Genomic DNA, 55179 nt, shown 5'->3' with positions numbered 1-55179 from the left:
CAGTCAAAGGGCCAGGCCAGGCCAGGCCACTAAGTTAGATCGGATATGATGAACATTTTTTCTACCTCAGCTCAGGCAAAAACCCAAGAAAGTCGCAAATACGACATCACATTCGGATATAATCCGAAAACCCAACAACAAAGTTAAGACATATGATGAATACCTCCATCACACCATATCAGCTAAACGCCCATCAAGGAAATTCAGAGATCAACAGAATTTCATCTTGGACAATAGGCTGAGGAACAGTCCCATATACTACACTTCGATCTTAGCCAAAAGACCGAGAAGAAAAACCGATCACGTGCCGTCGGGATCTATTTAATTCTACAACAGCACCTGCCATATGCGGGTTATTAACAAACTCCGCTCCATTTAGATATACAGTTCGATACACCATCTTCTAAAGGGACTCTCGCTAAAGCTGTACTGCCATATCTTTCGAATAGAGTGCGCATACCATTTGTATTTCAATTAATCACAATACAGATTATAAATTGTAATGACGTGTGTCTAAATTACGTACACCTGCCCTCTAGCGAATGCTGTCGGAGTTATTCTCGCGCAAGTACAGTGAACTTGCTACTGCTGCCTACGATAGGCCGATGTTACATTCCTCGCATTAATTCTTAATATAGCGATCGAAAACTATCTAACCGCGGTTGCCGCACCTATAGAAACGGCAATCATATCCTTAAATAATGAACTTTTTGTGATAAATGAAAAAGAAAAGAAAGAGAGAGAGATCAGCTTAATTTCATTCAAGCGGAGCGACAGCACGGAAACTAGCGTCCAGCTCTTGAGACAACTAGTCAAACAACAGATGGTAACTACACAGAATTTACTGCATTGCAACATTCATTGTGTTATTATAGCAGTAGTGTCAGATTTGTAAGCTCCAATACCGTTTGTGGAGCTAGATCGGAGCATGAACTTGCTTGTGTCTGTGGAAACACCGGAGCACGAAACCCGTCTAGTGGAGCGCTCAGCTCCGTTTAGTCCCTGTCTGACATCGCTGTATTATAGTTTCTATGAACCATATTTCCGAAGTGTTGAGCTATGAGCACTTAAGCGCTCGCAATACTTTGCCACTACGCAGCGAATATTCACCGACATTTAAAGCACTCGTTCACACTATTTTTCGCATAGATTTCCCAATTATGCCTGTGACAATCATAGCTTCAGAATTACTGAGCGATTCATTCATCCCAACAACCAACGTTAACCCGTGCCCACAAATATAAATTCATTGTCCAACTTCAACTCCTTTCACAACATCCCCGCCTACACAAGTCACTCACTATAGGAATAATATTAGGCTTCTCTATTCATTTCGCAAATTGCCATAAACTACAATATAATATTACTTCGCATCTCTTTTTATCGTCTCACATAAACCGTTTCAGCTTGCAAAGTTTCTTCAGATTTTAGATTTAACTAATTTAATTTTCAATTGTCTGGAACGGCTGTTAACTTCGTCTGTAGCTTTCCCCACAGCGGAGACGTGACGCTTCATTCCGAGAAAAACTACTATATTACCTACAATAATTGAAATTATGTTGAATATGACCCGCTCTGCTCCAGTCGAACACAATATCACTACATCACAAATCCAAACGGTGGCGAGGTAAGGTACAACGTTTTTAGAATAATGGAATTATTCGTTACTAGATGTTCATTTTAATCAGTCTGTATGGTGGCAATGTGATGTATCTCCGTAGGGAAAAGGCTGCGGATATGAGCACATGTAATCAAATTGTTCCTTCCGCTGTAGTGAATGAGAATATTTGAGATTTATTTGTGGCGAGGTGTAGAAGATTATGTTACAGTGTCCATAATATTAAAATACTTTTCTCTTGAGCCTACCTGTTCAGAGGATCGGTCATTGCTGCTGTACTTCGAATTTTGTACCGTTCATTTAATCTCCTTAATGCTGCTACATATTCCTTCGCACAAACACACTTTCAATACTTGTATCGTACAATAAATACATCTGATATCGCAGAGAATTAATACGAAACATAAAGTTCCGCCAAGCATCCGCAGCCATCTTACATAATTTTATTGCCGTACATATATACATACACAAATACAACACTACATGATAGCGATTAAATGGGCCGATCCCGGAAGCACTGCAATACCGGGCCAACCCGTGACAGAGGTGGAGCAAGCTCCTAGCACTCCGTCATTTTCCAAAATCAGTTTAATATTCTGGTCCTGCAATGCAGGACGTATCAGATATTAAGCTGATAAGAACAGATTAAATTTATTTAGATAATACTTGTAAATACAAGAGTATGCACAATAATAATATAATATGTAACAGGACAATAATTAAATTGTTCTTTGTGTGTGTTTTTTTTTTATATGAGAAAAAAAAGCATATAGTAATAGAACAATTATATGTCCTTCACGCACTTCACGATCACTTCACTATCCAGCACATATCATTCATACTGTCGGTGGCCTGTCACGTGTTCGACATATATGTCCCGACTCCATCGAATTGTGTCCGACACCATGAGCCTCTTCATAAGTACTGCGTACGCATGGGAGATGCCCAGGTGACGGAGAGCATTTTCGTTAGCCGGATCGTACCCGCCCAGGGAGCCGATTACAAATGCATCGACCGAAGTGCGGAAACCCTGCCGTTCGAAGTGGGCCGCCAAGTTCTGGTATTTTTGAATTTTAGTGTTTCTGGCAATTTCGAAACCGTATAACGGTTTTCGAAAGGAATGGTGACGTCTAGAATGAATACCGTCCTCTCGTCCCTGTCGACAACAACAAGATCCGGTCTCTCCGAACCCTCGTAGTTGGGCAGGGGCTGGTTGGAGTAAATCTCCTTCGAGCCTGACTTGTTCATGGCCCGGGTGAGGCGGTCTAGGACGGCGTTGTGCCTGCGGGTCATGGTGACAAGGTGAGGGGGACAGTGATTCAGGACGTGAGGAAGGGTTTCATTGGCGGCTCCACATCGACGACAGCGTTTGTCGCCACCACCAAATCTTCGGCAACCATTCAATGGAACCACACCCAGGCGAGCTCGATGGATGAATCTCCATTCCGAAAAACCTGGTGTAGTTTCCACCCCTCATGAAGTGGTTGGATGCAGAGGCTAAGGTGGTGACGTCACTTACCTTTCCGTGGTCGGGTTTGGCTAGAAGTCGGGACAGATAGAAGTGTCGAACACCGTCCTTCAGAACGCCTTCCGCCTGCTGCCGATGGAGGTTGACGCCGTGGAGTTGGAGGACGAGGTCTTGGTCCTGCGACGTCCAGCACACGTCGAGTTTCGAGCGGAGGCGCCTCGTCGCTGAGCGAAGTCTCGTCCAGGCGGACGAGATGTCCCCGCTGTCTCGCTGGAAGTCCCCCTCCGTGGCGCCCGTCAGGAATGCTGCTATCTCCTCTGTTGTTGGGTTGCGCAGCAGCTTCTTCCTGACGACCTCCTCCAGGGACGCCCTCGCCAGGCGCGCTGTGGTGACGTCGGGACTCGTCAGGAGACGCAGCCCGTGTACTGCCTGGGACACATCCGCTATGACGTTCGTGGGGAGCAGATTCATTCCTCCCCACTGATGACGGAGATACAGCACCTCGGCGCTGGCCCTCTGGGGCAGGTGCAGCCACTTCTTGCCAAGTTGTTTTAGCTTGTTGTCTAGCTGCGTAAGTGGCTTCTTCGGCACTGCCCCGGCTTTCAGGTGGAAGGCCAGCCTCGACAGCACGTAGGTGTTCACGGCGTCGAGTTTCTGCCAAGGTGCGAGCAGCGACTTGTCGATCTTGTCGAGGTCGCTGAGAAGTGAGCGGATGGTGTCCCCGGCAGATGGCTGCTTCTGGAATCCCGTTGGGACCCCCAGGTGTTCATAGACCCCGCTCTCGTCTAGGTCTTCCATTGGCTCTCCCCGAATTGTGAAGACAGTGCGTCGCGCAGCGTGCTTCTTACCGTCGACGTGGAGTGAAGAGCACTTCCGGACGTTGAAGTCCAAACCCGCCCACTGAGCCATCGTGGCGGTCACGTCCAGCATGTTCTGGAGTCCAGCTGCCGACGATGATAGGATGGCAATGTCGTCGGCGTAGGCGAGGACTGAGAGTTCCTCGCCGTGGAGAACGTAGCCCATGTTGAGCTGGGTGACCGCCCGGATGATCGACTCCATCACTATGTTGAATATTATTGGGCTCAGTGGGCAGCCCTGCTTCACTCCTGAAGCAACCTCCACGTCGTCGGTCAGGCCCTCGGAGCTTCTGATGTTGGTGGTGCTGCCGTCGTAAAGTTTCTGCACGACTCGGATCGAATCTTCCCCCAGGCCGATCCAGTGGAGGCAGTCCCAGATGGTGGAGTGTGGGACTGAGCAGAACGCGTTTTGCAGGTCGAGCCAGGCGACTGCAATTTCTGCTCGACTGCGCCTCGCGTTCTGGATGGCTGTTTGAAGCACAAAGTTGTGTTCAATACAGCCTTCGTAGGGCATAAAGCCCTTCTGCGCTGGGGAGATCCGGTCGTGCCGACGGCACCACTCCGTGAGCCTTGCTGCGATGCACGACGCATGGAGCTTGCCCACCGTGTTTGAGAGTGCGATGGGGCGCCAATTCGAGATATCCTCCTCCGCCCCCTTCTTGTGAAGTAGAATGGTGGTCGACCGCTTCCAGTCCGCCGGGATGTGGTCGAGGCGGCGGACTGCGTTGAATAGGGCGGAGATGATATGGAACCCGGGGTCGAATCGGCGCCAGGCTCCGTACCGCAGGTTGTCAGATCCGGGTGCGGTGTCTTGACATCTACGGAGCCGGTTCCAGGCTTCCTCCGGGGTGAACGGTGGGCTCAGCGGGTCCTTGTCTTCGGGGGAGTCGAGGATCGGCAGCTCTTCGGGGGCGGGCAGCTCCTCGCGATCACGACGCCTAAATACTGCCGAGAAATGTTCATGTAGCTCCGCTTTCTGGAGCTGACAGTAAGGCGATTTGCTGGCAGTGATCTCGCGGAATGCCCGTCCCCGGTTGCGTCGATACAACCGCTGGATCCTCGATGCCGATGCGGGGTCGTATGCGTCTCCTGATTGTCTCCGACGTCGTCGTCTCCTCGGGTCCGTGCGTTGGCGGTGTGGTGCCGGTTCCTCGGTGTCGCGGTGTTGCTGGGGTCCCACGTTCTGCTCCTGTACCTCGGCGATGAGAGCGGCTAGAAGAGTTTCTAACCCCTCTGCCGCGTCCACAGAGTCGAGGCGCGTGACCCATTGCTGCTGCGCGGGTGTCATCTGTGCCCGAGCGGTGGACTCGGTAGACTCTCCGGTCTCGGGGGCTGCGGCGGTGGCTTCCGAGTCCTGGGCGCTGGGCTCGGCGGTAGTCGCAGAGGATTCCGATGCTTGCACTGGCTCATCACATGGTTGTGCATCGGAACATGCGACACCGCCGAGCTGGTGACCGGAGGTGCTCGGGGCAGAGTCGCAGCAGTCGTTGGCAACATTCGCGGAATCACCGGCTCCACCCCTGTTGGATTCCTCGGCCGCAGCATCGCTTCCCTCGGCGGGGCTTGCAGCAATGCTGTCCTCTTGGTTAGTCGTCCTCGCTGGTGTTCTGCGGTGTCCAAGAGGTATCCGCCGGATGGGCAGCGATGCCACGTCAACAGGATCGGGCTGAGCAGCAGACGCCTCGGCGCAGGCAGGCGACTTGTTGATGTGCGCCTTGGCGCATTTCAGCTGCTCGAACTCCCTGTTGCATCCAACGCAGCGGAAGGAGAGGCGCATCTGGTGTTCCTTCTTCAAGTGCCTGGCGAGGCCGTTGTGGTCCCTGTAGTTCCTCGGCACAGGCAGGCAGGCGGTGCAGGCAAAAGTTGGTCGCAGCGGCACATCCAACAGTACGTTTGTGTGATCCACTTCCCGGTCGGCCATGATGAGGTTGGTGGCGGTAGCAAAAATTAAGCTGATAAGAACAGATACTACACTGTGATCTTAGCCAAAAGGCCGAGAAGCGATGCCAAACGACGAAAATCGAAAAATCGAAAAATCGAAGGAGAATTGGGAGGAAAATTTAAAAGGTACGCAAAACGCGTCCTTGCAAGGGGTTGGGGGCTGTACAAAACTAAATATGTGAGTTCCAAGCCTGTTGGCCACTAGTCTCACTCCGGGTTACGCTGCTCCCCTGAAGGAGCTCTAGAAAATTTTGAAGGGGAAGCCGAAATTGGACGTAACCTCTTAGGTACCACATACGCGAGGGGGGCTGAGATTGATCAATTGATCACGGAACGGGGCGAGGAGGAGTTGGCTGGTGTTTGCCGTCAGGATGGCAAGACGCCGTCATCTGTTGTTCGATGACAAAGCAGGTGAAGGCCGTCGGAAGAAGCGCCGTGAAATCTAAGCTGCAATTTGAGATATCCCTGTCCTTTCAATTTGCGACTTATTGAGTGACCTCATATGTTTAATAGACTATTAATATTATCTGAACTAGGGCATACATAATTTATAATAAAGGTGGAATATATATGGGGAAGGGCATATAGGTCCGTGGCCCATTTCTTATAGGGCTCATCCCGACATTTGTCTTACGCCTGAGGAAAACCACGGAATACCTTAGGCAGGATGAGTTGTCTCATATAAGAGACTAGCCAATTTGGCTATTATGTAGGAGGTCATGAGCCTTGTTGATTTGTCTCAATTTCGAGACCAGCCATTTGGCTATATGATGGCTCAATTGCGAAGAGGGGGGAGAGATGTAATTGTTAATTAAGGAGATTCATGGGGATATGAGTGCAGGTCCGTGGCCCATTTCTTTTAGGGCTCATCCCGACATTTGTCTTAGCGCCTTAGGAAAACCACGGAAAAACCTTAGGCAGGATGAGTTGTCTCAATATCAGAGACTAGCCAGTTGGCTCTTAGGTTGAATGACTCTATGAATCGATGGATATATACTAGCCAATTGGCTCTATTAGATTTCCATCGATCAACAAAAGTAGATAATGTTATGGAGGGATTTTGTTTAGCCCAGTTAAGACAAGGTCATTTTACAGCGGTTGCACTATCCAAGGAGTCTCATGGAGTTGAGCCGTGGCTACCAAAACCTGGGAGTAACGCCAGCCTCCCTGTCCTCCTGTCTCAATAGTATAGCTAATGGACCTTTCTGGTGTCTACGCCGTAACCTAGGATCATACTGGCCGAGGCCAGATATGAGCGGGTTGGGGTTAGCACGAGCTTCCGCATACAGGTTCCTAGCCAGTCGAGCAATGAACTCGTCTATGGTTGGCAACTCTAGTTCATCATGGAACTTTCTTCTCGAGGCGACTCGGGGGAGATGGGTAATGAGTCGAATCACCTGGTTTTGGACAACTTGGAGTTTACGGAGATGGGACACTGCCGCAAACCCCCATGCGGGTGCGGCATAGGTAATGACAGAGCGAATGAGGGCCTTATACATGGTAAGTCCTACCCTCAGGTTGTCAGGAGTTAAGGCCGCCAGAATGGGATAGTGTCTAACTATCAGGCCGTTGGCCTTACGAAGAAGGGATTGGATGTGATCTCGGAAGTTGAGATGAGAGTCCATGATGATCCCTAAATATTTAATTTGGTTCATCCACGGCATTTCTCGTCCGAAAAGTGTGGGTGGTGGTGGTATGTCTTCGAGCCTCGCTCTTAGTGAAAAGAGTATGGCCTGACATTTCTCTACATTGACCTTGATTCTCCAGTCGTGGAACCACGGCTGGAGGTGATCTAAGATCGACTGTAATCTACGGGACGCTAATCTATAGGTTTTGCCCATCGCCAAGAGGGCAGTGTCGTCTGCATAGATATACAGATGACTACTTCTGCCGTGGATATAGCGGAACGGGAGGTCATTAATGAATATATTGAAAAGTATGGGCCCGATAATGGAACCCTGTGGGACTCCTGCGTGAACTTCACGGGGGGTGGAGATACTAGTGCCTACACGGGTTTTGAATGTACGGCCTCGGAGGTAGTTAGAAATGAGGCGTATCATTCCATCTGGGACTCCCATGCCCAGTAACTTAACGAGGAGTCCCTCATGCCAAACCTTGTCGAATGCTCGCTCGATGTCCAGGTAAGCTGCAGCTACTACACGCTTCGTGCTCATAGCCCAGGTAATGTCCTCCGTCATGCGGAGTGCCTGGAGTGTAGTGGAACGGCCAGGGTGAAAACCGAATTGCTCGTTCCTGATTTGGGGCAATACTACTTCAGTGAGGCGTCTATGTATGACCCGCTCCGCCAGTTTGCTGAGACAACTGAGGAGACTAATAGGCCTATAGTTGCTTGGATTCGTCTTATCCTTTCCGGGCTTTGGAAAGAGAACTACGTGAGCTTCTTTCCAGGGAATGGGATAGTGACCGGAAGCCAAGATGTTATTAATTATCTCTGCTATGCGCTTCATAGCTGACCTTGGGAGATGCTGCAATATAATTCCTTGGATACCGTCGGCTCCTGCGGCCTTATGAGGGCCGAGGCGACGAATGAAATGGGCGACCTCGTGGGTGTTCGTAGGTCGTATCCCATTTTCCGGCTCCCTGCTAAGGAGGTCTCGAACCGATTCCTCAACAGCTCTGATATGGGGCAAGTTTAAATTTTGTTCCACGGGTTGAAAAGTGGTCTCTAGAACGTCTGCCAGTGCGGTAGCCTTCTCCTCAGGAGTAAAGGCCGTGACATCTGGACCGACTACTAATGGGTGAATAGATTGAGACGGATTGGACAGAGCTCGAGATACACGCCAGACATCTGACATGTTTCTGCTGTCCATCGTCTCAACCTTGGATTTCCAAGCATCCACGACCGTTTCGTGGACCGCCTCACTGATCCGCCTGCGCAAGCGGTTCATTTCTATTCTATGTTGATCTAACCTAGTACGCTTCCACAATGTTCTTGCTCTATTGCGGGCGATCTTTAGGTCTCTAATATAGGCTGGGAGCTGCATCCGTCCCGGTTGTGAAGACCGTTTCGGTATTGCAGCAACCATTGCCTTCTTTATGCACTCCGTCAGGTCGCTAACTGACCTATCTATCCCTGCCGGAGTGACTTCAGGGGGGAGTGGTGGAAGCGTAGCGGCTACCTGGTCTTGAAAGAACACCCAGTCTGCCGCCTTGTAGTTGAATTTCTCAGCGGTTGGGGAGAGTTCGACTGGGTGCATGATCTCCATTATCACCGGTAGGTGGTCGGACGGAAGATCATCCAGGGTTGTTAGTCTCGCTCTAGTTGTGAGACCTTTCACCAGAGCGATGTCTAATATGTCAGGCAGTTGATTTGCATCATCCGGTACGTGTGTGGGTTCCCTAGGGGCCATCACGACGTATCCGTTTCCTGTAGAATTAAGAAAAAGCCTATCGCCCTGCCGATTGGGGCGTTGACAGTTCCAGCTAGCGTGCTTCGCATTGAGGTCGCCGGCGACTACGAATCTATCGGATAGACTTGTCACTATATCTAAATCGCGTTCATTTAGTATGCCCGGAGGACAGTAGGCAGCCATGAGCAGAAAGGGGAGTCTGCCTATGTAGGCTCTAATAGCCACTGCCTCTAATGCCGCTAGCTGGGGAAGGAGATACTCACAGTGCGCGATCGTAGAACGAACGAACACCGCTACACCTCCGCCTCTTCTACCTGCTCTATCTTGTCTATAGACTTTAAACCCCGCGCATCTTAAATTTACTTGGGGTGTCAGGAACGTTTCTGTTATAAATGCTACGTCTATATTATTAGCGTCTAGGAAAGCCCTGAACTCATGTCTATCATGTCTAAGGCCCCTGGCGTTCCATATACACATCCTAGCAACTCCGTCACTTCGTCTGGCCATTGAGAGAAACGAGGGAGGTTAGGAGCTTAAATATCTCCGGGAGGGCAGACATAGGATTCTCCATAAGGAGAACTATCACTCTGGTTAATCCTTCTAATATTGGGGCGAGCGGGAGGTTAGGGTTTGCTAATTGCAACGCCTCGGCAAAGTGCTGAACTTGGTCCAAGGTCGCGCCTTGACCGGTCGGGCCTTTCGAGGTGCTTGCAATAGCTTCCTGCTGGGCCTGTGGGACAGGGGCGGAGATGGACTCAACCGTGGTAGCCTTGGTAGCTTTTCTGCTGCCCCTGTTGCGCTTAGGGCGCTGAGAAAGGGGTCCTACATTATTGGCAGCAGTTTGGGGGGCTGTCGCTGCCACGGTGGACCACAGAGGCGCGGCAACGGGCACCTCCAAAAGTGAAGGGATGTCCGCCTGCTGCTGCTGCGTTTGCTGCTGCTGTTGGCGGACCGGCCCGAGTTCCGTGCGTCGCTCCGCACGGGGCCCCTGCACAGGGGCGCGAGCCTGTGGCTGCGGCTGCTGTTCTCGGAACAGCTGCTGCTGCCTCGCAGCCCGCTCCACCCGCTGCTGCCGGAGCCACTCGTATTGGAGCGTCCGCTGTTCCTCGAGCTCTGCCCTCCTCCGTCGGGCAGCCCTGCTCGTTCCTTCCGTGGCATCTCTAACCTGTAATGCTACGGGACACCCTCCGTAATTGGCGGTGTGAGCGCCAGTACAGAGTGCGCATGTAGCGGGGACATCGTGCGGCTTGCGACAATCTTTAGTCTTATGGGGGCGTGCACAAGCTCGACACATAGGCTGCGCTTGCGCTTTGCAGCTAGCCTGCGTGTGGTAGTACCACTGGCAGTTGCTGCACTGAGGCGGGCGCTTGCTGGGGACGTAGTCCTCAACTGTTACCCTCATCAGGCAGCACTGACGCAAGGCTCTCATTCTATCCCGGGTTTCGGGGGAATTCTCCACATCGACAATGACCATTGGGAGTTTGGCCTTTGTCCTTGATGAGTGCATCCTCGTCACTCGCCGGACGATTATGCTTTGGAATTCCAGGTCGCCCTGGATGTCCTCCTCATCTGTGTGGATATCTATTCCTCTTAGAACGAATCGCAGAGGCTTGTCGTTCTTGGGGCGCAGCAAGTTGTACGCTACTCCCCGTTCGGTCAGGAACCTGCAAAGATTTGCGTAGTCCCTTTCGCAAACAGTTTTCACGGCCGTCCCGCCGCGCGCCCTGTACGAGCATAAGCCCAACGGTTCGTATTCGGCCTTGAACTCTAAGTTCAGTCGGCCCAGCGAGCCAGTGAAGGCTGGCGTAATAATAACGGGTGGGATATCACCACGTCGCCTAGTGAGGGCAGTCTCAACATCATCTCCATCGTCCTCACTCTCCGACACGTGAGTACGAGCTGGGGAAGGGGGGCGGGGAACTGCCTCATCTACCTCAGAGGCAGCAGCCGTCTCCTGTGGGGCCTCAGGTTCGGCGGGGGGTGCTGCCTCCTTGGTCACGACTTGAAGAGTCGCCGCCTCTAATTGCTCCAAGGTAGAGAGAGCCGATCTCTCTTCCTTGGTGAGCTCACTAGCGGAAGGAATGCCGCCCTGCTCAGTCTTAGCTGAGCCCTTCTTCTTCTTCTTTTTGGCCTTAATGACCTGAAGTGCGCCGGACCCAGATGGAATCGGCGGCACCTCATCAGCCAAGACCGTAACACCACGGCTATTCAGTCCGCCAGGACCGGGCGAGTCAACACGTGTCACCTCTGTGACCTTGGGAGCTAACTTGGGAGGGGTGGGCTTTCGTGGGAGTCCTGAAGGGACTGGGATCGTGGTAGGGGGACGAAGCTCAAGGATCTCCGCAACGGGAACCGGGACAGGCGGTGTCCGTATAGGTCCAGCCGATCGCAAGTTCCGACGCCTGGGCGGAGGAGTAATCTGCGCGGGACGCGACACGCGCAAGTAGGAGGTGGTGGGCCCTGTCTGGCTAGTGCAAACTAGCAACCGCTTTACGCCACCTGCAGTAGGTTGGCTCGTGGCCTTGTTGCTCTTAACTGGAGCCATTCGAATTAGAAATTCGATCCTGTCAGGGGGGGGCAACCTAAGCGGCACTCTGTCCGCAGTGCAAGAACCTGCTAGGCCCCTTTCCCACTAAGGGTGGAAGCCCAGCAGTTACGCCCGACCGGTCGCCGAAGCCTAGCCCGGTTAGCCGATCGCAACAAGCGTTGCGGAGCCCGCCGGGGACCGTCGGTTTGGTTCGCTAATTTCGTTGGCCCTTATAAGGGCCGGACGAAAATTTGCGTAGCCCTCAGAAGGGCCGGGCAATAGTAGAAGAGTGGAGGGCGGAAAGCAAATTAGCCCGAAGGCCCTGCCTTTGGGCAGTCACTCCGGCACGAAGGCACAGAGTCTCTCCCTAGCAGGAAGCCTGCCTAGGGGCCGAGGACGGCTAGGGGTCTCCTCGAGAGAGGACCCAATCCCCGACCGGGATCCGCCTGGCCTAGGGAAGTTAGTGCGCACAGCCCTCCGTAGGCTGCGCGGCTTTCTTCGCGCTGAGCGCCGGTGCGGCAATGGAACCAATAGGCTGCTCTTTAAGAAGTGCCGATTACGTAAGTGTCCGCCGCCTGGCCGACAGAAGTACGATGCTCGGCGCCTCGAGCCTCCCTGGCCGAGAGCTGCTTGGCTGCTGCGCTCGCTTGCTGCTGTAGCACTGAGGGATCTGGTTGGTTGTCCGCTGTAGCTGCTTTCGCTGGTGCGCCAATCAGAAGGTCTCAGGACACGTCTTGCTCCTTTCACGTCCAAGAAAGAAGTCCTCTCCCGCCAAACGACGCCCGTCGCAACACAATTAATCTTGCAACGACGCCTGTCACAGACGGGACGCGAACTTATCCCGCTGGCCTCAGAAATTAAATTCATTACAAAATATCATAGCAAGACTCTCTGAACAGAACTACTATCGTCTCATGCGCATTCAGAGTGCGCACTTCACCTGCATTCGGATATCAAGTAAAATTAATTACGAAATACAATGAATTATTATGCCACGCTTGCACATTACGTGTGTCTGCCATCTAGCGCCTGCTGTCGGCGTTACCCTCGCTCATAATACGCCAGCATCCCTATTAAACTAGGTCCCGCGCCGTGGTCTAAGACATCCTCCCTAGGATTCCCGTCATGGAATCCGGGTTATTCCGAGTACTCATGGCTTCGGCCAGTGTATGGGACCGGTGCCCACCCAGCATCGTGGTGCACTTGGGGAGCTACGATAGGTTGCGAAATAAAGCCAGCTCTATAACGGCTGGGGGATTCATCGTGCTAAGCACACGATACTTCCATTTTGGTTTCATGATCGTCCACCTCTGCTTCGGCATGTTGACGTGAGTTCAGCAGCCGGTTGCTCGGTCATGGTCCTTCATGGTCTGTCGTGCCACGGATTAGTATATAACGACTAGACTATGATCAACACGAACATTTATACCGCTATGATGCATGCTGTAGGCTACTAAATCAACAATAATATTTACAACGCATCCAAGTGCTGATGTAAGAGGCTAGGTCTCCTCGGCTCTTTCTTCTTCATTTCAAATGGGTAACATGACGTCCTCAAACATTCATTTCAAAATGATTCCCAATCTGAACAAAAGCATATTATTAAGTTTCTACCTAACGTTATTAGTACTCTAAACTCAGCGTGTCTGGAAAATACGTATGTACACGTGATCTCCCATGTTCCATATCTTACATAACGGCAGTACAGGTTCAGATCGTTACCACCAAATTAACAAACGTTCCCACATTACAAGCGCACACATTCATTCACTTCTTCTCAGACATCATATTCATTTCCTGTATAATTACGTACATTAAGTACATGTATACTAAGAATTCTGATTACAGTTACAAATTTTACGATTTAAATGCATTTATGTCATTTTTCTTTTCACAAATTCTCATCAAATTGCTCCTCACAACTGGTAACAAATATTAAATCATTTTTAGTATTTCCAATGACAGTCAATCTATCCTTCCCCATTTCCAGTTTAATACTGTGCACACCACTCTTCTTCTCCTCTTCGTCACCGTCTTCTTCTTCTATTTATCAATTCCGCTATAATGCCACAGTAACGAGCTTGGCGTACCCTGACCAACCACGGAACACCTGACATGATTCTTTCTTGTTCGCAGGGACGAGAAGTCTGTATTTTTTCTCAACGCAGCTATTCTTTTTTCAACAGGGATGTCTATGGCTTCCGAAACTGCATGTCATTAAAAATTCTCACATTAAGAAATTTGTAGCCGATCACTTGGAACGGCAGGGTAACCGAACTTCAGTCGATGCATTTATAATTATCGGCTATCCGGGAGAGTAAAATCACGCAGGCGATTATTATTGCTCTCAAAACTCACGCAATTTCGCCAGCATACGTACGTACGTCGAACCCCTAACTGCCCACCGATACTAAATTCCAACACACGACTCGCATACGTTGTGTTATACTGTATTTCTAATTTTTAAGGCCAAATGCACGACATACTGTCAAGAATGAAAGAAAAACAATAATAGAATTGCCCTGAAATTCCTTATATTGTTGCGAATTCGATCTCAACCTAATTCCAAGAAGCTACCGCATATATGAGTCCTACATGTTCATCTCAGTCAAAGGGCCAGGCCAGGCCAGGCCACTAAGTTAGATCGGATATGATGAACATTTTTTCTACCTCAGCTCAGGCAAAAACCCAAGAAAGTCGCAAATACGACATCACATTCGGATATAATCCGAAAACCCAACAACAAAGTTAAGACATATGATGAATACCTCCATCACACTATATCAGCTAAACGCCCATCAAGGAAATTCAGAGATCAACAGAATTTCATCTTGGACAATAGGCTGAGGAACAGTCCCATATACTACACTTCGATCTTAGCCAAAAGACCGAGAAGAAAAACCGATCACGTGCCGTCGGGATCTATTTAATTCTACAACAGCACCTGCCATATGCGGGTTATTAACAAACTCCGCTCCATTTAGATATACAGTTCGATACACCATCTTCTAAAGGGACTCTCGCGAAAGCTGTAATGCCATATCTTTCGAATAGAGTGCGCATACCATTTGTATTTCAATTAATCACAAAACAGATTATAAATTGTAATGGCGTGTGTGTAAATTACGTACACCTGCCCTCTAGCGAATGCTGTCGGAGTTATTCTCGCGCAAGTACACTGAACTTGCTACTGCTGCCTACGATAGGCCGATGTTACATTCCTCGCATTAATTCTTAATATAGCGATCGAAAACTATCTAACCGCGGTTGCCGCACCTATAGAAACGGCAATCATATCCTTAAATAATGAACTTTTTGTGATAAAGGAAAAAGAAAAGAAAGAGACAGAGATCAGCTTAATTTCATTCAAGCGGAGCGACAGCACGGAAACTAGCGTCCAGCTCTTGAGACAACTAGTCAAACAACAGATGGTAACTACACAGAATTCACTGCATTGCAACATTCATTGTGTTATTATAGCAGTAGTGTAAGCTCCAATACCGTTTGTGGAGCTAGATCGGAGCATGAACTTGCTTGTGTCAGTGGAAACACCGGAACACGAAACCTGTCTAGTGGAGCGCTCCGCTCCGTTTAGTCCCTGTCTGACATCGCTGTATTATAGTTTCTATGAACCATATTTCCGAAGTTTTGAGCTATGAGCACCTAAACACTCGCAATACGTTGCCACTACGCAGCGAATATTCACCGACATTTAAAGCACTCGTTCACACTATTTTTCGCATAGATTTCCCAATTATGCCTGTGACAATCATAGCTTCAGAATTACTGAGCGATTCATTCATCCCAACAACCAACGTTAACCCGTGCCCACAAATATAAATTCATTGTCCAACTTCAACTCCTTTCACAACATCCCCGCCTACACAAGTCACTCACTATAGGAATAATATTAGGCTTCTCTATTCATTTCGCAAATTGCCATAAACTACAATATAATATTACTTCGCATCTCTTTTTATCGTCTCACATAAACCGTTTCAGCTTGCAAAGTTTCTTCAGATTTTAGATTTAACTAATTTAATTTTCAATTGACTGGAACGGCTGTTAACTTCGTCTGCAGCTTTCCCCACAGCGGAGACGTGACGCTTCATTCCCAGAAAAACTACTATATTACCTACAATAATTGAAATTATGTTGAATATGACCCGCTCTGCTCCAGTCGAACACAATATCACTACATAATAAATCCAAACGGTGGCGTGGTAAGGTACAACGCTTTTAGAATAATGGAATTATTCATTACTAGATGTTCACTTTAATGAGTCTGTATGGCAATGTGATGTATCTCCGTAGGGATAAAGCTACGGATATGAGCACAAGTAATCAAGTTGTTGTTTCCGGTGTAGTGAATGAGAATGCTTGGAATTTATTTGTGACGAGGTGTAGGAGATTAGGTTACAGTGACAATAATATTAAAATATTTTTCTGTTGAGCCTAGCTGTTCAGAGGATCGGCCATTGCTGCTGTACTTGTAACTTTGTACGGATCATTTAATCTCCCTAAAGTTGCTACATATTCCTTCGCACAGACACACTTCCAAAACTTGTGTCGTACAATAAATACATATGATATCGCAGAGAATTAATACGAATCGTGAAATTCCGCGAAGCATCCGGAGACATCTTACATAATTTTATTGCCGTAATACATACAATCAACCACACACTACATGATAACGATTAAATGGGCCGATTCCGGAAGCACTGCAATACCGGGCCAACCCGTGACAGAGGTGGAGCAAGCTCCTAGCACTCCGTCATTTTCCAAAAATCAGTTTAATATTCTGGTCCTGCGATGCAGGACGTATCAGATATTAAGCTGATAAGAACAGATAGAATTTATTGGGAAAATATTTGAAAATACAAGAATAAACATAACATAAAAATAGAATTTTAATAGGACAATGTTATTAATTGTTCCATGTTCTCTTTTTTTTTTTTTCAGTTTGTAGAGTTCGTAGGAAAACAAATATAAATGGAACAACTGTTATGTCCTTCAGCACTCAACTATCACTTAGCACCAACGAGTTAGATACTATAGAGAGGACAAATACCTCAGAAAGTTGAAGACAATTGAACATTGGTCCGCCATGTTTCTGTTAGTCAAAACAAGGGGGCGTGGCTAGGATGTTCTAGGAAATGACTGTGATGGAGTTAGTATTATTGTGAATTAAGTTACATATTAAGACTATGTAAATAAGTAAAAAGTAAAATACACACAAATCTTTACGTTTTATAACAGCTGTAGGCCTATGTTTTATTAGTTTCACTAAATATAGCCCAGATATTAAATGACAAGCTATACTCGATGCAACCAAAGCAAAGCACGTAAAGACGGATGAATTTAATCGGCAGAAGAAAAATAAATAATTTTTAGACTTCGTCACAAATTTAATTACCTTACAGCTAATCTAACCTAATATGAAATTATGTAATTCAGTGCTCACCATGTGATTTCGAGAGAGACGACTTATGTAACTAATAGGAGTAAAATATAGGAAAGGTAGTGGCGAAAATTAAAAAAAAAATATATCCAGTAATTAAGTTATTGAGAAAAATTCATTTGAAATTGGAATTAACACAGAGAACTTTTGAAAACTGCAATTATTAAAACTACAAATAACCTCTTAACATGCAACGTAATCATTAAAGAATGACACTAATAGAAAGTTACTCTTGATCATAACTCACCACATTTATTGAAACGATAAGCTACTTACGATTAACATTGTTATCAGAAACAACAGGAGCCACAGCTAGGTACACTTTTTTTCGCGTGATGGAGACATCATGTAGTCTAATATAATTTGAAACAATTAATATTGTCGCGTGATGGAGACATCGTGTAGTCTAATATAATTTGAAACAAACATTGATCTCACACGTGTCTCGCAACTAGGCAGAGGCTTTTGCAGAATAAAACTGTTCTTACATTATTTTGAACAATAATGACAAATTGTGTGTGATGCAAGTGCTAACTTTCCTCTTTGTTAACAAAAAGAGCCCGACGCATTAATAAAAAGAAAATTGGAGTAGGCCCTATAAACACAATAAATACTAAACTCTTGATGGTACAAACTTATTAATACAGATATTTCGCTTATGCTCAGTCCGTCTTATCTTATAATTCTCTGCGGCAATGGTACCTGTATTGAGAGGGTTTAATTATCCAGCAAAGAATATTATGATTTACGGTACATTTCATTTACATCCGAGGGAATGAGACATTTTTAGAAATTTTAAAATCTTAATTATTACTTTTTCATTTATAAATCAGCTTTTTACAAAACCTATAGCGAAATGTTTAAATTAAGTATTGATGTATCTGAAAAATATAATATATGTACCAACTCGTTGCAGTGTACCTTTGATAAGCACTCCTTGCGGAGGCTGGCGGTACTATAGACCGCCATGTTTTTTTAGGGAACGATCCATAGTACTGTTGGTCTCCGCAGGGAGCGCTTAACAGAGGTCTTCAGCCTCTCTATAGTATCTAACTCGTTGCTTAGCACATATCAGTGGTACTGCCGGTGGCCTGTCAGGTGTTCGACAAATATGTCCCTAATGTGGTTGATCACGGCCATCTGGAAGTAACTTCGTTAAGGATTTAGGCAGCCCTGACCTGACCGTTTAGCAATGAAGGAAGTAGTGTATGAAACAATTTAACGACTCTTAGTGGTTTGATACATAGTCTACAAAATGATGTTTTATTACTCCGAGGAATATGTTGGTCAGGTACATGCTGACACATGTGAGGTGAAGTCTGAGGTATATCCGGTGCCACTTTCATCCTCTGTATTGAAACGTGAACCTGAGGTGATTGGAGTAGTATTTATTTTTTATTTTATTTTGTTGGGTTATTTTTCGACGCTGTATCAACATCTAGGTTATTTAGCGTCTGAATGAAATGAAGGTGATAATGCCAGCACCGAAAGTTACCCAGCATTTGCTCGTATTGGGTTGAGGGAAAACCCCGGAAAAAACCTCAACCAGGTAACTTGCCCCGACCCGGGCCACCTGGTTTCGCGGCCAGACGCGCTGACCGTTACTCCACAGGGTGGACAGTAGTATTTATCTTATAGTTTTATTGAAATGGACATTACCTCTTTATAGCAGTACTTTTAGTACTGTATGTTGGGTTAACCTTTCGTATTTATGATCACAGATGTTCATAACATGACTAGAAATGTTTTGTATGAAAAATTTGCATTTGCGTATTAATCCCGCGCCTAGTCATCATAATGTTGTTGGGTCAGTCAAGCTGTGGCATGAGACACACAGAACGTTGTAACGCTTGTAACGTTAGAAGTCGTCTTCTAACACCGTGAATTACATTTCTGATTTAAGACATCTCTATATACTGCAGGAACGGAATTTTTTGGATCAGCAAGTGACTGGCATAAAGGAGGAATATAAGGAGCAGAGCCATGATCTCACATCAGACATAAAACTTGAGGAAGATCCGTTGCCAATTTCGTTCCCTATGGTGAAACGTGAACCTGAGGTGAGTGGAACACAAGGAATTCACTGTGGGCCGTATGTTCTGTATGTTATTCTTCCAGTGTTCAACTTGTGTTTTGATTGTCACAGACACTACCTCTTTACAAAAATACCTGGAGCGCCTTTTACTTTATGGCAGAGACAAGAAAATCTCATCACTATATATTATTTCAAGTTACGTCATGCTACAGAGAATTCTAATGTTCTGGTGTTATCCCTTTTTGTGCATTAAATATCAAAACGAAATGTCTTGCTACATTTGCTCAAGCTACACATTCCCGCAGTGTATTTGATAATAGTCTAGTTTATACAGTCACGAAGCTCAATACTTATTAAATATGTATCCATAGATATTTGCTAACCACCAGGATCGCTACTATCGCCTCATCACAGACCCTTTCCCTAGCAGACGATGAAATGTATTGTACTTCCGATATCGTGTTCTTTTGCAAAAATTAACACCTTCCTTCCACTGTTGAAATATGAAATACATACAGTTTATATATTATTTTCATAAAGTATATATTATATTTTGTCCCGCACCGTGGCGTCGTGGTCTAAGGCATCCCGCCTAAGACTCGCGTTACGGAATGCGCGCTGGTTCGGGTCCTCATGGGGAAAGAAATTTTCTCATGAAATTTCGGCCAGTGTATGGGATCGGTGCCCACCCAGCATCGTGATTCACTTGGGGAGCTACGATAGGTAGCGAAATCCGGTTACTCAAACCAGCTATAACGGCTGGGGGGCTAATCGTGCTCACCACACGATACCTCCATTCTGGTTGGATGATCGTTCACCTCTGCTTCGGCATGTGACCGTGAGGCCACAGCCGGCTGGTCAGTCTTGGCCCTTCGTGGGCTGTAGCGCCACGGATTACTATTACTATACTTTATGAACTCATCTTCCTAGAATTTTCGCAAGAAGGATAACTCTGACCTCTTTTTCTTAAAATTTATGGTACTACGAACGTCTCCTTGTCCCATTTTATTCAAATTATTGTATTTTAGCCATTTACAGATATTACAACCGATTTCGAACATTTCACAGTTTACACATCTTTGCACAACAATCCGAAATATGGCACAGTCAATGCCTTTTCAATCTAGACCAGGCTGTAATGTATGTTCGGGTTTTCTATTTCAGTGTATGGAGCTGAGTGAAATATTATATTATAACTTTATTGCGTATCATTGCTAAGTTTTATTTAGTGTAATATGTCCATAAGTTTCGTTTAGTTCTTGTTGCATAATAAGTTGCAGAAATAATTACAAAAATGTGTTATTTTAATGTGAAGAGAATTTTACATCTTAACATTATCTGTTTGCATCAGCATTTTAAATTTAGAATTTAAGTTATTTTGAGGTTTAATAAAAAAGAATTTATATTGTGATTTTAATTTAGCACATCTACCTTCTTTAGTTGTAGGCAGAAAATTTACCATACCACTCCTATGTATGTATTTATTTACACTGCAAGTGGGCAAGCACCCAGTTGCAGTGGTGTACACTATAAACAATACACAATAAAATTACAATACACAATACAATTATACAATACACAATACAATAAGAATATACAATATAATTTAACACAATAATTACAATTAATAATAAAACATAAAATAACCTCATTTTACAATACAACCTACATATGTATAGGCCCTACATAAGTTTCACTTTATTCTCTTCTCACTCACTGTAGTGGCATTATGACGCATTTCATTGACACTCTATAACACATTTCAACTGACATTATAGAACACATTTCGTTGACGCTATAAATTATCACTGATCGGAACTATTCACTAAAATCATAACTTCACTGACTCACCTCGCTTCACTGATAAGGCAGATAAATACACCCTTATGCATACTTATAAACAGAACTACATTTAAGCTAAACATTTCTAGTCTAACGCCCTCTTACACGCTATTTTAAAAATAATTTACAATTCAAACCAAGGGAGTAACTCGTCAGGCTGAATAAATACATGTCACCTTAAAAAAAATGAAATTAGTGTACGTACGATTGTGTTACTTCGTCTTCAAGGGAACTGGATAGACTGGACTTCTATTCTAGCCCTCTTGTTCGTCTCTTAGGTACTAGATAAATGCAATAATTCAGTACTGTACTCCATTGTAGTATTAAAATACAGACAAATTGAATGTGCGAGGTATCATACATGACATTATGCTTAATTATAATGTATAATTGCGAATTTAGGAATATAAGTTAAATATAGTAAACATAACCTGTATTCATATGAATGGCAGGGCATTGGAGACCACTAAATTAGACAGAGAGGGACAACTGGTACAGTAAATATAACCTATAATTTCAACATATCTGAATATCTGTGGGGTGCAAGTGAAAATTATTGAATCGTGCGTAAATAAATGTACAAGAATTTCTCAATTAATCGAAATAAAGGCAGGTATTACACATACGAACAACGTAATTTTCACACTAAAAATAATCTTACACCTTAACTCGCAAGTGAATTATGTCTGAAGTGTCTTATAATCATTGTTTTAAAATTTATTAATGCGATTACACTACATTTTAGATAAATATATGTTACTCTTTATGCATTCCAACCAAAGAGTTTGTAATATATAACTAGAGACACCAACGGCGCTAGTTTCGCGTACAAAATTGAACCGCTGTTCGGCCGCCATTAAAGGGAGTTGATGCTTCGCCGGGAGTGCGAGCAGTTCATGCTTATTGAGGAGTACGAATAAATATAAGTACACTTGAAGGGAAATAATAAGAAAATGGTGAAATACTGCGCCGCAAATAATTGTTCGAACATAGCTACTATTGTAGGATGCTCAGGAAAGCATGCATATCTTAATATTTGGAAGAATGTTCCAAATGCAGTTCCTCCTTTGAATGTGTTTACAGAATGTCGGAATATTTCTTGGATAAAGTTTTTCCAGAAACACATTAATCAGGTTTATAATGTTGGTATCAACAATGTATGTAAGGGTTAGGTGCATAATAAAATTCTCAGACTATATCTGTCTAAAACTGTTTTGTTTCACAATAAATGAATTATTAATGTAATTTCCATATTGTACAGTATGTACTTCTAGTTTTTGGTTGTAATAAATGCAAAGAAATTAGTGAAAATATAGCTGATGGCCTAGCTAGGCCAATCATACCACTACTACTAGGTCTACTATGACCACTACTACTAGGCCTACTATTACCACTACTACTAGGTCTATTATTACCACTACTACTAACTAGGTCTCACTACTACTAGGCCTACTAATACCACCAGAACTAGGTCTAATATTACCACTACTACTAAGCCTATTATTACCACTACTACTAGGCCTAATATTACCACAAAACTAGGCCTACTATTACCACTAATACTAGGCTTACTATTACCACTACTACTAGGCCTACTATTACCACAAAAACTAGGCCTACTACTACCACTAATACTAGGCCTACTTTTACCACTATTACTAGGTCTACTATTACCACTACTACTAGGCCTACTATTGCCACTACTGCTAGGCCTACTATTGCCACAAAAACTAGACCTACTACTACCACTACTACTACACCTACTATTACCACTACTACTAGGCCTACTATTATCACTACTACTACTTCTATTATTAACACTACTACTACGCCTACTATTACCACTACTACTAGGCCTATTATTACTACTACTACTAGACCTATTATTACCACTACTACTAGGCCTACTATTACCACTACTACTAGGCCTACTATTACCACTATTACTAGGCCTATTATTACCACTACTACTAGGCCTATTATTACCATTACAACTAGACCTACTATTACCACTACTACTAGGCCTATTATTACCACTACTACTAGGCTACTATTACCACTAGGCTACTACTAGGCCTACTAATACTACCAAAACTAGGCCTCCTATTACCATTACTACTAGGCCTATTACCACTACTACTAGGCCTACTATTACCACTACAACTAGGCCTATTAGTACCACTACTACTAGGTCTATTATTACTACTACTACTAGACCTATTATTACCACTACTACTAGGCCTACTATTACCACTACTACTAGGCCTACTATTACCACTATTACTAGGCCTATTATTACCACTACTACTAGGCCTATTATTACCATTACAACTAGACCTACTATTACCACTACTACTAGGCCTATTATTACCACTACTACTAGGCTACTATTACCACTAGGCTACTACTAGGCCTACTAATACTACCAAAACTAGGCCTCCTATTACCATTACTACTAGGCCTATTACCACTACTACTAGGCCTACTATTACCACTACAACTAGGCCTATTAGTACCACTACTACTAGGTCTATTATTACCACTACTACTAGGCCTACTATTACCACTACTACTAGGCCTACTATTACCACTACTACTAAGCCTATTATTACCACTACTACTAGGTCTATTATTACCACTACTACTAGGTCTACTATTACCACTACTACTAGGCCTATTATTACCACTACTACTAGGTCTACTACTACCACTACTACTAGGCCTATTATTACCACTACTACTAGGCTACTATTACCACTAGGCTACTACTAGGCCTACTATTACCACTAGACTACTACTAGGTCTACTAATACTATCAAAACTAGGCCTCCTATTACCATTACTACTAGGCCTATTACCACTACTACTAGGCCTACTATTACCACTACTACTAGGCCTATTATTACCACTACTACTAGGTCTATTATTACCACTACTACTAGGCCTACTGTTACCACTACTACCAGGCATACTATTACCACTACTCCTAGGCCTACTATTACCGCTATTAATTGTATTAAAATTCTGTAGGCCCTACTGACCTCTAACTAGGTGGTCATCAACAATAGAATGAATAGATTGTTTTATGATAAAATTTATTCTCATTATATTTTAAATCAGTTTCCAGAATTTTTATGATCTCATATTTCACCACTAAATGTTTTCTAAGCACCATATACCTTCCTCTTCATTTGCATGAAAGGACTGAAATATAGATCATTTTAAATATTACAGTAAATATCCAATATTATGTCCTTAAAACAATACTAGTAATACAGAATATTAATGGTGGCATTGCCATTATTCAGTATTTCACATACTTATCCCAAGTGTATATGAGTGATTTACTTTATTTTTTAGAATATCGCCAAAGATGAACCATTATAACACTTTAATAAATATAGCGCTCCTCTGCATTCATGTTTATTTCATCACGACTCATCCTTTGTAAAAGATGTTTAAAACAGTGTCTATCACCAGGCTACATCAATGTATTGTGGTACTGTTTTCGAATTTCGCGCCGCAAACACTCCCTTTAATGGCGGATGCTAGCCGATTCAATTTGTGACATTTTTCTTGCCTGCCACTCACGGGTATGTGTCTCTAGTAAGTATTACAAACTCTTTGATTCCAACTAATTTATATGGTTGAAATGCCGCCCTTCGTGATTGGGTTAAGCGAGTTACATGGTGTGCCTTACGGCCTGTATTAGATCACGATGGCAGTGACACAGTCTATTGTTCCTAGTACTCAAAGCGCTCCAAGTGGCTAGTAACTATCGTCGCGAGAAATGCAAAAAATCATCCCAAGCTTCGTGACTGTATATTCCTAGACTGTGATAATTAAGTCGTACTTAAGGACACGGTTTCTTTTCGTTTTCTCTGTCTCATTCTGAAATTCGCAATACTTTTTACAGTTTCCAAATAATTAAAATTGCTTTAGATGAAGATACAAACATTATTCCCTCTCCTCATTTGTTTTTCACACATTGTTTTTAAGTATATATATATTGCAATATGTCCTTCATAGAACATTATGTTGTCCATAGAGAAGAGCTATTTTGTAAATTTACTATAAATTATGGGACTTATTTTGAATGGATTCCATAAGAAGTTATAAATTTTGAAAAAAAACATTCCGATGCATTTGGACAGGTACAACATGCATCGAACTATTGTTCATTTTATTTACTCTTATTCTGTCAATGAAGTGCATTTAATTTTAATAAAGTTTAGAGAAACGTACAATTAGAAACTTCAATTTGCCAGTTTACAAATTATAGAAATAGACAGCAAGTGTTTGAATTTTCTTCATCTTATTATGGGTAGACACCAACTTAGATAAAATTCTCGAGAACGTTTTCAAGTTGACGAAATGGTTGAACGAATTTTCTAGCCAATTGTTATCTCTAAGATATAGTGATCATTATGTTCAGGCTGGAAAGAGATTAAATAGTATTGTTGACGATATTTTATATTTGGAAATGTAACTGAGAGTTGTGGTTACTATTCATAGTTATAAATAATAAACACATCCAATTTGATTTTCAACAATGCATTCTTGTTTATATAAGCAGTTAAATTGAAGCAGTTTCATAGTATACTAACGTGATAACGGCATTATAAATAATTATGCAATTGCACACTTTCTTTTCACTCTCGCCACAACCGCGGCAATGCGATAACAAAACAATATTTGACTTCCACAAGATTTAAGAGGCATATTGGTCCGACAAGTTAGCATATAAATAAATAAGTATAATAATCCTTCAATGACCGTTTTATTAACCTAAGAAGTAACACAAAATTACATTAGGTCATTATACAATTAAACATGACTAGTGCTTTCGCCAGTTATTGGCATATTCAGGTCTATTAGCATATAATAATGCTTTGAGCATAAAGACAAATGGCAAGATAATAAAATATTAAGAATTGCATGATGTGAAATAATTAAAAACTGTATTACATGAGTAACTGTACAAATGCAGAATAATGTGGTAATAATCACTTAAAAACGTAGTAGTTGTAGTGATTAAACTTCATGTAGAGTTTAAATGTTAAAATACAGAATCCATGCATTTAATACAAAGCTAAAAGAATATGTGTGCAACGTAGGAATATGAAGATAACAGAGTTAAAATGGGTAAAAATATTGCAGCAGTCATCACGACGCAAAAATGAGTAGCGTGTTAGAATCTGTAAGAATCAATGAAAACGTATAAGTAAGAAAGTGAAAGATATATGGAGCAAAATGGAAGGTTAACTAATAAATAGAATAACTTACAAAATTTTTGAACCTGTAGGAAGAACCGATGTTTCATAGCCAGATGCGTGGTGTTGACTGTGCATTGACATATGAAAGAACCACATCATGATGCAAGTAGAGGAAGGTACGTGTTGCAGTAAGAAGAGGTCCTATTGGCCAATTTGAATAAAGAGTTATTATGATTATGTAGTCGTTCATTAAGTAAGGAAGTGTTATTACTGAGAAATTTAGAAATATAAAATTATTCTGCAACTAAATTGATTTTCCCGTTATTAGTAGGTTTTAAATCTTGTAAAGCATCTGACATTTTTTGAAGTTCATGGTTATTCTCTATTAAATGGGATGCAAATTTTGATCTATTCCGTCTATGACAAAAATCTGCTTTGTGTTCTGAATATCTAGTTTTGAAATTTCTTTTAGTTTGGCCAATATATTTCTGTGTACAATTCTGCATTGTAAGAATTGTACACTGAAATATATTGGCCAAACTAAAAGAAATTTCAAAACTAGATATTCAGAACACAAAGCAGATTTTTGTCATAGACGGAATAGATCAAAATTTGCATCCCATTTAATAGAGAATAACCATGAACTTCAAAAAATGTCAGATGCTTTACAAGATTTAAAATCTACTAATAACGGGAAAATCAATTTAGTTGCAGAAGAATGCTATATTTCTAAATTTCTCGGTAATAACACTTCCTTACTTAATGAACGACTACCTAATCCTATAGTCGCGACGCTGTTATTTCCGGCGTGACTCCGCCTCTTCGCTTACGTCTTAGGAAGTGAAGGCTCTATAAAGTCTAGGTAGGTAGTATCGTTCGCCATTTTTGTTCTTTCGTTCCCGAGCTACCACACGAGGAATCTATTTGCCACACCGTTAAACATTATCATGTCGTAGCTCCTATGATAATAAATCAAACGCACTGTAATTCAGCAAATAATTGAGCGGCAAATAACGTCTTCGTGTGCTTTCTGCGAACGCCAACGAAAGAGCCAAAATGGCGGGCGATTATATTAAGTATTTATCGAGCCTTAACAAATGAATAACGTCTTCATAAGCGAATCACAAGACGCACACGTTTAAATGTAGCCGACCTGCAACGCGATTGGCTGCCGGAATTTAGAGCGACGGGACTATAATAACTCTTTACTCAAATTGGCCAATAGGAGCTCTTCTTACTGCAGCACGTACCTCCCTCTATTTGCATCATGATATGGTTCTTTCATATGTCAATCCATAAGTCAACACCACGCATCTGGCCATGAAACATCGGTTCTTCCTACAGGTTCAAAAATTTTGTAAGTTATTCTATTTATTAGTTAACCTTCCATTTTGCTCCGTATATCTTTCACTTTCTTACCTATACGCTTTCATTGATTCTTACAGATTGCTAACACGCTACCCATTTTTGCATCGTGATGACTGCTGCAATATTTTTACCCATTTTAACTCTGTTATCTTCATATTCCTACGTTGCACATTGCACACATGTTCATTTAGCTTTGTATTAAATGCATGGATTCTGTATTTTAACATTTAGACTCTACATGAAGTTTAATCACTACAACTACTACGTTTTTAAGTGATTATTACCACATTATTCTGCGTTTGTACAGTTACTCATGTAATACTGTTTTTAATTATTTCACATCATGCAATTCTTAATATTTTATTATCTTGCCATTTGTCTTTATGCTCAAAGCATTATTATATGCTAATATACCTGAAGATGCCATTAACTGGCGAAAGCGCTAGTCGTGTTTGATTGTGTAATGACCTAATGTAATTTTTGTATTACTTCTTAGGTTAATAAGACAGTTATTGAAGGATTATTTTACTTTTTTATTTCCACAAGATGTTCAAGAACAAACTTCAGAAAATATTTACGATCTAGTGATTTAAAAACATATTTTACTATAAAATGAAAATAAAAAGGGAAAGAAAAAGTAAGAGCGAAGAGAGAGAGAGAGAGAGAGCAAATACCGCCTCCCTTGAAATTACCGCCCTAGGCAATTGCCTAATTTGACTAGGCCTAAATCCGGCATTGGCCATAATTACCACACTTATATTGCATTGGAATAATTTTCTGTCATTACATTTTATATTTCTGTCACAAACTTTAAGTAAACATACAAAAAATTTCTTAGTTCAATTATAGAATAGTATGTAGTTTGTTTGTCTTCTCAATCTTTTTGCAACTTGCGCCTTTCACCATTCAACATGTTATCATTTTTCTGTATGTTTGAATAAAAATAATGCATATAAAAGTGAAAATGTTTTATATCATATATTAATGAATATACATTTGTTTAATTTATTTCTATTTTATAGTCTTCATTCTCTTCTAAAATCTTCAGATATTTTCTGCTGCTTTGGAACAAGAGCTTTAGATTATATGAGTGTGCTGTGGGAGTTTAAATTACACCTTTGTTGTGCCACTTGTTGAAAAAAGTTGAAAACCGCTGTTCTATAACGAAAAGAAGTACTCCATTAAAAATGTGCCAAAGAATTGTCTTCTTTCAACTAAAATTCTACTAGATCTAATACGAAGTAAATGCATTTCTATGGCATCTAAAATCGTTACACTTAATTTGTTAATGTAAATTGTGCTGTCTTTCTGTTTTATTTGCTCTGTATTATTAGGAGGAGCAGAGTGACTTGGTCATAGTGAAGGAGGAGCCAAGGCTGGAAGTAACAGTAGAAGACGACGAGGTTTTCACCGAAAGGTGAGTATGGTCTGCGAGTTCATGTAGATAGTTCATTGTGTTTGAAATTTCCGTTTTCTTGACTGTCTAGAAGCACCTTCAGAAGGTCTGTCACTCTGAATCAGGCAATAGAGATATCCTGAACTAGCACCAACAAATAGCGCGCATGTACTTTGAGGGTGCCCACATCTGTGGAGTAACATTTAGAGCGTCTGGCCGCAAAACCAGGTGGCCCGGGTTTGATTCCTGGTCGGGGCAAGTTACCTGGTTGAGGTTTTTTCCGGGGTTTTCCCTCAACCCAATATGAGCAAATGCTCGGTAACTTTCAGTACTGGACCCCGGAGTCATTTCACCTTCATTATCACCTTCATCTCAGTCAGACGCTAAATAACCGAAGATGTTGTTGATAACGTGTCATAAAATAACCTACTGAAATAACATAAAAACTTTGAGGGTTGCGGCATTGCATGTGCATTTGTTTTACAGTATATGAACGTTGGAATTTATATAGTCTATTGGTATGTTAAATGCTCTTAAAACAGCTTTAGGGGCCTATATGCGAAATTGTTGTTGTGTTCTTGTATTTAAAAACCAGGGGAAGCTCTTTGCCTCCATTCATTTTCCGAAAGATGCTCACAGCTAGCTCAGACCTGCTCCCACCACACATTCACAGCTGCATCATTGCCGTTGTCGCTCAATGTCACATTGACAAGATACTGCTTGTTCTTCGTATTTTCTGATTCACAGCAGACAGCACAGATACATCAGCCGTCCGAAAGTCATATTTTATATATAAAAGAAATAATTGTTCAAGTAATTTGAAGCCTCCATTGCAAAATGATTTTTACATTTATAATTAAACCGCTTTGATTTTACACTTCCTAATACAAAATTATCCATGGGGTTTATGTAATAGTTTCACAAGTGGCTGAAATGAAGCAGAAAGATCTTTTAAACATCGATCATTGTTTGGAAATGACTAATGGCCAGCTTTTCCAAGTAATGTTTAATTTGGCTTGACAAATATTAAATTAACAGCTAGTTTATTTTTAACGTTTTGTTAAGATATTTTCCATTTTTCCAACATACTTTTGTTTAAAATAACCAACACTTAACTTTAACTGTCGTTAATACTATTCTAACTACTTAACAGCAGTTGGTAATGATTTTGCATATATAAGACAACTTCTTATTGGCTGATATTATTATTTAAATTCTGTACTATGGAGTAAGTCATGAAACATGTGTAAAATCGTAACCTTTTACAGTAGCCATGATTCATACAGTACAGAGAATTGATAAATGAAAGTTGCATTGACTGCTATTGAATAATAATAATTATTATGTATGGTTACATTTTATAATGCTAAATATGAATTTCTGTTTAGAAAAATCTCAGCATTATGACCATCAGGTGACAATAATTACACGAATGTGTGTGTAGTCAACTGTACAGAAAACCCCGAGGAGAATTCCGTATCATATAAAATTTTCTAATTTAGGTTCATGTATAAATTATATGTAATTTCGTCCTAAAGAAGCAATTGCTGCTGAAACATTTTATTATTTACTCACTGCGTATTTTGAAGCACTATTGACATCGGCTATAGTTGAAGAGCTAGTAACATAGAATCTAGAGTTAATAGTAGCTAGTGAATTGGAACAAGTGGCCTATTTCAACTAGGTAACATATAACTGAGTTTTATTTTAAGACATGAAAGCGATTATTATAACTACATACCGGTACCTAAGAAATATTAGTAAATTAATACATAATGTGCATTCAAACATAACAAAACTTAATTGGTATATTAACTTTCATTTATTAGAATTATATTATAGCTAGCGATAAGATATGTTTGCACTGGCTTTAAAACAAAAGCCAAAGAGCTGGATTCTTGGAATTTATAATCGTTTTCTTTCCGATGGAAATTTAATTTTCCAGCAGGATAATCACCCCGCGCACACCGCCATAAACGTTCAAAGACGATTCACGGAAAAGCATGAAAAAGAGGATTGACAGATATCGAGACATCCCACCTCAAAATCCAGATCAGTTCTGGGATCAAGTTCTGGTTACCTGGGAAGATTTCGCTAAGGACCAGAACTATTTCCGCGATCTGGTGGACTCAATGCCCCGAAAATGCCAGGCAGTGATAGATGCCGATGGCATGTGGACAATGTATTAGATCCACATGTGTATTTCTTTTATTTTTCTTTAATTTGTTTGTTTATCTTTGTTTTATTTCGGGAAGAAAATTGATCTCCCAAGAGTTTTTTAAATTCTCCTAGTGGAGCCAGAGTTGCGAAATAATAAGTTCCACTACACAAAATTATAAAAATGAAGAAAGGTAACATGTATAAAAATTAGTTACGTTAAAAAAAAGAAGTTATCGCCGAGAACCGAACACGGGCCCCTGAGATGGCAAGCCAACACGCTACTGACTACTCCATCTGGGTACCATGACGTAACCAGCGCGACGAGGCACATATAGCTGCTAGGCATGAAGTCTACGGACACAGCTCACACACAAACGTAATCGTGTAAATATTTCAATGTTCAGTACTAGTTAATGTTTCATTTGGACTGATTTACTGAAGCTTGGTGAAACCGTCCCTTACTCTAAACATTCCTCAAAGAGAAACATAACATGTTACTTTCACAACTTTTGTCTGAACAGCTGTGGTGTTATCCGCCATGTTTAACTGTTTGTTAAACAAGTTAACGGCCTAAAATCCTACATTTAAAGTTAACAAACGGTTAAGAATCTGTTAAGCCAAACTGGTGTTAACAAACTGTTGAAGGTTTAACAGTCGTTAAGTCTTCTAACAATACTTGGACAAACCGGCCATTAGACTCTTCTGGTTTCTCCAATGTTGGGTGATGCACCTTTATTTCCAACTGATTATATGCTTTGAACCTTAAAATAATATAACTAATTAAGTAGCGCCTCAAATGTGGTAGTTATTAAACAAAGGAACTACTTCATGTAAGGAATTGCTCCCTACAATTTCATTTTGGGGGAAGGCAAAGAAAAATTGAACAAAATCATATACAACCTCGACAGCAAGCTATGTTAGCTTCAGCACTTGTGTGAGTTTCCTGAGTTTACTCCTGCATTTTAAAATGGGATGACACTAGACCTACAGTAGACTCTCGATTAACTGGAATGTTGATTATCTGGGACGATCCATAGTGAAAAATATGTATATTTCTATACATAATATAGTCTATATATAAAATAAGAAAGTGGGAAAACCTTGACCCCAAAAATCCAGTTCGTGAATAATGCCTTTATTGTAGACTAATTATATTAAAACTATGTTTTAACTTCAAATTTTCAAAATCATCCTACCTATTCTAAGCTGCATGTCCTTAACCTACAAAACCCTCGAATAATCGTGAGACTATTGGGATCATATTATTACATCCTATTAAAAATTACATTTGATCTTCCTGCAGCTAGCGAAATACGAGGAAGTCCAGCCAATAGCCCTCCCCTATAAAGAAACACCATTGGTGGTTGCATATCCTGTTTTTCGCGTACAGTACATACAGTATGCATGCATAAAAAGGCAGTATTCATCTTCGACAAAATTCCTAATTTTTTATTTTCGTCCACCTCTCTCTCAAAGTTCTCGTTTAGGTTCATGAACCTTCGTTTTACTTCTGTCTATATTCTACATACTGAAAATTTTCTCATCCATCTATTAAAGGGAATCACTGAGTATTATATATGTTTACGCTATTATTTATTCTAAATTAAATTAAGGTGTGAGGTAAGAAAATACTCAATTATATTGTGCTGTGTTATACAAAATAATTATATTTATAATTTTGACACACACAGAAAACCAAACAGCCAGAATATAGCTCGACAACATGTTGTGCTGCATAGAACGTTCCTGCCATTTAACGATTAAACTTCGCATAAGATATCTCTATAATCAGTCTTCATATTCACATTCCACCTCTCTTGGTGTCTAGTTTCCATTTGCTTAAATTCTTGCTGAAACCCTTCTCCATGTCCTTCACTAAAAAGTCTTAGATTTTCAGGAAAATGATCTAGATTGGTATGCAAGAAGTGAACCTTTACTCTAATATTGCGGCCCAGGACTTCGAAAACCTGCAACATATTTTCTATAATTTCTTTATAATTAGGGTCTTTGTAATTCTCCAGGAAATTATCAATAATTACCATTTTGAATCCATTCCAAGTATTTTTATCCTAGCCGATGATCACGTTAATAATTTTAATATCTAACATTAATTTCGCTACTGTATTTATTTATTTAATTAACTATCTATTTATTCTGTTCTGATATAGCTAAAGCCATCTATCATTCCTCCCCTTCCACATCACCAAAAATACAACTACAATAAAACATACAATGGTTCTTGCACAATGTTCTTTGCACCAGGTGTTCTTTTCTTTCTATTTGGCCATTGTTTCCTCTTCCAGTGCTTAGACATAGCCCCAAAGTCCACTCACACAAGAAATATGTTGGTGTTGTTATTAACTAATGCTTGTCAAGAAAGCCATTAACTCTGTTGCTCAACAATATATTTTCGCACATAGTGAGCTTATAAGGGCTGGACATCGCTGTAAAATATGATTCTGGTTCATTTCTTTCTGACTGCACAGTGGACAAAATGGTGAAGAAAATTATTCCAAATGTTTTTTTAGGTTCTGAAACCTGGACAGTTGGCAGTGCCGACAATATTGTAGGCTGAGTATATTTGAGAGAAAGGTTCTGAGGACGATATACGGACCAGTAAATGATGAGGGCAGTTGGAGGAAAAGATATAACTATGAATTATACCAACTTTTTAAAGAACCAGATGTTTGCAGAGAAATTAAAGCTAGGAGATTCAGGTGGCTGGGCCATATCTGTAGGAAGGATGAAAATGATCCTTGCAAGAAATTGACTCTCACTATACCTTTTAGCACCAGAAAAGTAGGGAGACCTCAGCTAAGATGGCTGGATGAAGTGGAGAAGGATGTAATAGCAGCAAGTGTTAGAGGATGGAAAACAAAGGTGTTAGATCAAAGGACATGGAAAAGCATCGTTGGGGCGGTCTAAGGCTGGAAGCCGGCTGTAAAACCAAAGAAGAAGACGAAGTTTTTTTAGGTTACACTCATGATGAATACTATACGGCATAATATAAAATTAAATGGGGTTATTGTTAAATACGTATATATTTTTTGTTTATATATTTATTTTTGTTTATTTCTTTATTTATATCTGATGTGTTTGTGGCTTCTTTAGGAAGTGAAACAAGTATTATTTTTTTATAAAGGCCAGGTCTCGCTTATTACTAGCCTACAGGTGACAAGCAGTCATATTTTTACAAGACAAGTTTAACTAAGTTTATTAACAAATTCCATTTAATATTTAAAATCAATCAGTTAAAATTAGGTCATTTCAACCAAACATAGATCATATACATCAGACCAACAGTAAAATTCATTTTTTCAGTCACAGTGTTCTGGTCAAGGGCAGGTCTTTCGTTGCAAACCCAGCATTCTCGAATGTTTCCTATTTTCCGCCTTCCTCTTAGCCTCCATATACGATTCACATATCTTAATGTCGTCTATCATCTGAAGCTTCGGGTCAGTTTCCTGTCCAGCAAATTGGGGCACATGTGGCAGTGTCCACTTTCCTTTCATTTCCAGCTGATATAGTTGCTAATGCAGCGTTCATTCTATGGAGTTTGAGTACCAAGTTCTATCATACAAAAACTCTTTGGCTTTCTCAGTGCTACGGTTGTAGATCTCTGGGTGATGCAGAGACGAACCAGCTATAATCTTTTCGCTGTAAGAAAAATTCTAATGTAAACAATAGCACGTGACTGAAGTGAGGCTTCATTGGCCACTGTTTGTCACCATAGATTTTCAATACGTGTTCCCGCCTACTGTTGGACATTCTGTTTCATGTTAAACATTTACCGTTACTCGTCAAGTAGACCTAACCTCACTACTATGCATTCGTTTGCTTAGGAAACATTTACTTTATAATTATTGTAATTAAAACTCACTTAACTTATTATATACATTTCAGACTGTTTTTCTCGGCTTTTGTTAGGGTTTCCACTCTTATGTTTAATAACCACACACACCCAGGATGCAGAAGCCATACTTCAGTACCACGTGCTTACGTGAACAATTAGGGGAGAGTCGGGTAGTATCGGACAGTGCGTTTCTTTCATCTACCACCATATGGTAGTACCTGAATGACATGGTTACGTTTCTCTATGCGATATCACAGAAACGTAACCATGTCAATCAGGTACTGTCATCGTGTGGTAGATGAAAGAAACTCAGTGTCCGATATTACCCGATGTCCGATACTACCCGACTCTCCCCTACGAGCTCAAGTGACGCCAGCAGCTTGTTACAAGAACAGACTATCTCGGTATTACAGTTGGTATTCATTCGTGTTCATAGTACATAACAAGATATAAAAGTAGATTTTTTTAACATAGCATTTTGCATATGAGTGAACTTATATGTTTCATCGTATTTAACAATTAGAATTCAATTTTTTATTTTCAAATAATACAAGATTGTGGTTTCCCAATACGAACTATATTTTCCTGCGTCGTGTGAGTGTTTCGACTGGGAGCCAATCACAGGTATGACAGCAACGTGCTTGTGTTTACATTAGGACTTTTCTTACAGCGAAAACAGTATAGTCACCTAGTTCAAGCAGGAATAGATGCCTACGATGCTTTTGCTTCATTTCCCACTCAAGGGTCTAGAGAGGGTTCACACAACTGACGTCATTTATGTTGCAGAATAGTCGTACAGACCAGGTCACAAGTTTGTACTCTCTAGCCATCTTGTCTACAGTATCCACTCCCTGCTTTTGTGTTATTATAATCGAGTGTTATTTGTGGCTTGAAATTGTTGTCTTTCTTTGAACAATACTTGTCACGATGCTGTGATGGCTATGGCACAAAACACTTTTTTTTTTCCTGAAATATAAGAAGTCATTCGAATCACCATGACACCCACTTCTCTTCCTTTCACTATTGTGAACGGTTTGTGAATGTCAGCTTTGTTTTCCTGAGTTTCATGAGTAAGAGTTAGGTTTTGAGCTAAAAGTATTTCTGTACAATTACAGCATGTTAAGAAGTTAGTTACCTGTCATTACCCTGTCCTGCCCCATTGGGAGCTAATATTGTAAGAACTTGGACCATTCTCATTTCTTGGTTCTTGTCTGTTCTCTGGGGACTCATTTAGTTTACCTCCTGTTATGAGTATGGTATGTATTTGCATCTGCTCACAACCTGGCTGTTATACCATATTTCCTGGGTTTGATTCTGATAAGTACCTTGAATGAACAGTGTCTACAGAGACGTAAAAGCTGCTCGTCAACTATAATGCATTCATTAAGAGAGTATGCAAGTCTAAAATTTGCTACAGACATCTCACATACTACTCTCAGTGGACCCAATTTATCCTCTTCTCGTCGTTCAATGCAAATGTTATAATCACCGAAGGGGAGACACAAATTTTATTCTGCAGGTCTATATATTTTTATAATTGTAAATTACATTGTTGCAGAGCTTTGACACTATTGTTACTAGTTTGACATTCGCACGACAACAAATACCAAGTTAGAGATAATACCAATACAATTTTTCATGATAATGCTTACTACCAAATGGAATCAGTTGTGTTGCACTGCCAAAGTTTCCTTATTTTGTGAGAAAATATAGATTTATTTATGAATAATTGATCCAAGTTTCTTGAGTATAAGATTAAATTACCTTAGGGATAACAATTCTTCAATTATTGATTTTCTAATAATTAGGAATAGTAGAGTTGATGAAGCTAGAGCTTGTACAATGAAGTACTTTATTGAGGCTTCCGTTGTGGTTAAACATTTTATAAATTCTAAGAATGACGCGTAGAATAAGCTATAGCACATTCCAATCCTCATTTGGAAATAATCGCACAAAATAGCACGCTGGGGTCCAAAAATGGTAAAGTGAAGGTTAATAATTTCTATTGTCTAGCCAGAGCTGGATTTCCCAATAGGCCAACTAGGTCATGGCGGACGAAAGTAACGAAAAAAAAAAGACAAATTAAAAAGGAAAGAGACTGTTGAAACGCGGATGAAATGAAGAACGAATGATGAGAGGGCAGATTTTTATTTCGTAATCTCCAAAATCTTGCGCAATAATAATAATAATGATAATAATAATTTTTTTATTTTTTTATTGCGTTATTTTACGACGCTGTATCAACATCTAGGTTATTTAGCGTCTGAATGATATGAAGGTGATAATGCCGGTGAAATGAGTCCAGGGTCCAGCACCGAAAGTTACCCAGCATTTGCTCGTATTGGGTTGAGGGAAAACCCCGGAAAAAACCTCAACCAGGTAACTTTCCCCGACCGGGATTCGAACCCGGGCCACCTGGTTTCGCGGCCAGATGCGCTGACCGTTACTCCACAGGTGTGGACTAATAATACTAATAATAATAATAATAATAATAATAATAATAATAATAATAATAAATGTCTGCTGTGACAAAAAACTTTTAATTCGATTGGTCTAACAGTATAGAAAGAGATTGAGAGAGACTCTATTATCAATTAAATGGTACTGGCGTTCATTTGGTTACAGCGGCAATGTCTGATGTGGCACAGGGCAGGTGATGAGGTGTCTCTGCATTGTCATGAAATGTTTTGACAAAGTTATTGATATTAATAAATAGGAAATTTATGTCACATGTTCCTTTATTTATTCTTCTTTACTACTTTTTGAACGCAATAAAAATATTGAAACTAAATGAATTAGAGCTGTATGAAAATATATAAATGAAATATGTATAGGTATTCCAATTACTTTACAGACGTGTGCAAATTACTAGATTCAAACGATGATATATATGATTCAAATAACATTTATTCTACAAAACTCATTTATTACACATTATTAATATTTAGTATGAAACCCTTTGTTCTTTATCATCAATTTTATGGGGTTTGGCATGATGTGCATGAGATTTTCACATTGTTTCTTGATGTCTTAATCCCTGTGCCATATTTGAATAAGTGCTTCTATGAGGTCCACCTTAGTGGTAACCGTCGTTTTATTTTATTTTCTCTTTACGATAGACCAAAGATTTTCGATTTGATTTTCGTCTGGGCTGTTACCTGGCCAGAGAAGGACATCTAAATTATTTTCAGCCAGAAAATAAGTTACTGATCTGGCTTTGTGACAGGGAGTTCCATCCTGCATGAAGACACATTCACCATCAGGGAATCAGTCCCTCATTTGTGGAAATATTCGGGTCTCTAGGACTTTTTTTGTACTGATCCTTTAGCATACAGAATTATTTTGTGGGCAGTAATTCATGATAATTGTGTAAATGTAAAAATTGTTGTGCTGAGTCTAATAATTTGCACACGTCTGTATATTTCGTGCATTGGTGTGGACTACAAAACTGCCGACATTCCATACTTCCAATCCATTGGTAACAGTCAGTAATTCAATTCTTAAGGAGTGGTGAATTTGTTTTTGCTCCTGGATGTCTGGTTAACACAGTTAAACACCCAATATCAGTCATGATATGGTCTGTGGTATCAAGCAAAGGTTTAGGACGACTCTACATTGTTCAGGGAACAATGACACAAGATCAATATAATATCCAGGTATTGGAAAACAGACTTATCCCTCAGCTGAACGAATGGATCCCAAATAGGGAGAAATATACTTTTATGCAAGATAGTGCACCTTGCCACACTGCTAGGAGAGTCAAAACGTTTCTGGCTTCTAAAAACATTCCACTTTTGCCATGGCCAGGAAACTCACCGGACTTGAATCCCATTGAGAACGTCTGGATTCTCGTAAAAAGAGAGATGGCAAAAGAATTTATTACTACCAGAGTTCGACTTATTGAAAGGCTGATACATGTTTGGAATCACCATGAGAGGATCCAGGAAATAATACAGAAGTGTACTGTAAGCATGCCAAAGAGAATTGAAGCTGTAATTAAAGCCAAAGGAGGTCGTACGAAATACTGAAATTTCTGTAAAAATGAGGTGTGGTTGGTTATTTATCAATATTTCTTGAATTCACATTGTAATAATTGTAATTTTACTTAATATTGTTTAAAAATTAAATATGTAATATGAATTCTGGTTAAGAATGGAAATCGGAGTTCAAATGAGGAAGTAATATGTAAAGTATAGTAAAAATGTGAGTGATTATAATAATGTGGCCAGGTACTGTACATTTTCTTTATTTTCTGGGCGTTTTAATTTTTACAATGAGTGGATAAACAAAATGAAGTGGGGCCCATGTTTCGTAAAAAGAGAAAGCAGTGAGTTGAAAGAGAAAGGGAGGAACTTGTAAAAATACCCAACATTAGGTAATATTTTCATTTGGTTCTCAAAAATACCCACATTACTTGAAGAACAGACGTCCGTAATATCCGAAATTAATGTTACGCCAATACAATCTAGTGACCAAATTATTGAGGAGTAGGATAATATAAAATCGAAATGTCAGAACGAACAGGGAACGAAATAAAAAGGTCACATTCACAGACGATGAGTTCAAATGAAATTTAGATTCTGCTAAATGGGTGATCAGTGTAGCTGCCAAAGATTACGTTGCAATGTATGGTATGCGTAGAAAAGACGAATCGAATTTTGAAACATGAAAAAGATATTACGATCTTTTGAACATCTTGTAGGCTGTTCTGTGAAAACAAGTCTCACTTTCCTAACCCATTTTCACTGATTGGAAGACTGCAAATGTGCGTGTTAATGAGCACGAAAATTCATCTGAACACATCTTCCTTAGAGTCGAATTCATAGTCGTCACTTATAAAATGAGGAAACGCTCAAGTAATGATTGAGCGTTTCCTTGGCACTTATTTTATATCGTATTGTAGAGACGCCACTCTTTTATATGCACTGAGCATTCCCTTGACATCTAGCCTTGACATGGCTAGACGTGAGCGCTTTCGTACATTCAATTGTTTTCGAGCACCTTCAAATTGTTAAATCTGTATTATTATCGTACAGAAATACAGGAGTAAATATTGTAACTTTTATTCAAAACAAGAATGTAACTTTATTGTTACGACAATAATGATCACTTTCTACAATTCAGTTTAAATGCTCTCGTCAACAATGGGATTTGCACTCCACACAGCAACACAGTATTCGTTATTGCACTCCACAGACGACAATGACAATTTACTTGGATTATTGAGAACAACAATGAACCGTTAATCTTAACTAATGTTCACAGAGCACTATTTACAAATCAGAACTGTCCGTTCTCAGTTCACAGTTCGTTTGCCTTGGCTAGCTCTTCTAGCTCAGTCACTCAAGTTCACAGTATCTCGAACCCCAGACCTTCAGAGACAATCCGCTGAACTTCGAACTCAGGTCCCCCAACTGCGGTCCACTGCACTCAAACTCAGGACTTCCGGCTCCCACAGTTACGGACACAACTCAAGTCGAACACCGGTCTCAAAGTTGGCTTCACTGCTACACAAGACTGGCTGGCTTGCTGTCCAATGATTACAACAACACTACTACTCAAGTTCACTCGCATTTTGTATTTATAATCAAACCAGTTACGAGAAATTTCTGCGATGCTAGAGATTTCCACGAATGTGCAGAGATGGCATTCTCGAATTCTCTGGATATCTCCCCTCTCTGCCGTGGTCGCTCTCTCTCCTCTCTACGCCACAGCACATGCCACAGGAAGCAGATGCGCGCGCAACTTGCGCCGAACCACGGCCGACCTTGTAATCCTTCTGCCGGTCGTGAGATAGTATCCCAGCTCTGTTACAATATTATAAAGCTAAAAATTATAGAAAATTTGAGAAAGCATTTCACAGAAGAAGAAAGAAGTGAGCTAAGAGAACTAGTTATGAAATATAGATATCGTCTAAAAAAAAAGTCTGATAATTGTTCTCTCCAAAAGAAGAAATTGACATGGGACAAAATTGCAGTTGAATTTAATGCAAACTCCAGAAATATTCCTGTAAGTAAATCATTTTAATTTACTTTACAGATATTTTTATGGTAAACAAAGTGTAAGTGGTATAATTACGAACATTTTAACAGCTTAATTCTTGGGCAGAATAGAAACGAAAATGCAAATAACACTTTTTTTGGGCGCGAGTACTTTTCGGAAAAAATACCACTTAAACCTACCTGAAATGATGCTGTAGATAAAATCTCAAAGCGACTAGTATTTTCAGCAGTGGTGAAATCGGTAAGCCTCATGGTTGTATTGTGAATTTCAATGAGAGACACCAAAATATCCACAACAGTGCTCTTGTCGAAACGGTATCCTCTCTTAAAAATTGTTGGTCTATGTATATCTCTAAAGGGTTTTCCATATATTTGATATATCTTTTGCTTGCCGAAACTCATTTTCATTTTAATTACAGAACTCAATAAATTAAATTAAATCATAATCATCATCTATTGTATACCGAATCAGCTGATTACAATGCATATGAGGAAACACTTGAGTAAGCTGACAAGCTACCTTATTTGAATAAGTGTTCACGTCAGTGGAATTTATGAATTGGAAATTATTATAAGCAACTGCTTAAGGATTTCCTTACGATAAGTGTTGACTATGAATTCGCCCCTTAATTACACTTATATCTACAGGGAAAACTCTACAATGGGTGGACAGAAAACTGATTGAATATTTGCAGTCAGGTAAAGAATATTGGAGCAATATTCTTCAAAGAACTGTCGCCATAGTGAAATGTCACGCAGATCAAAGATTTTCACTGCTTAGATCTGATAAAAATTTGGTTTAGCAAGTAGTGGCAACTTCATGCATTCGTTGGAAATAATTGCGGAGTCTGATGTGTTTTTAGCTAAGCATATCCTACTGCTGGAAACCTGTGATACGTTTTTCTAATTTCAATGTGAGAAATACTATATATATGAACGTTTAAATAGCATAAGATTAAGGCACAACATACCACATCGATATCCGAATTTGGAAACAATCGCACAAATTAGAACACTCGTGTTCAAAAACGATAAAGCAAAGTTTAATGATTTTTTGTGTAGCGTACTCTTCGACTAATGGTAATACTCATTATATACATACACCTATTTTTCTCTTTCTAAGAATGAGAGTGTAACTGTAATATGAAAACATAATTTCATTTGCTTTTAAGAATCTACAAACATTTATTTCTTACCTTTAATTGTACTGTTCTTAAAACAATAATTGTGTCCAAAATGACCAGAACCAGCAGGTTACTTTAGGCAGAGAGATTTCTTAAGAAAAAAAAAAGCAAACTCAGAGATGGCAGTCATGATATTTTCCCCATGAAATTAATTGTATAGGTGAAGGACAGAATTTTGAGAGAATTTTACTACTTCCAACATAAATTGTCTATAACAGTGGTGGGCAAAATGAACGCAACCCACAATACAGGATTTAAATGGCAACTACGTAATGTGGGAGGGGTTGCACTCTACAGTGCACTGACGGATTTACAAACAGTTGCGCCACTACACTCCTACCAACCATATGTAATTAGAGTAGTCCATTCACGTGATATTTAATTAATCATTTTCAAAGCAATTTCTTGGAAATTGGGATTTATATCTGTGCATGCTATTTTCAGTTGCGAAAGGAAATGAGCATCGCTTAAGCGGGATCTGTGGCTGGACTTTATAAATTTCATTTTAGAAAACAGCCGTTCGCACTGGTAGGTTGATGAATACATACCGTCATTTCCCATAACTATGGTCATGGAACACAACTATGGTCCATGATACAACCATTCAAAGATCACTGTAGAAGTAACATAAACCATTCGTAGATAGCTGCAGTGACTTGAATTCAAACTACAGTACAACAAGAATATAGATAAACGAGGTACTACGTTATGGAGTACAAAATTTGAATAGTTGTATCGTGGACAATAGTTATGTTCCAGGACCATATCTATGGGAAATGACGGTACTCATTATTTTTTAAGCAAACTGTCTAAGCAGTTTTAGCCCCCAGTAGACCTTCACATTCTGCTTTCAGGGAGCCATCATTCTGCAAATCCAGTACCTCTAACTGCAATTCTGGGACAAGATTTTCAATTTAAACATGAAAAGGAGTGGCAAAATATTTAAATCTCTCCATCCTTTGAAAATCACTGAATCTGTGTTCTTGGAACTCGTATAACAGGTGATCTATTTTAAGAATGCACATAGTTAAGTTCGCGTCCTGAACATTTGTAACTAGTCCTAAACGTGAGAAATGAAAGAACCGCCTTTTATGTAAGTGTGATATCCTCTCGATTCATATGATTCTGCGAAAGACATTGTATCACTAATGAAGCTCCGAAGTACAGCAGTCCAGTATAATCCACCACGTACACGGGCAGTATTTCCATGGAGTGGGGGAAGGGGAAGGTAGGGGTAAGTTTGATGCTTCGCTGAGGTCTGACGTCACTGCGGCAATGCCGCAGGAATACCCACCATTGGTCTATAATAATGTATCTATAATGGTAACGAACCTTCTAGTGAAATAGGTTTGTTTTGGTTTGAAGGTTGGTTACTTCAGTGTATATTAGTTACCAGTGTTGTATTAACGGAAGTACAATTTCGTCAGGATTGCAGGTACCACTGAGAGGACTGTATCATCAGAATTCGGCGGTATTGCACATGAAGACAACGAGACAGTATATGAGATTCCCAAGAATTCAGGTTCCTCAAGAAAACATGTTCGTACTCATGACGATGAGAAGCAGTGGAAATTCAAAATGTCTGAGAAATATTTCTCTAATTCGGCAAAACAGAACAAGCATTTATGGAAGGAACCTTATAAATGTGATATTTGTGGTAAGTGTTTCTCGGAGTCAAGGAATCGAAAAAGGCATGAACGCCTGCATACAGGCGAGAAACCTTTCAAGTGCAATTTTTGTGATAAGTGTTTCTCGGAGTCTAGTAATCTAAGAAAACATGAACGGCTCCACACAGGTGAGAAACCTTTCAGATGTGATGTTTGTGGTATATGCTTTTCAATTTCTTGTACTCTAAAAAACCATGAGCGTCTTCACACAGGCGAGAAACCTTTCAAATGCAATATTTGTGGCAAGTGTTTCTCGGAGTCAAGGAATCTGAAAAGCCATGAACGCTTACACACAGGCGAGAAACCTTTCAAATGCAATTTTTGTGGTAAGTGTTTTTCGGAGTCTAGTAATCTAAGAAAGCATGAACGGCTGCACACAGGTGAGAAACCTTTCAGATGTGATGTTTGTGGTATGTGTTTTTCGCTTTCTCGTACCCTAAAAACCCATGAACGTCTTCACACAGGCGAGAAACCTTTCAAGTGCAATATTTGTGGTAAGATTTTTTCGGAATCGAGTAGTCTCAAAAGGCATGAACGCCTGCACACAGGTGAGAAACCTTTCAGATGTGATGCTTGTGGTAAGTGTTTCTCGGAGTCGAGTAGCCTGAAAAGACATGAAGTTCTGCACACAGACGAGAAACCTTTCAAATGCGAGGTGTGTGGGAAATGTTACTCGCATTTAAGTTACTTAAAAAGACATGTACTCTTGCATAAAGGCGAGAAAACTTTATAATATAATGGTTGTGGTATTTGTTTCTCCCAATGGAGTAATCTAAAAAGCTAAGCACATATAAGAAACAAGTGAAATGTGGTGTTTCTCAGATTCGACCTCCCTAACAAGACATGATCACGAGTGTACAGGCTAGAAACCTTCCAAATGCTATGTGTGAGGTATATTTCTTAATTAATCTTTACAGACAATATAATTGAAAAAACAATTGAATAGTAGTTTCAGAATTTATTTATGAGAATTTGCCAAATACACTATTTTTGCAGACATATTGTGTGACACATCATTCATTTGTTTCTAAATGGGTGACTATCATCGCTATCAATTTGAAGTCAAATCATTGTAGAGTGATGAGCACCAATGCAGCTCGCTTCAGCTTGCGCTGAACCATTAAGAGATTATAGTAATGGTGAGTGCAGATGCCGGAGCAGTTCTGAAGGTTATTGGTCTTGGAGGGCTACTGAACAAGTATCCCACTTGAACATGTGAATGAATACTTTGTAAAGGACTCCACCTTAAACGACACAAAAAAAAGAGTTTTGCCTAAATCAGCTCCTACAGCTCGAGTCAAATTGTATTTCACCGACGTCACTCCCATTGACGTAATTAAAGCCATCCGACGCATCAAGACGAAAGCCCAAGGCCCGGAGAGTATTAGCATATTACTCATACATAATATACAATACATGGTAATGCCTACAATTGCACACATATTCAATAGTTCCTTAATCACTTCAACTTTTCCTAATATATGGCAGCAAGCTTTCGTTCTTCCTTTTCCAAAAGTCAAAGTTCGCACCGACCTGAACGACTATAGAGCAATAAGCATTCTGCCAGCCATATCAAAAGCGCTGGAAACAATCGTACACAGACAAATTACTAATTACATGAACGAACACAAAGTATTTGATAAGTATCGGTGAGGTTTTAGAGCTGGACCAATACAAACACTGCTCTACGTAAAGTGATCGAAGACATTCATGAAACAATTGACTCTAATAAAGTGATATACTAACTCTTCCTGACCTTAGCAAAGCTTTGAACTGTAAATTTTGACCTGCTCATCCATAAATTCAGAACTCTGTATTTGTCAGTGACTGAAAGACAACAGTGTGTTGTGTCAGGGAACCGAAGTGTTTCCTGGCTTAACATAACATCAGGTATATAACAGCGGTCGGTACTCGGACCATTGTTATTCACAGTTTATGTCAATTATATTACATCTCTTGTAAGACATTGTAATTATCACTTGTATGCTGACGACCTTCAGTGCTATATATCTAGCCGCTTAGACCGAGTAAACGACGCTATAGACAAACTGAACGAAGACATTGACTCGATTGTGACATGGACAAAGAAATTCATCTTAATATCAATCCTGGAAAGACACAAGCAATTATATGACAATACAAACTGCAAATCACTGTTGTAAAACAACTTGACTTTTCCCCGTTAAAATACAGTGCATATTTCTTTCAGTTCTTCAGTAAAACATCTTGGCATTCACATGGATAATAATCTTAACTAGGACATGCAAATGACAGAAACCTTCAGACAAGTGTATTCTATTATCCATGTGTTAAAAAGTATAAATGTTCATCTTCCCTCTTGTTTAAAAAAGTCCCTAGTGCAGACACTTGTATTGCCCTATTTTGACTATGCCGACGTTTTACTCGCTGACCTTTTCAGCGACAAAACGAAGCTTCAATGTGCTGATAATTTGTGTATACTTTTTGTAAATAATGTTTGGAAATATGATCGTATTACCCCATCCCTGGAAGCAGTAGGGTGGCCTAAAGTAGATAAGAAAAAAATTTATATTCACTTCTCCTTCTCTTTAAAATCTTGTACTCTTTAATTCCTTCGTACCTGTCGTCTCACTTCACGTACATTTCTTCCCACCATAATCTGAACACACGCTCTCGCCATGAAACAATACTAAAAATATATATTATTTTAATGCACCGAAGTACATATGATATTTCCATGCAGATATTCTGTGTCATCATACGATGAAAGAATAATGGAAGGGAGAAAAATAATATATATGATATGCGTAAATCACTTCGTGATTTAAGACGGCGCTTATTCCGTCGGATCCCGGCCAGCTAGTCACTCATAACGACCGTATTTTTGATGCGCTGAATATGAACGAAGCTTTCCGAACAGAAGGGTACCATATCGAAGAGTATTTACTGTCTATAGGGTTGGGTGAAAGACTTGGTATAGCAAAGGAACGAGGAAACAAGAGAAGCGCTAATCGACCGTATTTTAGATGCGGCATAAAGACAGCCACGAGCAACTCTCCCGCGCGATGAGCGCGATTCACACCCGAGCGCAAAAGTGCATTGAAGCAGAAGGAGGTACCTTTGAAAACGCGCGAAAACATCGACCCCGACTTTTAGAATATTAGGTATGTATGCATACGTGAATATAAACTTTAAATTTGTCATTTATCTGTCTCTAAATGCGAGTTAGTACAATGGAATCTCAGAAGTTTTTATGAAATCAAAGAGCCATATCTCCGTAACCGTTCGAAAACGGACCTATATTCATATGAACTTTTTCACTCAGAACGACTTCAGAATTCACAAAATACATTTTTGACCTTTACTCGTGAATCACTCTGCATATAATACATTGCTACAATATTAGTTTTTTTTTTTTTTTTTTAATTTGTAATTCCCATAAGCTGTTAGATAAGTTTACTCTACACCCAAATGGGAAAATTACAAAGTCTCTATAATAAAATCTATAAAGAATTTCAGATCCACTCGCGTGAACAATTCTTCCGTGGCGGGATTTATATTGTTATATTATTATGTAGAATTTTGGATGCATCTCACCAAGCCAGTGTTACTGGTAACATAGTGATAAATTATTTTTACGAATCGAGATTAAATACCAGTAATACAGTAATTATATTCGAACTAAGTGATCAAATTTCATGGCTATTCGTATGTACGCATCCTTATTTTTGTCTAAAATCGCTGATTTTGCAACCATTCTGAAATTAGTACAATGGAGAACTGTGTGCATTAAACTAGAACATAACCAAACAGATTCGGTGCAAATCAAGTCATAGCCGTGCTGTTCCTCAAGCAGAGGTCTGTCAATAGTGCCAACAACTGAAAGATTATTTCAAACAAGCAAATGCATATTTTTCAAGTGAATTGTTTTTATCTTGCGTATGAGTGAATTGCCGTGAAACAAAATTCTGTGACGGACATATGGAAGGCCTGTCTCTCCGAGAAATGAGGTCGTACCTCTGTCTCCGATTTGCTTTGGACTTAGGCCACAGTCTACTATATACAGTCGCGAAGCTCAATATGTAGTAAAAATGCAAACATGGGTAGTTACCCACCACTAGGATCGCTACTATCGCCTCATCATCACAGATCTCTCCTAGCAGACGACAAAATATGTTACACTTTCTTTGTCGGGTTCTTTTGGAAAAATTAACACCTTCCTTCCATTATTGAAATATTAAATGGATAAAGTTCATTTATTATTTTAATGAAGTATATTAAATTCCGCCATAAACTCGAAGATACCTGCAAGAAATAGGTTAATATTATTTTTGTTTGTGCAAAACGAACTGAAGTTTACTATAATCCCTTCACTCATTCAAGATTATAGCGATAATTAACTATGAAACCAATAAATATTAATTTGCATTTCCCTTTACAACAATAATATAATAACAATAATAATGGAAATATGAAGTAATGGGAGTAACTTACGTGTACCGGTACTTGTAGTGTAGGCTTACGTAGTGAACAAAGTGGGATGAGGTTAAGCAATAATAATCACACCAGAATTGGAAATAAAACGTGATCAATAAATGTTATTGTAACAGACTTACTTTTTCTACGTCTCTAGTAAAGTAACAAAAATAGCAACAAAATTAACAGCTATAATTAAAAACATATCCTTTGAAAAAAAAAGTAGGCCTAAGTTGTGTAAAAATGTACAATTATTCAAGGAATCAGCTGATACAGACGTAGAATTAGTGCAAAGCTTTTGTTTCTCAGCTGCAGATAATAACAGAACAGGTTTATTTGAAACATCAAAAGTTCGAACTGCATTCCAGATTAATTTTTGTTTTCATTCATAAATTGTGTGTTTTCGAAATGAAGAGAGCAAAACTTTATATTATTGTAAAGATATGCTTCATTCTTTGTAATTAGATCTCCCCTCCTGCTATTTATTAACCACTTTTTGCATCTAGAAGTAAAATAAGAAATAGATGTTAGGATTTTTCTTCACAAACATCAATGCGAAATACGCAACGACCTAGCACTCGATGGAAATACGACACAGTCGACTCTAAAATCCAAAGTCGACAGTGGACAGTCTATTGTTTCTAGTTGCTAACCGCTTGGAGCGCTTTATCGCGAGATTTGCAAAAAATCACCTCAAGCTTCGCGACTGTATATAGTAGACTGTGCTTGCCAACTCCTGAACATACGATTCCGGGAGATATCTTGGATGCTCTTCACCATGGCTTTAACTATGAGAAACTCAGATTCGCATGTTCCTCCCCTCTCTTTCCGTTGCTTCACTTCTTAAATTTTAAACATTTTCTTAGATAATAACAGACATTATATATATATATATATATATATATATATATATATATATATATATATATATATATATATAATTAAATTTAGGTATATCAAAATGAAATTATAATTTATATTAACTCAATTTATTGCTAATGTCAAGGATGGAGAAATATTCAGGTAACAAACGGCTGTTAGTATCTTTCCATCTTTACTGTTACGCACTAATGACCTTGGCTTTGAGGGAAAGCACGTATGTAAAGTGACAAAATTTTACTTCTACATCTCGAACAGAGGAACATAAAATTCATCAATAAAAAATGGAGACTTTTGGTAACATAAAAAAGAAATTAATGAAAGCATGCATAACTACATTAATGTCAGCTTAATAATACTAGACATTCAAATGATATTACCATAAAGCCGGCAAAATTACTGAAAATTAGAAGTTGCATTAGAAACTGGAACTGATAGCAAAAATGACAATAATCACTTTAGTTCACTACCGCAGTTTTTGTCCTGTTCTTGAGCCTTATTAGGCGGCCGGGTAGCTCAGTTGGTAGAGCAACTGGCTACGGCCTAGAAGGTCCGGGGTTCGATCCCAGGTGGTAACAGGATTTTTTCTCGTTTCCAGTGCCGAGGTCATGGAAAGCATGGGGCTCTACCTCCATGCCCCCAAGTGCCTTCATGGCATGTTACGGAAATACATTTACCTTTACCTTTATCTTGAGCCTTATTAAAAAATTCCACCAATGCATGTCAACTCTATCATTGTTACTACACAAGGATGTCTGCACTTCTCTCACAAGGCAAAAATCATCATCGGTATTAATATCAAGTTGTAAATTTTCACAGAGAAATATAATTTTGTTTTTCAACTTTATCATTACTTCATGCAGTTCTGTACTGGATATATGGTCGACATCTAATAACATGGTGCTATTATGGAAAATCTGCATTTTGTGTAGGAGAAACAGACACAATTTGAGGAAAGGAGGCTTCTTCGTCTTTAAAATCTTCCCTATGAGCAAATGCTGGGTAACTTTCGATGCTGGACCCCAGACTCATTTCACCGGCATTATCACCTTCATCTCATTCAGACGCTAAATAACCTAAGAGGTTTGATTAAGCGTCGTAAAATAACCTACTAAAAAACCTTCCCGAATGATCTTCGAGCACTCGTCTACTCCTTGTGACAAAAAATAAGCTTAAGAGAAGGCGTTCGAGGGTGGTCAGTAGAGACAACCATCTGGTTGGAACATGCCTTTTCACTTTTCTGTTTTCTAGATTGACAAATTCGAAAAATGACTTAAGCTTTTTCGTTCTTTTCGCGTATGCTGAAAACTCGCTAAATGCCTTAAACACAAGAAGCTCCATATCAAAACTAAAACTTTTCATTCCATACTTTTTCACAGTTATGTAATATGTGACACTTACAGTTAGCTTAATGTTCGGCACACGCAGTTTTAGTTTTTGGTAAACGTATAGGCTTTATTCTTATCGAAGCTCTGCAGCAAACGAAGAAGTATTTGCAGCATTGAAATCATTACTTTCAATCTAATTTAAAATTTCTTTCCTTACATTTTCCGTTGTTTCGTCGGCATCATCATAGATATCCAGAAAGCCAGTTTTGATTCCTTCATCTGCATGACTACGGGAAATATTTTCAGGTTTCCAACATAGGAAGAGTCTGTAGCAACTGAAAATTGTTTGTATCTTTCAGATCTTGAATAAGTTTTTCTTGTGCTGAAGGCGCAGTCACATTTTTCACAGGCGTGCTGGATTTAGTTCGAGCACATTTCAATTTCTTTGCAATGCTAGAGTCCGTGAATAGTACACTAGATAATTTATTAGAACAATCCATACTACTGCAACTAATGTGATAAGTTGCTGTGATTTCTGCTGCCGTGATAAGATCATCATCTTTCGTTAAAGGTTTCTTAAAAATGATTTGAGCACAGCACTTTGTTTTCTTTGTTTCTCGTTACGTTTGTGTTTAGAGGAATTCGTGCGAGTAATCGCTGTACAGATATCTTCGAACTTAATTGAAAAACTATGATGGCAATCACTACATTCTGCTTCAAACCACTTTTCTTTATTAACCAATGTTATGAACTTTTCCACGCATCATTAAACGTACAATAATATTTATTTTTCTTTTCTTTCAATTCGAAACTGGTCATGGCAATAATTAACTTGCATCCACTCTCTCAGACTGCCATTCCTGGAGGGTTGACAAGTCTATCAATCTCTCTCATTCTAACAGCTGAAGCAGAGCAAGCCATTGTTCATTAGTTTGAGAAAAAGAATTGAAAAGCGGAATTGAAATAATTCCGGGAGATTTCAGATTTCTCTCGGGAGATGGGAGATTGTATTTGTTTTCGGGAAATTCCCAGCAATTCCGGGAGGATTTTCAAGGCTATTTGGATTAGACGATGAATTGTGGAGTAAACATAAAAATGTATAGACTGTATTTTCAGAATGTAATGTGTATCACTCCTGTTAACATTGCGATCTCCGGGGTCGCATTTTTTAGTCTGAAATTGCCACAAACTCCTGCTCAAAGATATTCGTTTCGTTCTGAACAAAAATACAAGGAATAATCTCGAAAACTGGAAGTTAATACGAAATTATATTGCTTCAAATATCACGGCATCTATGACGTAGTTAAAGCTGTTAAAATAAGAATATTTGCATGGAAAAGTCAAAGTAGTCCCAAAGTTTATTTGCACAATAGATATAATATAATGTTTAACTGTGTATTCATGAGTACAGACCGATTATTTAGTCCTGACAGCTCAGCGACGCGAAAGAGGGGAAATAATAGGAGGAGTGGGGAGAGTTCCGGAGTAGAGATAGGGCGAGCAGTCGGTAAAGGGAAGCGAGTGAATAACCCAAACACCTCTTGGCGCAACTAAATGGACTCGCCTGTCCCACGCGCACATCTCCGGCAACTGTCAGGACTAAATAATCGTACTGTACGTAACGTTTCCACTAACTTATTTATAGCATTGTCACGAATACTCTGCTAAATAATAAAGCTTTGCAAGGTGTTAATAAATTATCTTCCGGTTTCGAATAACACCGAATTTAGGAAAATTATTGGAGATGTCGGGCTATAAACGAACATAGGATGTTCTTTGTCTTGTGTTGTGGCGTACAGTTGAAACTAACGAGTGAAATTAACTGACAATGTATTTTTCATTAACCAAAATTACAAGTGCAATGCAAATGACCCGTTATAGATTAGGCCCAATTGTTACCATATCTAACAATTAAACGAGCGGGCCCTGGTTCGAATCCTGTTTTTGACAGGTTACATGGTTGAGTTCTTTTTCCGAATTTTCTCTCATTCAATTAAGACTAACTCTTGAGTATATTTCGACGCTGGAACCCGGACTCTTTTCGCTGGGATTATGACCTTCATTTCACTGAGACGGTAGGTAGTAACTATCACATTTCATAAAGCGTTGTAAGATAAACCAACAAAATTGCAACGTTACAAGATGTTATGTAGAAATTTTAAACTCTTTGGGCCCAGTAATAGCGCTTTGTCTTTCAAAAGGTCAGAAAAACTTGCAGCTGCAGTAAAGAATTTAACTTATACTAACGACGTATGTTGTTGAACTTTGTTTATTATAGTTTTATGAACGATGGATTTCAACTCATACGAAATGAACCATTCCTCATTATTGTGAATTATAGAAGCCTTTCCACGGTAATTGAAGCATGACCTTGGATGCTCTGTGGACCAACGTCCTGCCACCCACTTAAGCTGCGCGAGATGACAAGGCCATGCTTCATCTACAGTGGAACGGCTTGTACTAGCACGAAAGACTGAATAGAACTAAAAGTACCGAGTAGCCCAACGAAAAATTAAGTAGCTGATGTGTGAGTTAAATAATTCTCGAATTCTAACTTGTATCTCAACCATGGCTCCATCTGGCTACTGCAGCATTATAGCCGTTGCTTACGAGATTATATACAAGCTGGCGCATAGCACGATCATTACAAGCGTCATTACAATTTCTGCCGCTAGGTTCGCCTCGCAGTACTATTAATTGAAGAATAGTTCCATTACTAAGCATTGTGTATCGTGAAAATTCTTTGATTAATTTTGTATTATTTATCGAGTACGAAGATAATAAACATGCCAAGCATATTGAAATCTTATTTGAGATTTATTGATGACTTGTTAAATAACATATGCAGATTTTCAGTATGACTTAATGGAATTTAGAATTTTGTGTACCGAAAGTCTGGATTTGTTCAATTAAAAATTTTGCTTTCAATCTACATTCTCATCTCGTTCATTTACTTTGGCAAGTTTGTTATTTTCAATTCCGTGCTTTTCCTTCGGATTTCGTTCCCTCTAATTCATTTTAATTGCTGAAAGTGAACTATCGGTGTCTTCTTCAGACTTTATTATTATTATTATTATTATTATTATTATTATTATTATTATTATTATTATTATTATTATTATTATTATTATTACACTCAGGGACAAAAAAAACCGGACATTTTAATATTTGCTGGTATTTTGCAAAACATTATCTTCTCATACAATATTATGGCAGCCATCTGTTGTTATGGAGACGTGTATACATTGTTGATTGTTTTTTGTTTTATAAACAAGCCACTACAACCAAATATTCCAATTTTGCTTTCGGAGTCTCAGCTATAACAATTTTGTCTCAACCATTTTGTGCTTCATTATCGTTATCATTCGTTATTTCTTTATTTTTACATTTTCTGAGTTTAAGTGGGGTTGTAACATTTGTCTTAAAACAAGATGCGACCTGAAGATGTGGCTCGAGCTGTAGCCCTTTACGTTGATGGACGCAGTGTATGTTACATTGCAAATGTTATGAATATGGCTAGAAGCACAACCCATGATGCCATAAAACGGTATAGAGAGACCCTAGAATATACCAGAAGACCAGGTTCGGGTCGTCCAAGAGCTACAAATCCAAATGAAGACAGGTATATGGTGTTGAGAGTTCTTAGGGAGCGCAACTTGCCAGCTAGTAGTGTAGCCCAGCAATTTGTTAATATGCATGGACGCCCAATTTCGGCCAAAAGAGTTAGAAGGAGGTTGAAAGCAAGTGGACTGATATCAAGTAGACCTGCAACTGGTCCCAGACTTCTCAGGATGCATCGAGTTGAACGACTGCGTTTTGCAAATGATCACAGGGATTGGAGAAATGGACAGTGGAACTGTGTTCTGTTCACCGATGAGTCCCGTTTCAATCTGTGCTCACCTGATGGACGTGAAAGAGTTTGGAGAAGGAGGGGAGAACGATTTTCACAGTGTTGCATTTCCGAAAATGTGCCGTAAGGGGATGGTGGAGTGATGGTTTGGGCAGGAGTGTGTACGGATGCTCGTGCAGAGTTGGTTTTTGTTGAAAATGGAAGACTAACAGCTGATAGGTATATAAGTGAATGTTTGGCTGATCATGTTGTGCCATTTGGCCAATTTGTAGGCGATAATTTTGTTTTAATGCATGATAATGCACGGCCGCATATTGCCCATGCGGTCGGAGATTATCTCCAAGAAGTGGGAATCCATGTTCTTCCATGGCCAGCAAGGAGTCCAGACATGAACCCAATTGAACACGTGTGGGACATACTGGGACGGCGTGTTAAGAATAGACACCGAGACCAGAATCGTTACAAGAGTTGAGGCGAGCACTTCGCGAAGAATGGGAACTTATTCCTCAAGAAGACATTGCTAACCAAATTGAGAGCATGTCAAGACGTATGGATGCAGTTATTCAAGCCAGAGGAGGTAATACCCGTTACTAAAAAGAGTTTTTAATGTTTAAGGCACCATAAAATGAAAAAAACAGTTAGACCAAACGATGCCATAGTTATACGCCCCCTGTAATTTTTTGTAAATTTTCTCATCA

General features: G+C 40.0%; 1 protein-coding gene, 1 non-coding gene and 2 pseudogenes across 3 annotated transcripts; 1 reads left to right on the top strand and 3 right to left on the bottom strand.

The window, feature by feature from the left end:
• Positions 1–2110: 2110 nt before the first annotated feature.
• LOC138693530 (U2 spliceosomal RNA) lies at positions 2111–2296 on the bottom strand. The gene has a single exon (XR_011330367.1). It is a non-coding gene; the product is annotated as a U2 spliceosomal RNA (small nuclear RNA).
• Positions 2297–5801: 3505 nt separating this feature from the next.
• LOC138693539 (U2 spliceosomal RNA) lies at positions 5802–5948 on the bottom strand (annotated as a pseudogene).
• A 10533-nt stretch (positions 5949–16481) lies between these two features.
• LOC138693528 (U2 spliceosomal RNA) lies at positions 16482–16656 on the bottom strand (annotated as a pseudogene).
• Positions 16657–18409: 1753 nt separating this feature from the next.
• Positions 18410–46818, top strand: LOC138693458 (zinc finger protein 235-like). Of its 2 annotated transcripts, none has more exons than XM_069817441.1 (4): positions 18410–18618; positions 19169–19306; positions 29042–29124; positions 43730–46818. In XM_069817441.1, the coding sequence occupies exons 1-4, from the start codon at positions 18502–18504 to the stop codon at positions 44700–44702; spliced, it is 1311 nt and encodes a 436-aa protein (XP_069673542.1). In that variant the 5' UTR covers positions 18410–18501; the 3' UTR covers positions 44703–46818. The 2 variants fall into 2 exon arrangements, with proteins under 2 accessions (XP_069673542.1, XP_069673543.1); XM_069817442.1 differs by lacking the exon at positions 43730–46818 and adding an exon at positions 43157–43718.
• The last annotated feature ends 8361 nt before the right edge of the window (positions 46819–55179 follow it).

Source organism: Periplaneta americana, chromosome 17 (genome assembly GCF_040183065.1).
Source record: "Periplaneta americana isolate PAMFEO1 chromosome 17, P.americana_PAMFEO1_priV1, whole genome shotgun sequence".
In the NCBI taxonomy this organism is placed as follows: domain Eukaryota; kingdom Metazoa; phylum Arthropoda; class Insecta; order Blattodea; family Blattidae; genus Periplaneta; species Periplaneta americana.
The sequence above is the reverse complement of the archived record's forward strand: the minus strand, read 5'-3'. Positions and strand labels throughout refer to the sequence as shown.

Bases quoted from the DNA above. Each gene is read 5' to 3' on its own strand.
- LOC138693458 (XM_069817441.1), top strand. From the start codon at position 18,502: ATGATGTTTTATTACTCCGAGGAATATGTTGGTCAGGTACATGCTGAC. The intron at 18,619-19,168 runs GTGATTGGAGTA...TATATACTGCAG, and splicing joins TATTGAAACGTGAACCTGAG to GAACGGAATTTTTTGGATCA. The intron at 19,307-29,041 runs GTGAGTGGAACA...CTGTATTATTAG, and splicing joins TGGTGAAACGTGAACCTGAG to GAGGAGCAGAGTGACTTGGT.